Source organism: Primulina eburnea, chromosome 1 (assembly GCF_022965805.1).
Source record: "Primulina eburnea isolate SZY01 chromosome 1, ASM2296580v1, whole genome shotgun sequence".
Taxonomy (NCBI): domain Eukaryota; kingdom Viridiplantae; phylum Streptophyta; class Magnoliopsida; order Lamiales; family Gesneriaceae; genus Primulina; species Primulina eburnea.
This window is the reverse complement of record NC_133101.1, coordinates 59597088-59669176: the sequence shown is the minus strand read 5'-3', so window position 1 is coordinate 59669176 and position 72089 is coordinate 59597088. Positions and strand designations below refer to the sequence as shown.

Sequence of the window (72089 nt, the reverse complement as noted above, 5' to 3'; positions counted from 1 at the left end):
ATTTAACACACAAATATAACTTTAATAAATTAACACCAGATGTAAATTATGCACAAGTACGAATACTTGTGCGATGCCTCATGGCAAAAAATTCACTAGAAAAATTATGTAAATCGTTTACACCAAAACAATACTAGTGAGAAAACAAAACCAAATTCCTTGACACTCCAAGGATTAAAAATGCATCAAAATAAACCACATAAAAACTAGATGCATAAAATAAAAACGTATTGCTTAAAACAAACACAACCACTCTTCGTCCAACACTCTGCGTCAGTGTTGTCTCCGAGTGTTGGCAACACCAATCGGCAACACGGAAAATCTGTGAATCAATCACTCAAACACTTCACACGAAAATCTCCAATACTGAACTTGTGTGTTCAGAAAATGCTCCAGCAGCTTTCTGCGTTGCAAAGTGATCAATCGATCACACGAAAACTTCTCATCAAAAATAGGCTCGGCTTTCGTATATTCTTCTATGTAAGAACTCCTCTGCCGACCTTCCCGAAGACTCCCAAAAACTCCAGCAGCTTCTCTTCACAACAAAGTGATCCACAATCACACAAAACTTCGGCACCTACACAATAAAGTGACAACCCGATCACATAAAAATGTAGAGCAAATATATGTTGGACTTTTGTAATTTCTTCTATGTGAAAAGCTTCCTAGTCCAACTCTCTCCTCTCCAAAAACCCTACTGTACGGCTGCAAGGGTATCCATATTTATATCAATAGTTTGACCTAAAATTTATTCCATAAAAGTGTCCTACAAAATATGGAAACTAGATTTTCATTAGATAAAAAACACTTTCAAATAAAGATAAAATATCTTGGAGATACAAATCATATTAAAAACAAATACTATAATATCTATAGATAAATAAAGCAAGATCTCATAGTCTACAAATAAGTAAACCAAGATATTATCATTTAAATTAAATCAAGCAAGATTTAATAATCTAGAAAGGCAAAATCATAAATTGATAATATCAATTTAGCAAAATAATAAAGGAATAAAATTTTCCTTTCAATCTCCCCCTTTTTGCCTTTCTGGACAAAACATCCAAAAATGATAATCTTGGTTAGCATCGCAGTCAGTTAAGCTCCCCCTGCATTGGAGTGTGTCTCCCCCTGAGTTAAAGCTCATCTCCCCCTGAATTAAATATGTTAGAGCACTGGTGTTGTTGACAGTGTTGTCAACACCATCATTAGAACACCTGAAAACATAAGAAGACATGCGAATGAGAAATTCATTAATCACGCACAGCAACCCAAAGAGTCTTAACAACTCGAGATGCTTCAGCACCATCCATTGAACCATGTCATTTTTGTTCTCCTTCTCCCCCTTTTTGGCCATAATGTAAGCCAACTTCCAAAAGTGCTCTCTACTCAGCCACTGGTATTTCTTAGTAAGCAATAGGTTCTTTGGGCTTTTGAATCTACTGTAGATCAAAGTCAATTTGGACCGTAGCAAACACTCCACGATCTATCATTATCAAAAGAGTCAGTGTTGTCAGCGGTGTTGACAACATCGGACTCAACATCAGCAGTATTTTCAGCAACCTGTAAAATGTGAGAGAAAATTATAAAGATATATTAGGAGTTATGCACAAAGAAATCACGATAGTAGGAAAGATGTGAGAGCAAGTGAAAATAAGCAAGAGTAATTATCATGGATTCAATGGTAACAAAACACATATACGCTTGCTCCAACGAAAAAAATCAGATTGATTCACTCCTTCAGTTCTGAACAATCCACACCGTAAATGTGATATTTTCAAAATTTACCAAAAAAAAACTTATTATGGTTTAATCCCAAAATCAAATAGTAAAATTGATTCAAACTCGTGTTACGACATTTTCAAAAGAAAATCCAGTGAAACCCACGTCGATTATAACTCACTGACACAAGTATACACATAAATTCAAAATCAAGGTAATCAAGGTTTTTATCAACTGTCATAGGTCAACACTGATATGTCACTGCACACGATGAATTCACGAAACAAAAATCAATATGCATGTCCTAAATATGCCTCCAATATGATGAATTATCAAAATGTCAGGCAGTGTATAAACTGTGCTGTGTCAGAACTTGGTGTTGGCAACACCTCCTGGCAACACCACTGAGTTTTATTCAAACTTCCATAAAATTTTATTTTGATTCAGAAATGGTAGCTCCCACACTAGAAGAACGGTCTTCAATGGACTCCCCTAGGTAGCTTTTTCCATTACTATTTTTACTTAGAAGTGGTAGCTCCCACACTAGAAGAACGGTCTTCAATGGACTCCTCTAGGTAGCTTTTTCCATTTTCTTCTAATTTTTTTTTTTATTTACCTCTTTTCTGTTTTTCTCCTTTTGCTCACATTTTCCAAGTCATCTTTCACTTTAGACAAGATCACGATTTTCATGATTGTCCTCAACTACTCAATGCCTTGGATTTGAGCAAAATCTATTTCTCAACATACGATTGGAAGTATGAACACTCAGGGGTACCTTTCAGAAATTTGCCTCCACTGTTCAGTCATTGCACAAATAAATAGGATGATTATGAATATGCAGTATGCCTAATATCCTAGTAATGGTCATGCAAAAACGAATGTTGTCTCTGGTGTTGGCAACACCACTGACAACACTGAACAAATGTTTTTAAAAGTACACACATGCTGAGAGATTTCCGAAGATTGGAGAATTTCTCAAAATCCAAAGGTTTCGTGAATATATCAGCCAGTTGATTCTCAGTCCTAACAAATTTCAGTCGAATTATGCCTTTTTTCAACCAAATCTCGAATAAAGTGACGTCTTATGTCTATGTGTTTTGTTCGAGAGTGTTGAACAAGATTCTTAGAAATGTCTATAACACTTGAGTTGTCACAATATACCATCATGCAATTGCTTAACTTGCAATCCAAGAAAGAAAGTTAGTTTTCCTACCATGCTCATTTCGAATTGTGATGACATGCAATCCACAGATTTATTCACAAGCATTTGAGATGAAGCACTGAAAATAATATCATCTACATACACTTGATAGATCAAAATATCAGATTTCAGTTTTTGAATGAAAAGGATTTTATCAACCTCACCTCGTTTGAAGCCCAAGTTTATCAGATTTTCGGCTAACCTACCGTACCATACCCGTGGAGCCCATGCAGATTAAACCAATCATTTTGCGATAGTCCACCTTTTCTTTGTTTCTTGTTTGCACACCATCATGTAATTCACCAATGATTTGTGATGATGGATGATTTTTCTGAATCTTGCTGGGAATTTCTTTTTCACAATTGATCACCACATCATCATTATCATTGTAATCATTATCCACAGTTTCTGTTTGGTTCAGAGGCGGTGTTGTGCTTGGTGTTGCCTCACTGGTCTCAACACCGGACTCAACACTGTTTTTGGTCAGTGCCTCACTTATATCCAGCCATTCTTCTACATCAGCCTCCGGTGTTTTAACTGTTAGATCTGCAAGATCATCAAACACAACGTTAATTGATTCCATTGTAGTCCTAGTTCTCAGATTAAATACACGATAAGCACGGCCATTAGTAGAGTATCCAAGAAAGAGACATTTAACACTTTTTGAATCAAATTTAGCTAGATGATCTCTATCATTCAACACATGACCTACACATCCAAAAATATGAAAATATTTAAGGTTTGGTTTTCTTCCCATTATAATCTCATATGAGGTCATTGTAGAACCACTCCTTAAATAAACACGGTTGGAAATGTGACATGCCGTATTTAAAGCTTCGGCCCAAAAACATTTTGACACATTCTTAGAACTAAGCATGACCCGAGCCATTTCTAGGAGGGTTCGATTTTTCCTTTCAGCTATGCCGAATTTTTGAGGGGTCTTCGGAGATGAATAATCATGAGTGATACCTTTCTTATGGCACAAAGAAATAAAATGAGAATTTTCAAACTCCTCACCATGATCGGTTCTTATTTTAACCACCCTCATATCAAACAGATTTGTTATCCTAGCATGCAACTTCTTAAAAGCATCAAATATATCAGATTTTTCTCTAAGAAACCTTACCCAAGTAAAATGCGAAAAATCGTCAACACAAAGAAACAAATATTTCTTACCACCCAAGCTCTCAACATCCATTGGACCCAGTATATCCATATGCAAAAGTTCAAAGCACTGTGTTGTCCCAAAGTGTTGCAACACCGGGTGCGCAACACGGGTTTGTTTACTTTTCTGGCATGGACCACAGACATACACAACACCTAAATTTAAATTGGGCATACCTCTCACAGCATCAAACTTACGCAGATTCTTCAAGGTATTGATACTCACGTGTCCCAGTTTTTGATGCCATATGTCTAAATCACTCACCTTGGCACTTCGGCAACCATCGCCTTCTCCCAATTGATAACAATTGTCAGCTGAACGAGTACCTGACATTACACAAACATTGGCATCATTAAAAACTTCACAATTATTTTTATTGAACTTAACATGTAAATCATCGTCACAAAGTTGACTTATGCTTATTAAGTTTGAGTTAAGTCCTTCAACATGTAGAACATTATGAAGTTCAGGGAGCCCATCAACATTCAGGGTTCCTTTGCCTACAATTCTTCCTCTGGAACCACCACCATAGGTTACACACCCACTTTTTACTTCAACATAATCCGTGAGGCGTTCTTTAGATCCTGTCATGTGGTGTGAACACCCACTGTCAAAGTACCATGCACCTGCAATGTTAGTTTTTAAAGAAGTATAAATGATATTGCATCGAATAACAGTTTTAGGTACCCAAACTTTTCTTGTGGAAGATTTCTTGACTGCGGTGTTGCGCCTGGTGTTGGACAACACTGTGGGCAACACCCGATTTGATTTCCAATTTAGGTAGTCGTCTCTTAGTTTGTAGCAGAAAGGTCTGATATGCCCAGGCTTATAACAGTAGTGGCAGATAAAATGTCGTTTTCTTTGCTTTGGTTTGGAAGTTGACACTTGCTTCTTGGTTTGTGGCATCTTCACTGGCGGGTCAACTTTCAAATGAGAAGAGGAAGCTCTGTTTTGTTTCAACATTTGTTCCAAGGCTTGCTTTGAGATTGACAGAGTGTTCATGGGAGGTTTCACTGTTAAGAGGACAGAGCAATCTTCGCTTGCCTTTACAAACATGGTTGATTTTGATTTAGAATTAGAAGTTTCACCATGTTCATATGTGCTTTCAACATATCCAAGACCAGTTCTGCCATCCTTTCCCATTGTTAGCATTGAGTCAAGTTTTGACGAACTTGAGTTGAATTTTCCAATAGTCTTTGAGACCTTCTCAAGCTCATCCTTGACTTTGCACAATTCAAGATCTTTCTTGCTAAGCACAACTTCAAGTCGAGACACAGATTCTTTCAGATCAGCATTATCCTTAGAGAGGATTGAATTTATTTTATTTCTTTTGATCCAATCTTCGTATAGCTCCTCATACATAGCCTGCACACATTCAAATGTGAGTTCATCAGAATCATTATCCTGGATTTCATGATTACCTGAGTCATTGTGAGATTTAGCATTGAGACACAAGGATTTTAAAGTGGTGTTGCGGCCCGGTGTTGCAACACCAGAGGCAACACCGTGCGGGTTGACTTGCAGCCAACATTTTTCCTTCAAAACAGCAGTGTTTGTAGAAAATATGTCCATCGGGATTCTGTTAAATTTCCTGAAAAAAACAACAATAAACCAGAATCAATCACTTAGTGTATCAAGCGTTGGCTCTGATACCACTTGTAAGGAATTGTTGTTGTGCAGGAAATAAATATAAAAACATTATTATAATGTGTGTATCAGAAGTTAGTGTTGTGTCCAGTGTTGTCAACACTGTACGCAACACGGCAGCGGAAGTTAAGTATTTAACACACAAATATAACTTTAATAAATTAACACCAGATGTAAATTATGCACAAGTACGAATACTTGTGCGATGCCTCATGGCAAAAAATTCACTAGAAAAATTATGTAAATCGTTTACACCAAAACAATACTAGTGAGAAAACAAAACCAAATTCCTTGACACTCCAAGGATTAAAAATGCATCAAAATAAACCACATAAAAACTAGATGCATAAAATAAAAACGTATTGCTTAAAACAAACACAACCACTCTTCGTCCAACACTCTGCGTCAGTGTTGTCTCCGAGTGTTGGCAACACCAATCGGCAACACGGAAAATCTGTGAATCAATCACTCAAACACTTCACACGAAAATCTCCAATACTGAACTTGTGTGTTCAGAAAATGCTCCAGCAGCTTTCTGCGTTGCAAAGTGATCAATCGATCACACGAAAACTTCTCATCAAAAATAGGCTCGGCTTTCGTATATTCTTCTATGTAAGAACTCCTCTGCCGACCTTCCCGAAGACTCCCAAAAACTCCAGCAGCTTCTCTTCACAACAAAGTGATCCACAATCACACAAAACTTCGGCACCTACACAATAAAGTGACAACCCGATCACATAAAAATGTAGAGCAAATATATGTTGGACTTTTGTAATTTCTTCTATGTGAAAAGCTTCCTAGTCCAACTCTCTCCTCTCCAAAAACCCCACTGTACGGCTGCAAGGGTATCCATATTTATATCAATAGTTTGACCTAAAATTTATTCCATAAAAGTGTCCTACAAAATATGGAAACTAGATTTTCATTAGATAAAAAACACTTTCAAATAAAGATAAAATATCTTGGAGATACAAATCATATTAAAAACAAATACTATAATATCTATAGATAAATAAAGCAAGATCTCATAGTCTACAAATAAGTAAACCAAGATATTATCATTTAAATTAAATCAAGCAAGATTTAATAATCTAGAAAGGCAAAATCATAAATTGATAATATCAATTTAGCAAAATAATAAAAGAATAAAATATTCCTTTCAAAGCTGAACCTGGAAAAGATGGCTTTAGAGATAGAATAAGAGGCGCTACGTTTTCAATAGTTTCTGGTAACATCAAATAGGTACCTTCAAATTATTTGATGATATGAAATCTATCTTTGCAGTTTATAAGTTCTCCGACGAAAATGAAGCTTGTGACCATGAATGAATAGAATGGTGGCGTGGGACATGTTTTACCTGTTCCCTCACTTCATCTGATATATTGAGTTCTTCAAAAGAAATGCAAGAGCTGCCACTTTTTGAAATGTACTCATCATCTGCTCTCTCTCCAAGAACTACAAGTAGAGAAGAATCTTTCTGATTTCTGTTATTCATTATAACCAAAAAAACACAATAGAGATTGCGTGTGTTCTCGACAACACCCTAAACTCAGAAAGTGCTGTAACGATTAATTATAGGAAATGTAATCTATAATGCACAACCTTACGGGAGCATTGATTTTAGACCGGACCAATGAGTTGTATAAAGAACACAGTCATGTCTATTATATAAAAATTTCTTACGGGATGAGGCAGGTCAAATATACATATCTTGAAAAGTAATAATTTCCCCCTTACTTTTTCTTGGTTGTGTTTGGCAGGCCGTATGATGGATGGGCTTTCAATTGCCAGCCCAGTTGTAATGGGCTAAATGTTAGGCAACATATTCTAAATTGGATACTTGAATGAGAGGCATTTATTTCTTCACGTGTTTTGATTTTCCAATCTTACGACCGGATAGAAGGATTTGGTGTCAAGAAAATTGTATTGAAAACTAAATTTGAAATGTCCTCTTATCTTCTGTTTATTTAAAATTCATCACAATGATCATTACATCAAATGTAGTGAATTTCAAATTCACCCAACATAAAATTAAGACAAAAACTTGTGTGAGACGGCCTCACGGGTCGTATTTTGTGAGACAGATATCTTATTTGGGTCATCCATGAAAAAATATTACTTTTTATGCTAAGAATATTACTTTTTATTGTGAATATTGGTGGGTTAACTCGTCTTACAGATAAATATTCGTGAGACCGTCTCACAAGATACCTACTCTAAAGTTAATTCCAACAATCAAATAAATTGATTTTAAGTCTCTCAATCTAATCACGTATTTAAAACGTAATAGAAAAATAAGCGCAAAAATGCACTTCCATCTTAAAGAAAGAAAGAAAAATCAGATCTATAAGTTATATATATGTATGTATATAAAGTGATGTTATTTGCGTTCTACTTTTATTGTATATACTCCATTTACGAATAAATTATATATATCAAGTGAAATGTGAATAACATAAATTTGGTGTAAATAGCATTACCCCAATTCTATATGCACGATTAAGCTATTTTGATATTAAGCTATTAATTATGTAATTTCATATAATTTGATATAAAAATATGTTGTTTTGAGATCTTCTGTTATTTAATATGAAACATTATTTATAAATAAATACTTTTAAAACATAAATATGTTATGTTAATATCATAAAATATTATTAATGTGTAATGTTATACACAACACATATTATATAAAAGCAGTATTTGAAAATAGTTTGTGCAAAGGCCGAAGTTGTCAACGCTAGCTAAGTTGGACCCTTGATCACCCTACCCACTCATGAAAATTCTGGCCACCATTAAAATTGTGTAATTTATTAGAGATTTCGACCAATCCTCCAAATCAAATTTTGAATTCGATAGTGACATTTTTGTTTATTGATCAAAGAATTTTGGCAACCTTCGTGTAATCTTAGTTTCCGTCAAATAAAATGTTCTTGAATTTTTTGGACGATGAAAATCGTAAACTGTTCAAAATTTAATAAATTATACTTCTCACGAAGAAGACTGTGTATTTTTTAGAAATATAATAGGAGTTTTTCTCAAACATAAATTGATATGTGAGATGAATGACGATCTCACAGTAGTTTTTGTGATATAATAATTATAATAATAAAACATATTAAAAAAGATGTAAGAAACACTTCCAAAGAAAGAAGTTGGCAAATTCAATATTACAAAGTTTAGCAAAGGTTGAAAAAATTATGCGCCACTTTACTCAAAAGCGCTTCTAAAGATTTAAAAAAAACGACAAATTTCTTTGATTTGATGTGAAAAAGATGAAATCGCTCCTTTTTATGGTTCTTTTTTCTTTGGTGGGATCCTATTAAATTATATGGTTTCATATACAAATGTCGAGTTGAAATGAGTAACTGTAGAGCCTCTAGAAAATTTCAAGAGGGATACGAGGGAAAATTTCAAGACTTTATTTTTTTGTTTTTGTGATTTTTTTTTTAAATGAAGACTATTTTGTTTTTATGTTTGAAAGATAAAAATTAATTTATGTCTTCCTTCAGTTTTTTTTTTAAAAAAATTCCTTCTATTTCCATAATTTTCTACAATTTCATTTTCATAAAAATAAATATATCAGTATGTAATATTATAATCCAAAATGTTAAGTTTTTAAAAATTATGTCAACATGTAACATGACTTTGTGATTTGAGAATTTACAACCACTGTCATTTAATACATACGTCGATATAAGATTTATCTCAAATTCGAGATCTGTATCATTCCTTCATAAAATGTAAAAAAATATAATAATAATAATAATAATAATAATAATAATAATAATAAAAATAAAGATCACACCTAAAGTTTTCAAATCATATATCACGTCTTCACTGGTAAAACACATATTAAAGAAATGGGGTATGATTAAAGAATTCATGAAATTGCCTCCCTCTGATTACCTTTTTACTTGGAACATTTATTACAGCACAATATAGGTTGTATGCTAACTAAACTGGCACAATAATTAGTAAGACTTGCGAAATACAGAGCCGCATGATTCAACGATAAATTGATAATCATACAACAATCTAAACATCACGATTCGATCGTTGTTTTGGAACAAAAATTGTTACTTACCTTAGAACCGAACGCTCGTCGCTTTACCAAAAGTTATATTAGTAGTAATGGTGCAACTCAAATCTTTTAAACCGCACAGCAAGTCAAAAATCATGGTTCGATCGCTCTGCCAAGTAAGGATAATTATTGCACCCAAAAATCTCCCTCCCAATAATTGCACTCCTGGCAATCAATGTGAATCGAACACATGACATTGTTCTGATATCAATTATAAGACTAAGCGCTTGCTACTTTACCAAAAGTTATAGCTAGTAGTAATGGTACAACTCAAATCTTTTAAACCGCACAGCAGCTCAAACAACATGGTTCGACCGCTCTACTAAACAAGGACAATTATTGCACCCAACACTTACCAACAATATTTACTCCAAATTAAAGATGATTTCTCCCAACACATGGCATATATCCACACAATCATTTATGAAAAAATGTTTACTGCATCTATATACATTTAAAAAAAATGATATTTATACAAAAATAATAAATATAAAACCAAAATTGAAACATTATATTTAAAGGGACTGGGTAATGATAAAACCCGTGTTTCTTGAAACTTAACTTAAAATATCTTTCCAGTTTTACAGAATTTATAAAATGTTTTAGTTTGTCATAAATTCTTACATCTTAGTTTGAAATTAAACTCCTAAAAAATTTGAATAAACAAATTATTAAATCGACAAAAGCCTAGTGTAGAAGTAAACTAAACGAGGGGAAGAAAAAAAATAAGAAGAGAAATGGATTTGGAAATATTAATTTAGTGTGTTATATTGAATACTGTGATTATTTCGAATATTATATTTTTTATCAACAAAAAAATATAACTACATATTTTATATTAAACAAAATTATTTTGATTCTCAGCTGTAAACAATAAAACATATATGTTGATTGATTAACTGATAAATGTGATATAGGTGATTAATTTATTTTAAAAATAATTAATAATTCATAATACGTAAATAAACTAATTATTTTAAATGATCAAGTTGTCTTTACTAAATAATAATATTATATAGTATTATGTAGTTGAATGATATTATATGATAATAATATTAAATAATATTATTCAATGAATAATAAATAAATATTAAAAAAACATTTAGTTTTGTTATTATTATTTACATTAAGTAAATATTAATAATATTAATTGTTTTAATAATAAAATTCAATAAATCAAATTTAGTTCAACAAATCAACGAATAATAATAAATATTATGAATAAAAATAATATCGTTACTTTTTAAGATTCTCTCGTATAAAATAAATAATAAAATTAACGGACAATATTATTATCTGTCAGTGTTAAACATTCTTATAAAAAACATTATAAAACAAAATTATTTCAATTATAATAAAAAATTAATACATGACAAATCACGCTAACAAAAAATAATATCAACTCAGCGTCGGACGGAGAAGCATTAAAACGGAAAAAAAAAGCCACGGAAAAATCGAAGCGAGTAAAAAAAATGTTGCGCAAATGAATGAGTAATGCTGCATTCGAATTTCACTCGGTGCAATTTATAAGAACAAGGAATCCATGACAATCTACCACAGATTCAACTGTCAGGGATTCTGATTCCGAGACTTTTGTTTATTTTTTTTTAAAAAAATTGAATCCAAAATTTTGAATCATGGATTGCAATACTTTTATAACTTTTTTAAATTTGTAATATTTTAATACATACTTTTTAAAATTATATATATATATATATATATATATATATATATATATATATATATATTTTAAAAAGCCAATAAACTAGTTACGTTAAGTCATAATAGGCAAAAATTGGTGTGAGACGATTCCACAGGTCGTATTTTGTTAGATATTATCTCTTAGTTGGGTCATCCATAAAAAAATATTACTTTTTATCCTAAAAGTATTACTTTTTATTGTGATTATCAGCAAGATTGACCCGTATCAAAGATAAAGATTCGTGGGACCGTCTCACAAGAGACTTACTCGTTATAATATTATTATTTTTTTCTTTGATATTTTTGAGAATAAAAAAATCTTGTAATATCAAACACACTAATATTTTTAAGTTATCTAAAATAATTTCATCTAAATATTTCAATATTTTATTTTTAAAATAAGACATTACAATTTATAAACTCTTTAAAATTAGGGATGTCAATGGGTCCGGATTTTACCCAGATCCGCAATGGACCCGCGTGTATGGGGTGGGTTTGGGTATACTAAATGGGTCATGGGGTGAGTCTCGGGTCCAATTTTTCAGACCCATCCGGATATGGAGCGGGTCATGGGTCCTATAATACCCACCCCATATATATGTGGATATAAATATTCTAGGGTTTTAGTTTTATTAATTTTCATTTTTTAGTAGCTCATCTCAACCATAACGATCTTAGTTATTCCTATGTCAACCGTTGCATTTGAATCTGCTTTTAGCAATAATGGAAGAATAGTTGGCCCTCATCTTAGTAGATTAAATATTGTCTACTCGTTGATTTTATATTGATTTGTTTAAATTATGTTATGATTTATTTTTGGGGATGTCAAGATTTTTTTGGAGAGCTATTAACTCTTTTTTTTTTATGTAATTCTTTATGTCGTGAAAATACTTTGTTTGTTATTATTAAATGTGGTCTAAGACATGAATTAATTTTCTACAATGTTGTATTTAGAGGCTTGTCTGTTTCATAATTCAGTCATGTGAGAAGAAAGATTAATTTTTTATTTTAAAAAAATTCGGGTCTCACGGGTCTCACGGGTCTACCCGACCCCATTTCGTATTCGATGTGGGATGGGTCCGAAGAATATTTAACCCGGGTGGGGCGGATAATGGGTCAAAGTTTTTTTTATGGGGAGGGTCTTGGGTTTAGCCAAACCCACCTCATACCCGCCCCATTGACATCTCTATTTAAAATCTTAAGATATAAGATCTAAACAAGATGTAAATTTTATATGCTGGCCAAACATCATATTAATATGTTCTTAGATATATTACGCATTATTTTAAATTCTAAAATTAGTTGCACCTTAATATTTTGGTCAAGCTCTAGGTTGGATGTTAAAATTTAGATATTATTATAATGTGCAGACACGAATTTTAATATATAAAATTTTATGTTTTTAAAAAAAGCAAAAACGTGTGTGAGACGGTCTCACGGGTCGTATTTGTGAGACGGATCTCTTATTTGGGTCACCCATGAAAAAGTATTATTTTTTATGTTAAGAGTACTACTTTTTATTGTGAATATGGGTAGGGTTGACCCGTCTCACGGATTATGACCCGTGAGATGGTCTCACATGAGACTCACTTCTTTAAAAAGATTTGATTATTTTTATTTTTGAAAAACCACTTGCTCGACCGGTGATTCACTCCATTAATCCCAACTCTACACAGAAGGAAGATCACAGAAAATATTGGTTTCAAATTTATTCTTATCCTCTATACTCAATTAGTGGAAAGCCACACGAACATTGATAATCTCTGTAATTTCATAAACACAACAGAATCGAATCGAATTAAATTCTAAATAAGAATAATCTAAATCATTTAATTTTCATTTGACAAGGGATATGTACCGGAGACAAGTTTTCATTCATTCTTCAAGATTTTGGATAGGAAATCATTGCAACTGAAGTACCTGTGACTCTTGAATTCCATGAATCTTTAATAGCAAAATCTTGAACAGAGCCACCATTATTTAGTCTCAATTTTCCCGGATTCCTCCATTAACAACCTCTTCATGAACTTATCCTCGGCATCTTTCAAGAACTTGAACTTTGGAGGAGGAGAAGACCTCAATCTGTTTATTTCTGCTTCTGTTAAGGATTCAAAAAGAGGATTGAACCCGAGGTTACTGTAAGAATCCAAGGATTTTAGATTCTTAACAGTTGGTGAAGATAAAGGGGTGAGAAAAGGGGTGCCATCTATGAAAACAAGGTCACTCAAACTCCTTGTTCTCGACCCTTTTCTGCTACTCTTTTCACCTTTCGATTTCCCATCTTCTGACTCCAAATCCTCCTTATTTTCCTCCTTAATTGTGAAGAGAAATCTTGGAGGGCCACAGAGATTGTGCATCCTCATTAACTCGGTCGCCTCACCTTCTTCACCATAGTTTTTCAAGCCCAAATCTTTATCTGAACCCAATTCCAAATCTTGCTCTCGTTCTTGTTGGTTTCTCACTGAATTTGTTAGTTCTAGACTGCTGTTACTGCTGTTAAATGAATTGGGCCTCTTCCAGCAGAAGATAAATGAAAAATCCTCGATTTCTCTGATGCTGTTAGTGGCCACTCTCTTCTTCCAGCACAGTAAATAGTAGAGCTCTGCCACCAGTCCAACGAATACTAAACCAAACACAAAACTCAAACCAATGCCTAAAACACTAAAAGACCCCATCTTTACAAAAACCCAGTTCTATAAATGTCTCATTTGCTCATATTTTTTGCACAAATTTGAAATAAAACCCAGAAGTTCAAACCCCGAGTAGGTTTTCCTTCAAGATATCTGCTTCTGAAATCAATAAATACACCACCAGTGGTGATACTCTTTACAAGAACAAAAAAAGAAAAGAAAAGAAAAGGGGCAGCCACTTTTCTTGAAATCTTATGATCGTTCACAGTTTGGGTTCAAAAGCAAAGACCTAACCACACCCTTTCACTCGCCTGAATGCAAGTACGATTCCATAATGTAAAGCATACTTTAGAGAACTTTACAAAAGGTACAAAATTAAATATTGCCTCAGATACACGCCATAGCCTGTGAGATTCTACGTGTGGAGGAAATAAAATCTTACCTTTTTCAGTATTCTAGTCCATATATATATATAATAAACTCGCAGTACCCTAAAAGCAAGAAGAAATATCTGATGCAAATATTCGTTTGGAAAACAGGAAAGGGATTTTTTCCAAAAAAAAAAAAGGAAAAACAAAGAGGAGATGGTGACGTGTATGTGTGAGGAATGGTTGGAGTGGTCACATCGTCACTGGATATTTCACATGGGCTTGCTCTTGGCTCAATCGTGAATTAATCTATGGAAACAAGCATTCCAAACTATTCTTTAATTTTCTATTTCTATAAATAAATAAATATTAATGAAATATTATTCCAATCGATTGTCTCTTTCGTACACTCAATCATCTTGCATTAGGCATACCCATTTTTTTACATCTTTATTTAACATTTTATTAATCGCAATTTCGAATTATAAGTTTACACAATTTATCCACAAATTTTAAAAATTAACTTAATTATTAAAGTATTTCGGATTGTTTGGACAAGTACTTGTAATACTTTTTTTTATAAATTTTATATAAAATAATTTAAAAGTTGTTATAAAAACAAATTTGTGATTGAACAATTATTTTATTATTATTTTTAAAACAGTTTAAAGTAAAATGTTTTCCTGTCGATTATTATTCCATCCAAATAGGTCGTAAATCTTGACAAAAATTTGTGTAATACGATCTCACGAATCGTATTTTGTGAGATAAATATCTTATTTGGATCATTCATGAAAAAATATTATTTTTTACGTTAAAAATATTATTTTTTATATAAGATTAACTAATCTTACACGTAAAGATTTATGAGATACACTCGTCCTGGACCAACTCCTCAGTCTTTTTGTCACCATATCTCCACCTCGATTAAAAAGTCAAACAAAAGCATCGTACGACAACTGTAAAAGGCTGTTTTCTGAAAGATGAAGGCAAATTTATGCATTATATATAATTTTAAAATGGCAAGCTAATTTTAGTCATTCTCAGGGTTTTAGAATGTCCTTGAGTATTTATTATCCACGCAAATGTCACTTCAAAAAAGCGTTAAATGATTCACATCATAATTTGTGACAAGCAACATTTTAGCAAGTTTTGAGTTTCATTTCTCCGACCTAACCGACACTGTAACTTGCTAAAATTTTCAAGAAACAAAGACACTTGAGATTTCAAATCAAACAGCTAGAAAAACATTAATTTTGAAAACAATTGAGTGAAGAAACAAAGATTCCGGAACCAAGTGTACAAGTTTTCTAATGTTATAGGTGAAATTTATTAAGAGACTTGAGAAAAGCAGCGGGTGTCTAACCACACCCACCCCCCAACCTTTGATCTTAAGAAACAGCTAGGGATCGAACCGAACACTTTCCAAGAACTTGAATATAGGAGCCGTTACCTTCTGAATATGCAGGCAGAGAAACATCACGAAGGTAAATGAGAAGAAGGTTCAAATGATGACATATGGACCAAATCTGTGGCAAAATCATCGACCACCATCCAGGGACATAAGAAATGCAGAACTGATGGTGATCTAAGCGAGTTAAGAGGTTTACTGCATCGAGTCAATCTTATTTAAAGGCAAAATTACCATGGTTTCAATTCTCACAAGATTCAATTTAGCTGTTAAAAATGAAGCCAACTCTTTGGGGGAAAACAAATACGAGAGAGAGAAGAAAAAAGGGTTGGTCTTACTCTCGAGTCTTAACTTAGCCAGCTTTGAAAATCTATCTCAGACAAGTACTGAAAGTAACTCGAAGATATTGAATAAGCAGTGCAGGGGGGAAAACAACTCCGGCAACAGTTCATTCTGCTATTGATTTAAAAGCTTGGGTACTTTGATTTATACTGATGGGTTATGAACGACCAGTTCAAGGCAAATATAGACAACCTAACAGAGAACGGTCTTTGTGAGATGAAAACTATAACTTAATCTAATGACCGGTTTTAAAATGGCCATAGTATGCAATTGCAATTTTTAACAAAAATACAAGTTCACCGCTACAAAAATTTACTTCTTAAATGTCACACAGCACGCTTCTGCTTTGATCTTTTACTTTTCTTAGGACCGGAAAAAGTAGGAACTTGTTTGCTCGTGGTAGATGCATATGCCTCTTCAAGAACTTCCTTATCCTATCAACCAATTTGCCGTCAGATATCATGCCAATAAATTTGTCTACTAATTTTCGTATTATTTAGAAGAAATTAAGAACGCTCTTTTTGCGTGAAACAGTGAGGTAAACTTCACCTTTTGTTCAGCATCACTATCTAAGTCATATTCAGCCTCAGGGTCAATTGTATCTGAAGTCAGAGCATTATCTGCAGGCAGTGCGCTGATCTTTTTCTTCTTCTCTTCGTCTTTCAACTGTTTGAATCTGTTTCAGAAATAATTTTAGTCAGTGATAGCACCCAGAAAAAGCAAAAATAACAAAAGACTTTGCACGTTGAATCAACCTTTCACCAGCCTGTTCTGACTGAGAAACTGATCGTTTTGCACGTCCAGCGCTAATTATCCCACCAGCATTCTCGTCTACAAGAGGCTTTGCACCTCCCATTTTGCGCAACCATACTTGCTGTGCAGTGCTGAGCACGTTGTTTGTGAACCTAAAAACAAGGGTAATGGATTCTAATGAATACCAGCATATGCCAATTTTCTAAATGAAGATGGTCGTGCAAACACCAGTTAAGACATGTATATGTACTTATTTGGTGCATAAGTTCTGACCAGAAGCTCGAATTTGTTTTTTTCTCATGCAACATGAAGGTTCTTGGTTAGAAAGGAACAAAACCCAATAAATCCAGGTTTTAGCTTGATTATTTCAAAGATGTGGATTCTCGTGTTCATTTCTCAAAGCAATACACTGTAAGATCTTATCAAACAAAATTTGGATCACCCAACAAAAGAGTGAAAATAAGTGCTCGTCAATGATACTTCACTTTAGTGGATCAAATAATTAAAAGAACCAATTGTTCGAGCTCAAGAGTAATAAAGTTAAGAGTATTACAAATTCTTTACTCTCAATCTTTATGCAGTAATTAATTTTCTAACCAAACAACTGTGCATATTAACAACAGAAACCCATTTAAAAATTAATGACAAATCTAGAGTTCATAGATCATAGCATCAATATTAGGCACATCAAATTCGCTAACACTCGAATACAATCACGATAGGCAAAAATTTTAAGGAAACAGCAGCACAGAAATACAGAATTACATTACCAGTATATTGATAACCCAGATGGCACAGACAACGAAAAGTAGCCAATCATAAGTGGGAGAAACTTTAATACAAGTAGCGAGTTCTTCTGAGATGGATCATCTGTCTACCAAATTAGAATTAAGCTATAAGGGAAACATGACATAATAAAACATTGCAAAAAAGTGAGAGATAAAAAAGTAGAACTTACTTGGGGAGGCTTCATTATTTCCATTGAGACATACTGTGATACAACGAGAAGAACAGGTAAAACAAGATATGCAGCAGTGTCATACCAACCAAGGGGTGGGTGTCCGTCCTGAAAGAAAATGTGAGATGACATTTTATTACATGACAAGAATAAACTAGGGGAATAATTGAATAAATCATTCCAGGTAAAAAGAAGTAAACGTGATAAAAGCCGGGAGAAAGATTCGGCGAGAGACAAATTACTGATCAAAGAATCCAGAAAGCCCTAAGTTAGCTGATGGAAATGGAGATAATTCATTTTCCATTACCACAAAAGGCAGTAGCCAGGAAATTCCTGATCCACTTTGCCGAGCAGCAATTGTTGTTGGGCCTCCCAAAGAAGGAATCCAAAAAAATCCTTCAGTCAGCAGTCCCTATATAAGATTTCAAAACCAAAATGTTGTCATAATAAAATTATGAACAACCAGGAAACTGTTGGTATACAAATAGACTCGACTATCTTGTCACATACCTCATTTGCCACATTTGAAAGAGCTTGATATAAGCCTATCCAGACTGGAATAGTAGCCAAAGTTGGGAAACATCCTGTTATTCAATCTAAGAGTTTAAGAAATTACAAGTTGCATTCATTGCTTTGGGTCTTTCTACAATGAAATACGTGAATATACTACAGGAAAGAGAGAGTTTTTCGGATCAAAGTCCTTAGTTTGGGAGAAATACAGCATATGTTGTCGGCCAAATGCTAATACATAAATGTTTCTAAGTTCTTATGTTTATCCTGTCGCTTGTTGATGCCGATTTCTTATGACGGCTAGCCTGATGTCATGCTGGTTGTCTATTCGTTTATGCAGGCTTCTCATGCTCAAAAAAGGTATAAATATTGAAATTACCGGCTTGGAAATTATTCTGAAATGCTCTAGCTCAAAATATGACGATGGTCGTATCATCGATTTCGCAGCCCCAAAATTCATCCTCTAGTGATAATGTATGGAGAAATGATTAGTTAATATGCAAGCTACATTCTTGAGGTTGAAATTTGAACATGCCAGTGATCATGCCATCATTTGCCATCTCTTTTGTTATAAAATTCTAAATCACCGCAAAACATGAACTTTATTTCTTATGAAGTACACAGTTGCCCTTTCTTCTTCTTTTTTCTTTCCCAGTGTTGAGTGATTAAAGAAAGAAAGTAGGCAGTGCAGTGGACTGGCTCACGTGGGAAAGAAGCAGAAGGTAACAGCACACTATACAGCTAACCGAAGTCAAGGAAAAGCAAATTGACAGTCTAAACAGTACCTGCCAGAGGATTGACTCCTGCCTGTTTGTATAAACGGGAGGTTTCAAGCTGAATTCTTTCCTGTAAGAGTAGCGTATAGAATAAAGTCCCACAGACAAGGTAATAGCAAAATTATATAGAGACAAAAAAAATTGGCTCAGTACACTGTGCCTCAGATGCAAACAAATGAATTAAAAGCAAGATCAATTGCAATCCCTGTAAGATCTAACCAATCGTCTCAATTCAACCCATAAAGATCATGAAAATTTTCTCTCATCATTGGAGAGAGAATAAACATCATGTACCAGTAGTATATTACATACTTAATCAGTTCTACCAGCCTCTCTGCTCGAAAGTGGCCAAAGTTGTCTTTTTTATATGAATAATTTTTAACTAACCAAATTTAATGCAACCTCGAAGAAACATAACACTATTTGATACTGTTGATGCTCAACTTTTATAGAAAGAAAAAAAAATCATTAATAACATTTCTCATCCTCGAGGTTGATTATCATCCATTCAAAGTTTATATGGAAGGAGAGTTTATAAGATCGATAATCTCTGGGTTAACACTTAGAGTATGTGCTTAATATTTATCTGACAAGACATGATAAGCAGCTAATGGAGCAATTGCACATTGTAAAGGTTCGAACCGATTCCTATCGATCGTTCTCCCCTTCGTAATTCATTGTTGTTGATAAATAAAGATTGGTTGCCCTCCTGTGGACGTAGACGAATTCCGTCGAAATACAGAGCTTGTTCGCTCAAGAAGAAGAGAAAAATGAACCCAGAAGTTTTGGACGACTACTGCGCTTCTCCTTGAGCTTCCTCTATTTTGTGTATCTCACTTTTCGGTGTAAGTCTTCTGTAAAGTTTTTTCTGTTATTCTCTCTTTAAGTATTCCACCCTTTTCCCCAAATTAACCGCAACTACTTCCACTGATTAATGCCAAGTCGTTTTCCCTTGACAGTTGGGTCCCAAGTCATTCATGACATGGTAGGTATGGTAGATCACTTAATCAATCGATAGTTGTATTAGGTCCCTTATGTTGGTGCCAATTTGAGAGACACACCTTCACAAATCTCCACCTAGTCTTCAAGATTGGCTACTCTCCATTTTCCACCATTTTCTATTCCTGAGGTACCACATCGATCAAGTTCAAGCAATATCTGAACTTGACCATAGGCAGTGGTTTTGTTAGCATGTCTGCGGGGTTGTCATCCGTTGCTATCTTTTCAAGTTTTATCTCTCCTTTAGAGATAATATCCCTTACATAATGCAGCTTGACATCAATATGTTTTGAACGCTCATGGAATACTTGGTGCTTTGACAAGTGTATAGCACTTTGGTTATCACAGTTCACTACAATCTGTTCTTGTTGAACTCCCAACTCTGCTATCAGTCCTTTCAACCAGATGGCCTCCTTAACAGCCTCCGTGACAGCTATGAACTCTGCCTCAGTTGTTGATAGGGCTACCACAGATTGTAGTGAAGCTTTCCAGCTGATGGCAGTGCCATAAAGTGTGAAAACGTATCCTGTTATGGATTTTCTTGTATCTAAGTTTCCGGCAAAGTCTGAGTCAACATATCCTTCCAGCGGTTGTGTTGAGTTTTCATGCTGATTTTTAAACATCAGTCCCATATTCAATGTTCCTCTCAAGTACCTCAATGTCCATTTTAATGCTTCCCAATGATTTTCCCCTGGATCAGCCATAAATCTGGAAATCAAGCTTATTGCATGTGCTAAGTCGGGTCGAGTGCATACCATACCGTACATGATGCTTCCTACTCCATTTGCATATGTAATATTCATCATTTTCATCCTTTCTTCTGCACTTGTTGGTGACTGTACCACAGAGAGTTTAAAGTGTTGTCCGAGAGGTGTAATTGCTGCCTTAGCCTCATGCATATTGAACCGTTTTAGCACTTTCTTTATGTATGATTCTTGGCATAAAAACAGGCTTTTGCATTCCCTTTTCCTAGTATTTTCCATTCCTAGAATTCTCTTGGCATTCCCCAAGTCCTTCATTTCGAATTCTGAGCCAAGCTGTTGTTTTAGTGTTTGTATTTCCGATTTGCTCACACTTGCTATGAGCATATCGTCAACATATAACAGGAGGTAAGTCATCACACCATTTTCTTCTCTTTTGAAATAAACACAGCTGTCATAGCGGCTTCTTTTAAAGCTTATTCTTGACATGAATTCATCGAATCGCTTATACCATTGCCTTGGGCTTTGTTTCAGCCCATAAAGTGATTTTTTCAGAAGGCAAACCTTCTGTTCAGACCCTTTTATTTGTAGTCCCTTTGGTTTGTCCATATATATGATCTCTTCAAGCTCTCCATGAAGGAAGGCTGTTTTTACATCGAGTTGTTCAAGTTCCATATCCAAGTGAGCTACCAAGGCAAGTATTATTCTTATGGAACAGTGCTTGACCACCGGGGAAAAGATCTCATTGAAGTCTAATCCTTCCTTTTGGGAGTATCCTTTTGCAACTAACCTTGCCTTGTACTTAACATTTTCTGTCCCTGGCAAGCCTTCTTTTAGTTTGTATATCCATTTACACCCAAGTACTCTTTGTCCCTTTGGTCTATCCACTAGCTGCCATGTGTTGTTTTTCATGAGAGAATTTATTTCTTCATCCATGGCAGCTTGCCAATTTTCTTTGTCTTTGCATGTGACAGCTTCTTCATAGTTTGATGGCTCAATAAATTCCACCTTTTCAGCTACAGTGAGAGCATACCATGTCAGGTCCGCATGAGCATATCTTTGTGGGGGTCTTACCTCTCTTCTTGTTCTGTCTTTGGCTAAGGTATAAGTTTGAAGTTCATGGTTTGGTGGATCATTTTCTGCTGTCTGTATCTGAGTTTCAATGAGACCATCAGCTTCCTTTTGAGGAAAGTTATTGTTGGTCTCCACCTCAATTTGTGTTTGATGTTGGCCTTTATCCATGGCAGTATACTCATTTTTCAGTTTATATCCCATCTTGCCTTCATCAAAAATGATATCCCTGGTATTGAAGCATCTCGGTCCAGTGGCTTCTAAATTTCATACCTTATATCCTTTGACTCCATCTGGATAACCTATACAGATACATCTCAAGGCCCTTGCATCAAGTTTGTCTTGCTTTACATGAGCATATCCTAGACAGCCAAATACTCGAAGATGTGAGTATTCTGATGGGGTTCATGTCCAAAGTTCCATTGGTGTTTTAAAATTGATTGCACTTGAGGGACATCGATTGATCAGATAACAAGCTGTATGAATAGCTTCTCCCCAAAATGATTTTGGAAGTCCTGCACTTATAATCATGCATCTGACACGTTCTAGCAAAGTGCGATTCATTCTTTCTGCTACCCTGTTTTGTTGTGGATTACCAGCAACTGTTCTGTGTCTAGTAATCCCCTTCAATCTACATATCTCCTTAAATGTTTCTGAGAAAAACTCCAGCCCATTATCTGTTCGAAGATGTTTAAGCTTTAGGTCCATTTTGTTTTCTGTAGCTTGTAACCATTCTTTAAATTTCATGGCAGCTTCATCCTTTGTCTTTAATACGTACACCCAAAGTCTCCTTGTATAATCATCTACTATGGACATGAAGTACATTCCTCCCCCATGCGTTGCTGTTTTTGATGGCCCCCAAAGGTCCGAATGAACATGTTCTAAGGGCCTGGATGTCGTGTGTTTCCCTTGGCCAAACTGAACTTTCTTAGCTTTTCCTAGTACGCAATTCTCAAAGAATTCCAAGCCTTGAATTTCATCTCCGCGCAATAGATTTTCCTTGGACAATTGCATCAGTCCCTTTTCACCCACATGGCCTAGCCTTAGGTGCCAAAGGCTAGCTTTGTTTGCTGTCTGCTGTGCCATAGCAGCTCCTCCAACAACCGTGTTTCCTTGTAATACATACAGGGAGGTTGTCTTGATAACTTTCATGACAGCTAGAGATCCCTTCATTACTTTCATAGTTCCATTCTCAGATTTGAACGTGAGACCATCACTGTCAAGTGTTCCGAGAGATATTAGATTTCTTTTCAATTCGGGAACATACCTTACATGAGTTAGAAGCCTATCTTGTCCATCGTACATCCTTAATTTGATGGAACCTGAGCCTTTTATTCTACATGGTTTGTTGTTTCCCAGTAGCACAAGCCCTTCATCTGCCTCAATCAAGTTTTCGAACCATGATTTTGTAGGACACATATGGAAAGTACATCCCGAATCAAGAATCCAGTCAGTGTTGGGATCTTGATTCGAGATCATGAGGGCTTCCACTGATTCATTGCCATATGATGCTATGGCAGCCTCACCATTTGTGTGAGATCTTTCTTGTGGCTTCCTATTTTTGTCAGGGCAATTCCTCTTAAAGTGTCCTTCTCGATGGCAATTGAAGCACTTGAGTCTAGGCTGGCTCTTTGATCGGGGTTTGTTTCTTGGCCCCTTTTGTATTCTTTTCTCTGTCCTACCTCGAACATGGAGCATTTCTCCCTGAGATTCTGTTGAGTTCTGGTGCCTCTTCTGAAGTTCTTTTGCTTGGATTGCTGATAGAACTTCTTCCAGCGAGATTGATCTTTCCCTTCCATACAACATTGCCTCTTTGAAATTTTCATACGGATGTGGAAGGGAATTCAACAGAAACAGAGCTTTATCTTCTTCCTCAAGTTTAATTTCAATGTTGTCCAATTCGTCCAGGATTTTGTTGAACTCGTCAATTTGATCCAAGATGCTTTTATCCTCTTTGATCTTGAACGAGTACAGCCGTTGTTTCATATATAAACGATTGGCCAGGGATTTTGTCATGTACAGCTTCTCCAACTTGTTCCATATTGCTTCTGCCGTCTTCTCCTTCGAGACTTCTCGAAGAACTTTATCCCCAAGACTAAGGATTATTGCACTGTGAGCCTTTTCCAAGATTGATGCCTTTTCTGTATCCTTCAGTGTTGTTGCCATGTTCGCTTCACCGGTCAACGCTTCGATCAGTCCTTGTTGTACCAAGATCGCACGCATCTTGATCCTCCACAAGCCGAAGTCGTTTTTCCAAGAGAATTTCTCGATGTCGAATTTCAACGAACCCATTCTTCCCAACGTGTTCCCACAGACGGCGCGCCACTTGTTAGGACCAATGGAATCCGGATATATCCACACTGGTATGATATTGTCCACTTTGGGTTTTAGCCCTCATGGTTTTGCTTTTGGAACCACCCAAAAGGCCTCATACCAATGGAGATATCATTCCATCTTATAAACCCATGATCCCCAACGTGTTCCCACAGACGGCGCCACTTGTTAGGACCAATGGAATCCGAATATCTACACACTGGTATGATATTGTCCACTTTGGGTTTTAACCCTCATGGTTTTGCTTTTGGAACCACCCAAAATGCCTCATACCAATGGAGATATCATTCCATCTTATAAACCCATGATCTTTCTCTAGATCTTTCAATGTGGGACTTTGGTTGCATCCCAACAATCCTCCCCTCAAACGAAGTTCCACTATTATTCTCATAGTCCGAGCCTCCCCTCAAGCCTTATTCGCCCTCCAATCGAGGTTACTCCACTTCACTGCGTTGTAGCGCACGCCTTACATGAATACCGGGAGCATCAACCACCTCGAGAGTTTAATCAAGGATTTTTACCGGGAGCTCTCACCTCCTTCGTTTAGGTATCAAGGATTCCACCCACATGGCTCGATCTAGACCATGGCTTTGATACCACTTGTTAGGACCAATGGAATCCGGATATCTCCACACTAGTATGATATTGTCTACTTTGGGTTTTCACCCTCATGGTTTTGCTTTTGGAACCACCCAAAAGGCCTCATACCAATGGAGATATCATTCCATCTTATAAACCCATGATCTTTCTCTAGATCTTCCAATGTGGGACTTTGGTTGCATCCCCACACACATTGTACAGCAGTTTGAGTTTTAGAAAAAAAAAAACAGAAATCACACTGAATGTTGGATTTTTTAGTGTTTTACATTATGAAGGGCACTTGACTTAATTCAACAATGACAGCGCATCTTGCAACGAGCGAGTATCGGATGGAAACAATTGCTTTTAATATATAAACCTGATACATAGACTTCTGAAAGATTCCATGAACATGCTTCATCCACAACCGAAGGATCACCATAGTTTCAAGACAAATACACTGCTAATTTGTCTTTCTATTCTTCCTCTCGCTCAGTTACTACCAAAAATCTTAAATGCATCACTCATCTTTAATTACGTTGTTTCAGTTTCAAGATAGTCATGAATCATTATTCTAGCATTAAAAGAAAAATTAAACTATGTCAGAACACCAGGGAAGATGCTTACTTGATTTCCTGCATATCTTTGTTGGATCGCTTTAATCTTTGGCTGAAGATTCTGCATTGCCAGTGTCGATTCAACCTTGTAGAGAAAAAAATATCATTGTTATACAGAAAATTTCCAGATTGCAATTAACATACATCACAAGAAAACCTTCTGACTGAAAGTTGCCAAATTGCAGTTGATACATCAAAGCCGGAACTAACAGATCGCTACAAATGTTAATGATAACAGAAGCAAAAGTTCACCTGTTTCTTGGTCAAAGGCAATGTGGCGACTTTAACAATTATTGTCAGCAGTATTATGGCAAATCCATAAGAATATGGCACATGAACAGCTGTAAGCCCATCCTTAAGCACCTGATAAAAATAAAGCGGGTTTTCAAATTTACTAATGCTATAAATTCATTTACATAAAAATATAAATGCTGCAATAAGCGAAACAAACTTGCTCAATGTTCTTATAATTTCGACAGAAAATTTTATTTGACAAGAATGGAACCTCCACATACCATTTAATCTTCTTAAAAAACGATCGCCAATTGAAATTTATTATGGGGAACGACAAAACCGGTCTCTGATCACCCATTCAATACAAAGAAAAAGTAAGAACAATGAGCAAGCAATTATCCCCATTTATAATAAAAATAAAAATCTTCTCACTTATTAACTGGTTTTATTGATTCAATTCGTCGGGACGAACGCATTGTTTTAAATCAATGAATTTGAGATTCAGACACAACCCATTAATTCATTGATATAAAAATAAGTATAGATGAAAGTAAGTTCCATATACAACAATCTTCTGCCATACGCAACAGACTTAGCAAATAACCCATACAAAACTTAACAGAAAAAGAACACACGTAAACCTTCTCAACCAAGTTCGAAATCAATACAGAGAAAGAAATAGTTTCAAGATCAATAATACCTTCAAGACAGCTTCCATGGCCTCTGAGATAAACCCAAACCAGCCACCGTTTTTCTGAGCAGCAGCAGAATCCGACGCTGTACTCCCATCTGCTGCAACTACCGCAGCATCGGCAATAGTGTACAGAAAACTCTCAGCTCGAGCAGCAATCGCGCCGAAATCAATGGAATTATCCAAGGAATGAATCGGCGGGTACTGATGGAGACTGAATCTCACCCTGGTAGTGATGCGTGTGGTGTGCGGATGGCGCGTGAGGGGTAGTAAAGTAGTCCCCAAGAAGGAAGGAGAGGAAATCAGTGTCCTCGCCATGGGAATTTGGGGATGGAGGAGCTGAGTTCAGTTGGCAGATGCTGCGTTCATGGAGTGGATAAAACTCTCTCGCAAAAAACGGGAGGGTCTCATTATAGATTATGGAATCTCTTTAGGAGGGCCTTCTGGTCTTTTTCCTACCTTTTTTTTTTATTCATTTATTCGCTTACAATAATATTAATGTTTATTTAATTCAGTCGTTGAGATGAATTTTAATCCATGCAAATTATCAAATGTATTCTTAAAATCATTTATCGAATCAAATCCTTTCATTTAATTTCATAGTAGATTTTTTGTGAGACGGTCTCACGAATCTTTATCTGTGAGACATGTCAATTCTATCGATATTTACCGATATTCACAATAAAAAGTAATTGATAGATTTATTTTGTTTATTTTTTTGATATTTTACACTCTTAATTTGTGATGTCAATTTATATAATATATTATAATAAAGAAGTGATTTTAGATAGTAATAAAACTTTAAATTTAGATAAATAATATTGGAAAAGGATTTCAAGAATGATTTTTTCTTTTCCTTAAAAAAAAAAAAAAAACATGAAACAACATCCCAATTTGGCAAGGCCAAGTGGCCAACAATACATGGGCCAATGACGGAAAAAAAGCCCAAACAAATGTGATCAAACATTATAAAGCTTCCATGATAATCTAGATTCCTTTTGGAACCCTACCGTTATTCTCTCTGAAATCTCTCTGCATCAAGTGAATCTGAGAAGATGTCGAGTGGTGCCCTGGACATGACCCTTGACGATCTGATCAAGACTAACAAAAAATCTTCCGGCCGGGGCAGAGGCCGCGCCGCTGGTCCTGGACCCGCCCGTCGCTTACCCAATCGCTCCGCGAATCGTGCTGCTCCATACGCTACTCCGAAGGTCAGATCCGTGCTTGATTTTGACTTATTCGTGTTTTTATTTGGTCTTTGATTGGTTACTTATGTTGTGTATAGGCACCAGAATCAGAGTGGGGTCATGACATGTTCGCCGGCGGCGGCGTTGGTGGTCGATCGACTAGTATTGAGACAGGAACCAAGTTATACGTATCCAATCTTGATTATGGCGTGTCTAATGAGGATGTTAAGGTAAATCCCCCTCGCTCAATTTCATCGTTTAGCCATGAATCTAAAATTTGTTTAAATATTGGCTCAAATGAAGTTTACCTTTTTATGCACATTTATGTCGTTGAAGCTAGTAATTTCTATGTATATCTCAACAACTTGTATAAACGCATGATGTGCTAGTGTATTGTATGCACACACTCTGTGAAGATTATGTAAAGTGAGATTAAGTAATATGTCCAACTAATTTTTTCCATCGTCCTGTTTCTTTCTCAAATAAATTATCATGACAATTTGTTTGTTAGATTATTTTTCACTTACTCCGGTGCTGTTTTCTGAAATTTGATGGTAAGTTGCGGTTACAACCTCTTGCTTACTACTGATGCCTTCACTTGTTCACATATCCTGACCTGTTAGATATCTTGGGCTGACTGCAGGAACTCTTTGCTGAAGTTGGCGACCTGAAACGTTATAATATACACTATGATAGGAGTGGGCGATCAAAGGTATTATCCATTTTATGCCCAGTCATTATTTTTGGTAAAATTTATGCCTTAGTCTGATTTAGGAAAATGTTTTTTCCCTAGGGTACTGCTGAATTAGTCTTCTCACGACGTCAAGATGCATTGGCTGCCATCAAGAAATATAATAATGTTCAGCTGGATGGGAAACCAATGAAAATAGAACTCGTTGGTACAAACATCTCTACTCCTGCTGCTAGTATTCCCACTGCCGGTGGTTTTGGTGATTCAAATGTCGCTTCTAGAAGGTGCTCATCTGTCTCATTTAACTTTTAGTCTGTATAATTGCTCATGAATTATAAAATGTTTTAAGGGTATGATGTCTTTATTAAGATCTAAATACTTTAGACATTGCTGCCTTTTCAATTACCACAAAAAGCGGCACTTAGAATTTATGAAATTTACCAGCACTTCGCTAGCCCTTGTAGCATGCTGAAACCTGATGGCATGAAGTTGGAGAAATCAAGGATAAGTTGGTGAACAACTGACCCTTTCTACCATACTGTCAAAAACGGGAGAGCCACTCACCAGAAACATATCATTGATCCTCTCTTGGAACTTCATCGTTTTTTTTTCGATGACATTGAAAATGCGCTAATAGAAACGTTCATACGGGGTAGTATTAACATTTTGCAAACCATTGGGAAGACCATTGTGATTGTGTTTTCAGAAAGGGGATTTCATGAGTTGAGACAACTCTCTGCAGTTGGATCAAAATGGCCCTTTTTCTTGAACTCTGTTTTTTTTTATTATGGTAAAATATCCACTATTTTAAGTATTTTACTGTGAATACAAGTTATTTCTGTATTTTGATATTGATAGTGTATGCGTGTTCAAGTTTTGCGACCCTTAATCATGGTTTATGCAAATGGTGCGCTTTTATCTAATGTTTTTTGAATTTATGCCATTGAACAGTGGACAAATGAGGGGTGGTTTTGGAAGGTCAGGTGGTGGTAGACGAGGTCGTGGATTTGGAAGGGGCCGTGGACATGGAAGGGGGGGACGTGGTGAGAAGGTATCCTCTGACGATCTAGATGCTGATTTGGAGAAGTATCATGCAGATGCAATGCAGACAAATTGAGTCAAGCATAGCTAATGGATTACCTTGTGCGCATTAGACGAAGAAAAAGGTTCCACAAAGCTTTTGGTTTGATAATTCAGCTTGTTCGAAGAAGACAAAAATTATAGTGTACTTTAATCCAGGGGATATGAATTATTTTATTGACTGTATGTTTGCATTTGGATTCAAGGCATGGTTTGATTTGACCGGTGTGTAATCTAGTTTCGACAACTTTTTTTTAAAAAAATTGTTGGGAGTGGAGACTCGGCATCCTTTGCGTGCCCCTACGAAAGTTATCACAGTATTCCGCTAAATCAGGTGGTGCAGTGGATGTGAATCAACTTGAAGCCATTTAAATGCATTCAAGTCCACTGGGAATCGTTGTCAGATGAAATTACAGGGGATCTTTGAGGTAGTCTTCCATTGTTCTTTCCTCACCTCTTATTTTAAAGTCTGTCCTGTTTCACTTTGGTCTTTTTTGTGCTTTATTTATGGTGTAGATGGTTACCTATAAGTTTATGAGAGCTTGATAGGTGTGAAATGCAAGCCAGTGATAGAATTGAAAATTCCCTCCCTGTTATATTTCAATGGACATGGTTTTTAAAGGATCCCCCAATCACATACTTATCTGGACTTTCCACAATTTTTATGTCTTGTTGGTTTCAAGTGCCATTTTCCGGATTAGAGTTCATCTCGGTTTCAAGATATGCTATTTGCTGGTCCTGCTTCAATGCTGGTTGGATGAGCTTTTGTACTTTATACAACTGCGACCACTTTAAGTTTGCAATCAGTCCATATGGAAGATATCAGCTCATGCTTCATGCATTATTTTGAGTGGAAAGTTAGACAAAGAGGCAGAAAAGAGGTCTTCCATTGTTTCCTACCTGATCTCATTGATTGGTGTGACCTGTATCAGACGAGTCTTAATGTTTGCTAGCTAAGTAGTTTACTTCACGTCTTGAAATGTTTGGAAAATGTGGTAGCTATCTCGAAATTTTTGAAATGGTATTGTTTTTCATGTGGTGCTGTGAAATTGGAAACACGCTATTGAAACAAAATGAGATGCGTATCGATATTTTAATCTAATGCCGCATTCGGCATTTGGGACATCGTTTAATTTGTAGATTTTTTACTATGGCGTTTAATTTGCGTCATTCTGAAGTTGATAGCAATAAACAGTTATCAATTGACTATTTTTTTGTTTTGTTTTGTTTTTTTTTAATATGTAAAAGACTATTTTCCAATTTTAGTAGACGGTCGGGTATAGTCCGATACGCTTACAATTTTGCGTATTTCATAAGTGTATATAAGTGAGAAGTTGGCTGGTGAAAACAGAAGAAAATTTGGAATATCAATATACTAGTTTCTTTTCTTAAGAAAAAGTCCATCCGATTTATCCCTCGTATGTTTAAATGATAAAGACTCGTAGCATTTAGTGTTTTATATATAAGAAAAGAAACTAAAATGTTGATGTTCCAAATTTACTTCTGCTTTCACCAGCCAACTTCTCTTATAAGAATGAGAATCATCGTGAGAGGCAGGAATCATCTTCTTTTGGAACTGAATCCTAAATAACTTCGGAGATTGAATACCAAGTTATTGTAACAAGTTCCCCCTTCAATTTACCCAAGTCATAGCAAGTTCTCCTTTTAATTCACCTTGCCTCTTCTATCCCCCACCATCTGAGAGAAAAAGACAAACTTTGAGGTGCACAGGTAATAATTTTTTTTAAAATAAGAATGTTATAAAATCATGTTTTTGAAAGTAACATAGATGATTTATCTTGCCTCTTCTCGCCCAACATCTGAGGGATAATGACACGATGTTAATTTGCGAAAATAAGGAGAAATTTAAGGATTTTTGTGTTCATAAAAATTGCTACCAGTTTACTGTTGAAATTAACCATCGCTGTGCGAGCCGACTAAATGTTTGCTTACGAACTCTGCAAACTAGTGCAAATCCAGACAACCACTAGCTTCGCCATTTCTCTACGTTAAAAGTGACGATAATAGTGTGTACAACAAACTGGTTGATTTCAAACCACACAGGGAGATCATACAAAGAGCGAATACCTCCCTCGTCATCTCCAATCGAAATCGACAATAAATGTACTCATCTAAGCCTATGATTGTTTTGGTCTCAATTTTTCCCAACTAGAAAATAGCAATCTCAACAGAGGGTACATCACAGCTTGTATGCAAGAAAGTACAAAGTTCCAACAGGATGAGGGCCAGTACCACGGATATAGTAGTCGGAAGAAGAGACTTATGAGATGACGAGGATATCTACCAACCTGTAACATAACACTCGTTAGTTCAAAAGTGCATAAAAAGATGTATTATGCCCCAGAGGTTTAGGGGGTAATCTCCAAACATGAATAAAATCTTCGCAAGAATATGCAATCATGGAATTTGTGATGCTGTAGAATTAATTAAATTGCTCGAGAAACATTTACAAGTCCAGAACTAAAACCAATTCATTTAGGGGGTTCAAGGTTAAGCTCAACTAATGATATAAGTTACCGGAGGCCATGGCTTTGAGTTATTTCCTACAACAAATTTTATTCCGAATTTTTGTCCGCACCGAGGATGATTTATTTCACTCAGACCCAAATGTAACAATTTAGAAAAAACTAAGGAAAATTAGAAATTTCCAGTGTCAAGACTTAATTATGAAATAAATACTGTAGGAGAATTGCTACAAATGTCTCCGTCTTGCAAAAAGTCCAATTACTCACAGGAAAAAGAAAATCTAATGCATCCCAAGCAGCATGACGTACAGCTCTTGTTGGGTACATGGGACCACCTGGAGATGTGAAGCTATACAAACATGTTTTCAGTCTTGTACTCGTAGACAGTCTTAGTTCTAATCCTGTACAAAGAATAAAAATAAGATTGATAAAACTCACTTATGCCGGGTATCAACAATTACAGATGAGTACCTTGGAGAACTTTTATCCGAGAAAGGTAATGCAGAAGTACAGGCTCCACCTTCAGCTTTTGAAGCTAAAAAGTAGTAAATTTTAAGAGAACAAAATATAGGAAAAAACAAAGCCTCCAACAAAATATCGCCGTGATATACATGAAACAACAAATCTTCAACAAAAATCTCGTGTTACCTGATCAGCTAGTTCAATGACAAATATGTCTGCTGCACTGCCGACCAAGAAAGCATTAGGAAAATCAGGACATTGCTTGAAAAAGCTTTCAAGTTTGTCATCTGTGAAGAATGCAATCACTGCTTGTTAAAATATTTATGCTAATACAACAAGCAAATCTGAACATCAAGCCAAAACATAGATTAATGTGTGAATAGAACCTGAATTATAGAAAAACATGACCCTTGAAAGGAGAAGAAATAGATCTCGCTGAGCCTGACAAACAATCAGAATACTTATATCCTAAATGCAATTTCATAAAGGATAACTAGTTTATAATTCAAGAAAATAATACTTTGGTGATCATAGAAGAAATTAATATTATACCTGGGGCGGGATCTTCTCTAACCTCTCAGAATCCAGGGCAACTTCCTCTACAAGATACTACAATAAGGAACAAATGGTAAACGGCCAGAAGCTTGTTCCAGCATAAAGCTGAAGGTGCAATAAAGTAAACAAAATAAATTATCTTGAAAATAAACCTGAAAGAAACTCTGAAACCTCCTCACATTTGTTTGGATGTCAATCCTTTCAACACACAGAAATGACACGATCATTCCAGTTAGAATTCTTAGGGGCACAAAGAGAAAAGAGTGTTCAAGAAATAACATGCTTATCAAGATAATAAATAAAATGTATTCATAAGAAACACACATTCTTCCACCATATTAGCCCTGTAAATATGGTTTCGATCCATTCTCTGCTTTTCACTTCTTCTAGACTGGGAGTGAGGCGATTTATTTGGTTGTTTGATGATTGTTCTGCTAAAATTTAAGATTGAATTTCGGTCTCTTAAGCAAAATTCATAAGTTGCTAAACTTTGGGATGTTGATACTTCTCATGCAAAACATTAAAGACAAAAATCACATTTCATAAGATATACATAATGTTTCACCTTCAAATTTATTAATTGAGAATATAGGAGCAACAAACAAGAGAGTTTTCATCCATCTCACCAAAACCACCACCTACTCTCGTGCTTGCTGGAGTTCATGAATGTGTTTATGTCTTAAATATATACTTTTCTTGAAAAGGCAGAAAAAATCAATTATAAACAGCATGAATCGGCTATGCGAGATAATAATTAATTCCCAGAAAATCCAGAAATCGACATTTCACATCAATAAGCAAGGTGATTCTGGGACCAAATGGATAGGAATTAGATCCATAAACTTTATGCCAGCGCGATTGCTCCTGGTGACATGCAAGCACCGACGCATGTTCATTAAATAGTTGGGACTTAGAAGGCATCAAATGAAACAGACGTAACATTAAATTTTCCCGTAAACTGGAAAAACAAATAGAAAAATTTAATCAGGCTAGGATGTAGGCAACCAAAACGGCACATTGCTTGATATCATTTACAAGGAGGACGACATTTCAATTGTTCAGTATCTTCGGTTTCAATGACAAATGTATGGAGTGGAAAAGGCTTTTAAAATTTTCATGAAAAAACCTGGCATTTGATATTAAGTGACATAAATCGCAAAAAGGTTGTAAGTTTGAGAATGCTATTGTCCTATGATTTAAGTTAAAAAGAAAGTAACAGGTACGACATAAATGGCTTCATAGATGGTTTAATTCACTTAATATAAACCATTCCAATTTCTAGTTCAAGCACTTATAGGCTATAGCTGATGTTTTCCAGCTCTGAAACTTTTAATCAGTCAGTTACTTCAAATACTAGTAACTAATAGCTAAGATTCATACCAGAAGACATTTGTGGCACCTTGGACAAGTGCAGATGAGTAGCGGAGTAGGACTACAGGATTATCAAGCTGAAACTCAAAGAGCTGCAAGATAGACATAATTCAAAATCCTTGAGTTGCGAAATGCTCAATTGAGCAAGACTACAAAGTATAAATTTAGGGCCAGGCCATGCCTAAGTGTTTTTTGAAGCAGGAAGAAGTGTAATAGGTTTTAACTGCTATCATTGAATTTAAAGCGTCCGCACAAATATCCTATGTGATGATAAACACCTACCCACTTGTGGAACAAGAGAGAAAAGATATTGGATGCAAATGACTGGCTCCATAGTGGAACAATAAGCTCAAGGATTGATTTTCCATTCTCCGGCATGCGAGCAAAATGATCAGCAAGCACACTGTAGAAGCATAATGGACTGCCATATGATCCATCTGACACAGTGATTGCATCTTCCTCGCCCAAAATAATCTCTGTATCAATTAAAAGCATGATATCATAGCGAACAATTGATAAATAACCCAACAATGAATATTTAACTAAACTCAATTGTTTTCCTTCCAAAGATGCAGCATGCAACAGTAAGAAAGTAAACACATCCAAAACTATATAAAAATAACGGCGAAATCACCTTTCGCACGATCATCCACTTCCAAAGCTACATCAGCAAACAACTCCTGCAACAAGTTGCGTCTCTGCGATGCCGAAGCTAACGCCTTGAAAATTAACAATCAAACGCCATTAATACTTTAAAAAAAACCCCAAAAAAATAAAGAATTAAAGAAAAAACAAAAAAAATAAATCACAGACAGAGGTCACGAATCATAAAGCATTTACAACAACGTAAAAATGATAAATAAACAGAGTATAAAGATACACATTACCCGTTGAAGCTTCTTCTCAATCTCAAGTGTGAGAGCCCTGAGATAAGCCGTGCCGCGAGCAGTTGACGCCGGTGGCATTCTGATCTCCAATTACACCAATACATATATCGATAACTTAAATGAAAACAACCGCCTTTCCACTACTGTGTTGTAACCAAATTTGGCCGAGAGAGGATGTCAAAATCTAGGGATTTCTTCCGAGCTCTGACCGACAGATGAATCATGGGGAAGATATAGATGAGTCAGCGGAAGTTTATTAACTTTAAAATTGGGGAAGCAATTATTGATGCTTGGCGTACGGGCAATGGCGCTGTAAACGTGGCACTCTCTACCTTTACCCTTTTTTTTCTTTGAATCGAAACTTTAAATAAATAAAGCATATTGTTTTAAAAACGTAATTTCTTTATGGCAAAAACTTGTGTGAGACAGTCTCACGGGTCATATTTGTGAGACGGATCTCTTATTTGGGTCATCCATAAAAAAGTATTACTTTTTATGCTAAGAGTATTACTTTTTATTGTGAATATGGATAGGGTTGACCCATCTCACGAATTAAGATCCGTGAGACGGTCTCACATGAGACCTACTCTTTCCTTATTAACATTGAACAAAGGTTATTAATTTTTTTAACATGAGAAACCACATCGGTTTCAGCGAAAATTTTTATGTACTTGAAACAGATCGATCAAGTTCGTATTTAAAATAAAAAAACTAATATTTTAGAAATTAAAAATTATATTTTTTTGGTAAATCGGAAATGCGATTTGTTTCAAATTGAACTATGACATTCACTTGTACACGTAGAATTGTGATTTAAGAAACTAAAAAGACAAAAGAACTTGAAGTCTCTTTGAAATATCTTAAAGTCAAGCCATGTCACTTAGTCAAATCTACCAATTGTGTAATGCACTAGAATACAGAGATTGATAACTAAATTACAGGAAATCTTTTATCATATGAATTAAATAATGAGTAAAAATTTATGTGAGACGATTTCACCAGTCGTATTTTATGAGACATATCTCTTATTTGGGTCATGCATGAACAAATATTATTTTTTATGCCAATAATATTACTTTTTATTGTGAATATCGGAAGTATTTACCTGTCTCACAGATAAAAATTCACGATGTTAGGTAAGCTGTCCTAATCAAATTAATATATTGCATGTGTTGTCGACATGCTTTGTTAAAGAAATGGAATTTGACAAGGAACCGTGCATCATTTGTTGACGAATGAAATGAATTGTTTAACGCGTTGGAAACGCGTTTTTGCACCTATAAATAGAGTTCTTTCGTTTCAGTTTATTGCATCCCATTCAGAAGCTTTAAAGCTTTAGAAAACAAAGAGTTGTGAGTATCTCTTGTGTGAGTTAGAGAAAATATTTTTTCTCGGTTATACTCGGGTTTGGGAGTGTGAGATATTTAGTGTATTGTTGTATACACTTGTTGTAATATTTCTCCTGTTATAAAAGATCTGCAGTAGCTCCGTGGACGTAGCCTATTTTTGGGTGAACCACGTAAATCTTGTGTTCTTGTTGATTATTTTATTCCGCAATTTGTCGGCAATATTATCATCGTGATCGGCATCGCTTCGGGGTAATTTCCCAACAACTGGTATCAGAGCTTTGTTGTGTAAATTCTTCAGAATTCTGAGTATGCTCTGTGGTTGCAGCTTTGTCTGATCTTCCACATTAGAAAAGATTTTTTAGATTTTTTGCTAAGATTAGAGTAGCGATGGCCGGAGATGATGGATCGGGACCGGGAATCAACAAGTTCGACGGAACAGATTTTTCGTTCTGGCGGTTACAGATAAGCGATTATCTGTACAGTAAAAAGCTGCATCAACCTCTATCAGGAAAGAATCCGGAAAAGATGGAGGATGATGATTGGGAGCTCCTTGACCGACAGGTTTTAGGTGTCATACGATTGACCCTATCAAAGAACGTGGCGCATAACATGGCGGAGGCCAAAACCACGGAGGAGATGATGTCCATTTTGTCAGACATGTACGAAAAGCCATCGGCAAATAATAAAGTACATCTCATGAAAAAGTTATTCAACTTGAAGATGGGAGAAGGTGCTTCGGTGGCAAAACACATAAAAGAATTCAACACGATTGTCTCCCGGCTGACATCAGTGGACATCAAATTTGATGATGAGATTCGGACACTTATTTTTCTGGCGTCTTTACCAGACAATTGGGAACCGATGCGGGCAGCGGTTAACAACTCTGTTGGAAAAGGGAAACTACAACTCAATGATGTTAGAGATCAAATCCTTGCTGAAGAAGTTCGCAGGAAAGACTCGGGTGAAGCAACATCATCGAGATCTGCTCTAAATCTTGATAACAGAGGAATAGGCATGAGTGGTGAAAGGAGTTCCAACCGATGGCGCGGTAGATCCAAATCAAGAAATGAAAAAGACAAAAACATCTTTGAAAATAATATGAAGTGCTGGAGCTGTGGTGAGACTGGTCACCTGAAAAAGAACTGCAGATCAACGAAGAATAATGCAAATGCTGTCATGGAGGAAGTACATGATGCTCTGCTATTATCCATGGAAAGCCCTGTTGATTCTTGGGTTATGGATTCGGGAGCTTGGTTTCATACCACTGGTGATCGCGATGTATTTGATAATTACATCGGTGGCGATTACAGAAAAGTTTTCCTGGCTGATGGAAAACCCTTGGAAATTGTTGGTATGGGTGATGTACGAATGAAGATGTCAAATGGATCTGTCTGGAAAATCAACAAAGTCAGACATGTACCAAAATCGACACGCAATCTGATCTCGGTGGGACAGCTCGATGATGAAGGCCACAATGTGACCTTCGGTGATGGTTCCTGGAAAGTGAACAAAGGAGCCATGATCGTTGCTCGAGGAAAGAAAACTGGAACACCGTATATGACTTCCAGTTGCAGAGACACACTAGCAGCTGTGGATGCTGGAGCCAATTCAAGTTTATGTCATTATAGACTTGGACATATGAGTAAGAAGGGAATGAAGATTTTGGTGTCAAAAGGAAAGCTACCAGAATTAAAGACCGTTGAACACCAACTATGTGAAAGCTGTATCTTTGGAAAGAAGAAGAAGGTGAGCTTTTCAAAAAGTGGTAGAGAACCGAAAGCAGCAAAGTTGGAGCTGGTTCATAGTGATATATGGGGACCATCTCCTGTGACATCCCTTGGAGGCTCGAGATACTATGTCACATTCATTGACGATTCGAGTAGAAAAGTTTGGGTTTATTTTCTGAAAAATAAATCTGATGTTTACGAGACCTTTAAAAGGTGGAAAGCCATGGTGAAAAATGAGACCAACTTGAAGGTGAAGTGCTTACGGTCTGATAGTGGTGGAGAATATGAAGATTATGAGTTCAAGAAATATTGTGCACAGAACGGGATCAAGATGGAGAAAACCATTCCTAGTACACCTCAACAGAATGGTGTAGCTAAAAGGATGAACGGACCTTGAATGAACGTGCAAGGAGCATGAGATTGTATTCTGGATTGCCAAAATCATTCTGGGCTGATGCTGTTAACACTGCAGCATATCTGATCAACAGAGGACCTTCGATACCGCTTGACTGCAGAATACCCGAAGAGGTATAGAGCGGCAAAGAAATAAACCTTTCTTTCTTGAAAGTGTTTGGATGTCTATCCTATGTTCATATTGATTCAGCAAGCAGAACAAAACTTGATCCGAAATCAAAGAAGTGCTTCTTTATTGGTTATGGAGATAATGAGTTTGGTTATCGTTTCTGGGATGACCAAAATCGTAAGATCATTCGGAGCAGGGATGTAATCTTTAATGAGTAACTTTTGTACAAGGACAAGTCAGACATTGGAGCTGGAGATGAATGTCCTGAAGTCAAGAAGATTGATGAAGTGCCATTGACACACATTCCTGTGAATGAATCGAAAACCCGTGACCAGGAAGATGAAGAAGAAACTGCACAAGATGATGACCCACAAACTCCGGTGATTGAACTCAGGAGATCTTTGAGAACCATTAGACCACCTGAGAGATACTTCCCTGCACTTCACTATATTTTGCTGACAGACAAAGGTGAACCGGAGACCTATGAAGAGACAATGAAAAATGATAATTCAGTCAAGTGGGAGTTGGCCATGGAAGATGAGATGGATTCACTGTCATCCAATCAGACGTGGGAGTTGACAGAACTTCCACAAGGCAAAAAAGGCGTTACATAACAAGTGGGTGTACCGGTTAAAAAAAGAGCATGATGGTAGCAAGCGGTACAAGGCAAGACTTGTTGTAAAAGGCTTCCAACAACGGGAAGGAATTGATTACAACGAAATTTTCTCTCCGGTGGTTAAATTAACCACTATCAGGACAGTACTTGGACTAGTGGCGAAGGAAGACTTACATTTGGAGCAGTTGGATGTAAAGAATGCATTTCTTCACGGTAACCTAGATGAAGAAATTTATATGAAGCAGCCACAGGGCTTTGAAGTACGGGGAAAAGAGAGAATGGTGTGCAAACTTCAGAAGAGCTTGTACGGTCTTAAACAAGCTCCAAGACAGTGGTATAAGAAGTTTGATGGATTCATGAGTAAAAATGGTTTCCTAAGGTGTCAAGCTGATCACTGCTGTTATGTAAAAAAGTTTGACGGTTCTTATATCATACTACTGCTATATGTAGATGATATGCTGATAGCTGGAGCTTGTCTGGAAGAAATTGATAAACTCAAGAAAGATTTATCAAAGGAATTTGCCATGAAGGATTTGGGTGCTGCAAAGCAAATCCTTGGAATGAGGATCTTTAGAGACCAGGTGAATGGATTCTTGAAGTTATCTCAAGAAGAGTACGTGAAAAAGGTGGTTAGCAGATTTAATATGGATGAAGCTAAATCTGTGAGTACTCCTTTGGCAAGCCATTTCAAACTAACCAAAGCACAATCACCATCGACGGAGCAGGAGAAGGCTTATATGAATAAGGTTCCTTATGCTTCTGCTGTCAGAAGCCTCATGTATACAATGGTGTGTACAAGATCAGACATAGCACATGCAGTGGGAGTTGTGAGCAGGTTTATGAGTAATCCAGGAAAGCAACACTGGGAAGCAGTTAAGTGGATTCTCAGGTATTTGAAAGGTACTGCTAGTTTATCTCCGTGCTTCAGAAGGTCAAATTTGGGCTTACAAGGTTTTGTCGATGCCGACATGGGTGGTGACCTGGATGGCAGGAAAAGTACTACTGGGTATGTGTTCACATTAGGTGGTACGACAGTAAGCTGGGTATTTAAGTTGCAAAAGATAGTTGCACTTTCTACTACTGAAGCTGAGTACGTAGCAGTTACAGAAGCTAGCAAGGAGATGATATGGTTGAGATCCTTTCTGGAAGAATTGGGTCAGAAGCTTGAAGATAGCACATTACACTGTGACAGTCAGAGTGCTATTCATTTAGCAAAAAATCCTGTTTATCATGCTAGGACAAAGCATATACAGGTTAGGTACCATTTCATCAGATCAGTGCTGGAAGATGGAGTCTTGATGCTGGAGAAGATTCCTGGAAGTAAAAATCCAGCCGATATGCTTACGAAGACGGTAACCATTGACAAACTGAAGTTGTGTTCAACTTTAGTTGGACTGCAAGAATAAATGAGGACATATGAGCTGCTGCATTAATGGTGTGAAGTCATGATTGAAATCAAGTCTTAAAGTGGGAGAAATGTTAGGTAAGCTGTCCTAATCAAATTAATATATTGCATGTGTTGTCGACATGCTTTGTTAAAGAAATGGAATTTGACAAGGAACCGTGCAACATTTGTTGACGAAGGAAATGAATTGTTTAACGCGTTGGAAACGCGTTTTTGCACCTATAAATAGAGTTCTTTCGTTTCAGTTTATTGCATCCCATTCAGAAGCTTTTAAGCTTTAGAAAACAAAGAGTTGTGAGTATCTCTTGTGTGAGTTAGAGAAAATATTTTTTCTCGGTTATACTCGGGTTTGGGAGTGTGAGATATTTAGTGTATTGTTGTATACACTTGTTGTAATATTTCTCCTGTTATAAAAGATCTGCAGTAGCTCCGTGGACGTAGCCTATTTTTGGGTGAACCACGCAAATCTTGTGTTCTTGTTGATTATTTTATTCCGCAATTTGTCGGCAATATTATCATCGTGATCGGCATCGCTTCGGGGTAATTTCCCAACACACGAAACCGTCTCACAAAAAATCTACTCTAAATAATGTTGTTCATTCACAAAAAAACTACAATTATTATCCCAACAAAGTTACAAAAGGATGAAATCCTAGCTAGGGAAGTTAGCTTGGAAGTAACCACACTAAATAATATAAGCAGTAAAACAAAACTATGCTTCATCCAATCTAACTACAAATCAACAACATACACTTACAAGGCACCTTCGGGCGAATCCCTCTTCATATCTTTTATCACAGCAACACAGAAACTTAACATCGACCTACCTATGTTTTTTCTTTTGGATAAAGGGTACGCCACGAAACATGAGACAAACTAAGAGAGATACATGAAGCTTTACCAACCCATCAGCGATCTTCTAATCTTGTCCGGACGGCCTTACTAGATAATTGACGGTTTTCGGTTGAAGAGCTGTTCAGCAAAACAGATTATTTTTGAAGAGTGAAAGCTACATTACGTGATGTTTACTACCACTTACCGAGAATACGCAGATGCCAAGACTCTTGATCAGGGCATAAGTAACATCATAGAAAACTCGTGGTCTTCCTCTTCCAGATAGCTCCACTATATTGGAGATCAAAAGTTCGGTGTCTGGGCCACGATCAACGATAAGAACACGTAGTGGGTGAAGCAATTCCAACTTCAAACGGAAGCAGATCGAGTGCATCTTGCTTTTCAGGATTCACTATCTTTTTCCCATCTTTATACCAGATAAATAGGTCTAATCCTCGGATCCCCTTGTTAACAGGGGAAAAGCGACCACATGCTATCTAGATGTAAAAAAAGAGCAAAGCATTTCATCAAAGTAAAGAGTAAGAGGAAAACAAAATATTCACAAGGAATAGAAATTTATACCTGGATATTGCAGTCTTCCAATGTTGGCATGATGTCATAAGAGGAAACCCTCGTGATCTACAGAATTGATCCGAAGTAACGTATGAGCTGGGTTCAAGGTATTGTCAGTTTTTACACTAGCCCTTTTCAACTCCTTGAAAAGGGGTTTTGGCATGATTTCACGAAGCAATGAGCTGGGTTCAAGGTATTGGCATGATTTCACGAAGCAATGAGCGACACCAGAAAATTGCAGACGGTAAAAGAGGTTTCATACTATAATTGATTAATTTCACTACCTTGCCAACTGAGAAAGGCCTTTTGATTTATCTGGGAGCCAGTCATTGTCTCAACTGCATTAAATAACATGCGCCTGCCTGAGGTGCTCTTTAGCTATCTGATAGACGGTCTTCTCATTTTCGAAATATATGTGGTTGTTTTTGGTGGTTTGTCTTACCACCAGCATGACGCTCAAATTCATATTATGCATTTAGCGCCTCCATAAAAACCAAAATTTCAACATGTACGATAACGAAGTAAGAGATTACCATCATATTTTCCAAAAGATATTAACCCTTTTATGATGCCACGAAGCTCCTTGCGCATTCAAGAATACATCAGGTAAGTCCATAAAAGAAAACCAAAAACTATGAACAAAAACATAGATTTAGAATTTAAAATTACCTCCCGTGAGGTAGAAAAATATTTCACGGGCACCCGGCCATCAAGGATCCTGATTGCTAACGAACTCCTGACATAGGATGGGAACCTCGGATAAGATAAATTTAAACATATTTCACTTTTAAAGCAGATAAATTTAATAAGATAAATAAAATAAAATTGGTTTTTAGTATAATATGTAATATTGTATTATTTTAATTTAAAATTCAAATAAGACATCGTCACAAGAGACAAAAATTATACATTGGATGTTTTTGGCAGAATTATATCATACATTAATTCTTTGAAATTATGGAAATCTCGAACTGCATGCATTGGGTGTCAACATTTCTGATTATTATTGAGGGTAATATATATGTTTATTGAGGGTAATTTAATGTACATTTGAAACTTTTTTGAATCTATCTCTTTTAATTTTCTCTGGCTCTCTTATTTGAATTTTTAAGAAGACAATTCAAGATATACAATATACATATGGTTTTGGAAGAAAACCACAATACATTAATTCCTTCAAATTAAGGAAATCTCAAAATAATATGCATTTGTGATAAAAAAAAAAATTATGATTATTAAATGGAAATTTAATTTCCATTGAAAAACCTTGTTTTAGCGATAACCGGAAGCCCATGTCAAAACCCAATAAATTTTTGGACCAAACGGAGAAAGCCCTTCTTAGTTGAATACTGCACGAGTTATTCAACTAACTCATATGGCTACAGAGACCCATTCTGTTGAGGTTAATATAATAAAATACGCTTCTTAAACATTCACACGTTTTCAAATTTATATTTTTATTTTCAAAAAAAAAAAATAAATTATGCCACATTTAAAATATAAGTAATTTTGATTATCTTCAATAATATTATTAAAGGAAAACATTTATATTTTACAATAATAACGTAAAAAATAAAATTATAGTTACTTGTGAGACGAACACTTCGGACCTAGTTTGGGATATAGGTCAAGTCAAATCGAGTCAATTTGAGCTAAAGTTCATTACAATCAAAGGCTCGTAAGTTATAAATCGGTTCGAAAGCATAAATTATACACAAATCTCATGTAATATGTAAGAATTTTGAGTTCATGCATTAAACTCAAAATTCGAGGTTTCAAACATTTTTAATTACAAATCAGAACTGAGATCACAAGTCGACCTCCATCCTATGAATATAATAGTTGAGTATAATTTGGTTAATGAGATGAGATGATAATATATATAATTTATATGAATAATAAGAATTATTACTACTAACCGTAGGATAGATTGTCGCCATTGTTAATACTTACATCTATATCTATACTATATTATTAAGTTTGAGTGATGTCATGATCTGTTTTAATAAATAAATATATATATATATATATATATATATATATATATATATATATATATATATTAATAAAATGCTAAAATTTTAAAGCAAGTCACTGTATACATGTATCTATACTATATTATTAAGTTCGAGACCCTAAGCATCAATTCGCAGGTTCAATTATTACTTGAGTTTTTTTGTTTCTTTTTTTATTCCTATAGGTTTTTAGAATTCATATATAAAAATGGCAATGTAGTCCGTATTATTTTTTATAATTATATTTTGATCTCTATTTAAATATAAATAAAATGAATTATAAAAAATATTGTACAAGCACCCAATATGTGTGTCAGTGCACTAGTACATAGATTTTCCTAATTGAGACAAAAAGACCATTTTTTCCTTCCAAAATTGTCCTTATATGTTGTACACATTGCAATTTTGTTTTTTCTTTTACTTTTATTTCAACATTTTAAATTGCACTTTAGTCCATCGATAAATTTTAAAACTCATGATATAACATTCGTATTAATATAATCAATTCAAATGACAAAACAGTCCTTTACTAATTTTTAGAACTATGATATTACCTTTAATTAAATATAAATAAAATTCATTTAAAAAATATTGTACATGCACGTGTGTATCTGTGCACTAATATATTTTAACTAGTTCTAGAAGATAGAATTTTAGTATCTCGCTTAAAAAAAATATTAGCAAATTTGGATAACAAAGAATCTAGTAGATAAATGGATACCTTTGCCAACTGGCCACCATGAATTATATGACTTGTCATGCTTCATACCTATCTTGATCGCATCACCCACTCACTTGCATTTTACTATACCCAAATCATATAATTTTTTAGACTTTATTTTCACGATGATAAAAATTTGTGTTAGATGGTTTAACGGATCGTATTTTGTGATACGAATATCTTATTTGGGTCATCTATAAAAAATATTACATTTTATTGTGAATATCAGTAGGATTGACCTGTCTCACAAAAAGATTCGTAAAACCGTCTCACAAAAGACCTACTCAATTTTCATCCGTATAATGTGTTTGTAACCTTTTAAAAAAGTGATATTTACAATTATTTTTTTTTGTAAATTTGTGATCAAGCATCTAAGAATCGCTCTTTTTATATAAGTTACAAACACTCCCTAAAACGTATGAAAAGCTTCATGTCAAGTTAATTAACAAACTAAAAGTCACAACTGCTAGAAAATTAGCTAGAGAATTTTTGAACATCCATTGATTCTGAGTTGAACACTGTTCCTTGACAATAGATGTCCACCTGCAGCTGCGTACAAGAACGTGCGCTGACTAAGGCATTTTTGTTTTGAGTAGTTCTTTTGTGAGACGTTCTCACGAATCTTTATCTGTCAGACGGTTCAACCCTACCGATATTCATAATAAAAAATAATATTCTTAGCATAAAAAAAATATTTTTCATAGATGATCCAAATAAGACTTTTGTGACCCGTGAGACCGTCTAACACAAGTTTTTGCCTTTTCTTTTTTAATCTCTGAATTCCATGAGGCGGATTATTTATGTCTATATTTGTAATAAAAATAATATTTTTTTCATGAATGATCAAAATAAGAAATTTATCTTACAAAATTGACTCGTGAGACCAACTCACACAAGTGTTTTCTAACTAGTCAATCAATATTTGTTACTTTCATAATTTTAGTCCTTACTTTCGCCGCATGTCGGCAACATCACAAAAACCAAACTGGATCGAACAAGTAAAAGTATTTTCGATGCCCAAAATCATCAATAACCCTACTGCCATAACATAACACACATATTGGTTAATACGAAAACATGTTACAATACCACATGCCTCCAAATGGAGATTATTTGATATACAACCAAATCGTAAAATATCTAGACTTCACCTCTAAGTAGGAAGTAAAGAACCTACGTACACAATACAGTATCTAAAAGGAACCAACTGCAGGGAGCCCTAAAAATGTACAGAAGTTAGAACTCACCCCAAATCTTCAGCTACACTTGAACTTGTACGCTTCGCCATGTCTCCCACGAACACTTATCAACGCTTAACAATATATACTTAGAAAAACCAGAAGATTTGAAATGGTTAAATAAATGATTTTGCTGCTTGCATGTAGCTAGCCAGTTGAGTGATAATTATTGTTATAACAAGGAAAATAATTGAGAAGATCATGGCCACCCATTGGCTGCATCAGCATCTTGGTTTCTTCTTCAATATCAATGGACCACAAGGAGTCAATTGGGTAATAATCAAATGTGGAAGAAGCCATTTCCTGAGCTGTGAGGTTGCAATTCTCCTCAGCAAACTCAAGGCTTCTCAATATATCATCCATGGAATAAACTTTGCTGCTTTCCCCTCTCTCCCCTTCAGTACTTTTCTTTTCTCCAGGCACCTGATCAACCAACTCCAACCCTCCGGTGTCGAAGAAGCTACGTTCATTCGTCTCAATGACAGGAGGATACTCCAGGATCGGGCTATTCGATGATGACGATGAAGAATTTGAGGATGATGGTGATGATGGAGACCTGACTGATTTCTTCTTCTTCTGCTGCTGAGCTTCTTTCCTCATGTATGTCCTCCAGTAGTTCTTGATTTCGTTATCGGTGCGACCAGGTAATTTCTGAGCAATTCTTGACCATCTGCAAGTTAACTAATTTTATAAATACTATCCTACAATAAATATGACACACTAGTTCGAAGATAATAATTATTTCAAATTTGAAAATCACAATCAACCAGATACACACACACCTGTTAACGAAAGCTGAAAAATATACTTAAGAAAAGTGAAAGTAACCTGTTTCCCCATTTGGAGTGAAGTTCAAGAACAAGGCGCTCTTCATGAGGGGACATCTTTTCCCTTTTGAGGCCAGGGTGCAAGTAATTAACCCAACGCAACCGGCAACTTTTCCCACTTCTTTTCAAACCTAAGACAACAAAATCAATTTTCAAAGTGAATCTTTTTGGGCTCTCCAAAAATTACCGATTCATGCCCAAAACAAGCCTACCGGAACATCGGATCGCCCGCCACCTTCAAACCTGAAACATTTGCGATGAAATCCCATCGCCGATCACCGAACAAGTTCACGTACAATACAAGCTGGACATCTTCTTCTTCTGTCCACGGCCCTTTCCTCGTTTCATCTTTCTCCATTTTTCCTTGTTCTTTTTGACTGTACCTACTGTCTCTTCTCATGCTCTTCTGAGTAACCAGAAGTTTGTGATGTTAATGGAGGAGTGGTGGTGAATATTTATATATGCTCGGGATTTCTTGTGGAGGGTATTGTCTTGTCAATATTTTTCTTGATATTTCTTCCTTGCAATGAATGGAAGAGCCTTGTTTTTATGTTGGTGGACAAATGTTTTAGTGGCGTTCCTTTTCTCAATATATTCTTTACATTGTTTTTGACTCCTACATGTTTTTGTTTGTTTTTGACTTTTCAAGAAATGGTTCACATATCCTGGTGAAAAAGTGCGTATAATTCGGAACATAATTTACTTTTTATAAAATAGAATATTGTTTTTTTATTACGGAAGATTTCGTTTTAAAAGTGTGTATAATGCAAACTAATACAATGAATTTTCAAAAGAGTAGGTTTCTTGTGAAACAGTCTCACGAATCTTTATATGTGAGACGGGTCAACCCTACCAATATTCACAATAAAAAAATAATACTCTTGGCATAAAAAGTAGTACTTTTTTATGAATGACCCAAATAAGAGATACGTCTTACAAAATACGACACGTGAGACCATCTCACAAGATTTTTTATCTTTTCAAAATATTAAATATTTGTCCCCATATTCTCTTGATATATAGCTGATACGAGGGATTTGCTCCATCATCTTGGATTTGATGGATTCTAATTTAGTATCAACCTCCTTATAAGTTATCTGTATGATTGAGAGAATCCCACATATTTTCCGCATTTAGCAAATGTAGGAGCAAAACTTTAATACATTTTTTTTTATGGCAGCAAAACTTTAATACTTGAGAAACCCAATACATTTCAAATTTCAAAACTTTGATGTTTTCTTATTTATTGAAGGCAAAAATAAATAAAATATCATTTTTTCCTTTTTAAGAATTTTATACAAGGTCGGAAAATTGCAAGTTTAATCTTATAATTTGATTTTTTTAGATTTATTCTTATAACTTATCAACGTTCGACATTCATCAAGCAACTTGAATTTTTATTTATTTTTTGTCAGAAACCACTAAATCTACTGAATATGACTTATTTGATATATATATTCTTCTACGTGGCTCATGCGACAGGAACAAAATACATTTTTACACGTTAAAAACTACCTAAAACAATAAAAGGAAAATATTTTTTTCTCCTCATTTCGAAGTATTGTGGTCGTTTTACTTTATTTTCACCAATCTTTTTGCTGATATGAATTTTAACGTGTACAATATAAGTTTTATTCTAGTAACATGTGATACGTAAAAGAACATCAATACCAAATAAATCATATTCAATATATTTAGTGCTTTCGAGAAAAAAAAAAAAAAAAACAAAAATCCACGCGTGCCATTTGTACAAGTAATTGGCCATATGATGCAAGCCCATTCATAAAGTGGCTTTATTCAGCAGCTTTGGATAAGTGGTTGATATGTTGTTCCAACTTTCATAACTGACCGTTCCTTTTACAATTTTATTACCATTTTTATTTTCATCTGATCGTCGTGGGGGAAACACACTTCTTCCACTCCAAAAGTATACTAAACAACATTTAGTGCTATATGTGTTATTCTCCAAAATATTAAGAAAACGTCGAAAATCTGACGAATCACCAGTATTCTAATTGAGGATGCGACTGTTGAAATTAGATAAATATTACCGTTTCTTGCTTTCATGCGTGTTGGGCACAAGGTTTTGCTTTCTTTATATATAATATCACATATAATATATGTGCAAATACCTATATATATATATATATTAAAGCAATGTGTAAAGATAGTGCCTTTAATTTCGTTGTATTTCAAAAATATATACATCAAAAAATTTAAAATTATGAGGACAAATGTCACATTTTAAAGATGCATCACAAATGGGCTGAGCCATTACATTTGGTATCAGAGCCAGTGTATGTATACGTCGGTCGAATGTTATGACGCGTTTTAAAGTCGTGAGGCCTTAAGCCAAAACAGTCAATATCACAAGTAGATCATTAGTTACTTATATTTATCTAAAAGTAAAATTATTTGTTATTTTTTTTGAGGAACCTTGTTTTTAGTCATGGTCAGTTGTATATTGCTGTATCCAAAGTTACGGATCCTAAGGATCTAAAAATTTTGATATCTGATAGTGATAGCAACCCGAAAAATTCAACGACAAATATTGTATTTAAGGAAATATTTCAAAATTTGTAATTTGTTTTTGTTTTCTAATTATATGATCTATAATCCATTTAGTTTATTTGTATTTTAATTTAAATTATTTATTGAAATTAAAATCACATTAAACGTTTGTATAATGTTTATCATTTTATTTTGTTACAGTTATTGTTTTCTACATAATACATAAATTTATATGTGAGTACTATATTATTGATAAATACATTATGTCATTCATTGTCTAATACAAGCGTGATATCAATTTTCAATAGAAATATAAAAAAGACTAGCTCTTTAATTCAGTGTTTCATTGTTAAGATCTATATTATGAAAGTCATGTTATAGAGAAAGGAATAAATTATCATACATACTAATTTTAATAAATAATTAAATAAAATAATTGTCCGTACATCGCACGGGTGAAAAACTAATTTGAAAGTAAAACCTGAGAGCTGGATGCTAATTAATTTGATCTTCAAATCAAATAGTGACCCTTCACACCAGCAATGGCCATCTATATTAATGCATGAGAAATTGGGAAAAAAAAAGACGCTTCAAACGCAAAAGGGCCAATATCAATGACCATTGCCGACGTCAAACAAATTTAATTACATGATTAAAACTATACACAAAAAATAATTTAAAGTGTCTTAAATTGCAATATTTTCTTAGAAGAATTTTTTTTACAAATCATCTTAAATTTTACGTAATCCAACATTATGCAATTAAAATAGCCCATTTATATACCAACTACGTATTGAGGTACGTAGTTGAAGATTAATTTTTTTTAGCAATTGTAACACTTTGCTACAATGGTATCATACAAATGGGCATATATATAAAATAAATTTTGGGGTGAGTGAAATCGAGAGGGTTAGGGATATTCTTTTGTTGAGGAAAAAAATTCTAGATAAATTTTGATTAATTTTTTAGTTAAAGAAGATCCTTGATTCTACCACCGTCAGTATCCGGATCCACCCCTCTACTTGGAATCGAAAATATGTTTGCATAAGTGAGTAAAGGGAATACGAAATGATGATACCCTTGTAAGAGCCCGGGTCATGGATGACCCGGAATATCAAATGGATTCCCAAATCCGAGTAAGTCTGCAGGTGGATTCTTCTGGAGCCGGGCAGGTGCAAGCCCATGCTCGACTCTCCGGGCAGTCATAGGCCCGGGCTCTTGTATAAATCTCCAGGGAGGCATTCTACCCGGCCACTTCGATATGAGCACCGCACTCGAGTATACTAGCAGAATAGGATGTGGGCGACTGTCCCATCTCTGACACCGTGCCGATGAGTTGACATGTCAGAATATAGGGTGTGCTCAGCCGTCCTACTATAATTAGTAGCTAGGTAGCACGGAGAACGAGGTCATCATTACTCCTCATATTATAAATACCAGGTTTTCTCTTTACATTTGAAGGGGATTCATTCATTCATTCACACCAATCACACAGCCATCACTTGGCTACATTGGTTTTATTGCTTGAGTACCCTGCTGACTTAAGCATCGGAGTGGTCACGCCGGACACCCCTCCGGCGCCCATTCACGAGTTCCTTTCATTGTGTGCAGGTTACAGCTGAAGCCATATTACGGAGATATATCTCATTGCTCTTATTCCCATCATTATATTGATAGCAGATCCGGTGGAGCTCCCGACCCGGCTCACCCATTTCACCAGGATCGCATCATTGGCGCCGTCTGTGGGAAACTTGAGCTCAAGACGTAGATATGGTTTCCATTCGAAGCAAGTCCGACCTTGCTCGGCACCACAGTAAGCCCAACTCTCCTTGGCAAACATAGAAGTCCGACCAGCTCGGCATTCAGATCTTATATGTGGATTTTATATGAGCTCGAAGCTCAGCAGCTATTCCGGATTGACGTGGAAGAGTATTTGCTATGTACTCAGTAGCATACAGCTGTAGTCTAGCTCAACTAGAGAATTTCACTCTACCGAAAATGAATTCGGATTCAGTATTTCCAGGTTAGTGATTTGGTTTTTAATAAAACTAATATAGCAGGAGAAACAAAATCTTTTAAGTCCGGGAGATACTAGGCCCCGGCACTCATATTCAGAGCCCGGGAGGTATGAGGCCCCGGCATCCGGCACTCATATTCAAAGTCCGGGAGATACTAGGCCCCGGCACTCATATTCAGAGCCCGGGAGGTATGAGGCCCCGGCATTCGGCACATTATATTAAGTCCAGGGATCCGTACTCTGGCTCGGGGCTCCGTACCTCGACCATTTATGAAGGCCAGGGCTCCGCACCCTGGTTATCTATTAAGTCCAGGGATCCGTACCCTGGCTCGGGGCTCCGCACCTCGACCATTCATGAAGCTAAGGCTCCGCGCCTTGGTTATTTATAAGCCCAGGGTTCTCAAACCTGGCTCGGGGCTCCGCACCTCGACCATTCCAAGTCCCGGGACCTGCTCCCCGGCCCAAGGCTCCGCACCTTGGTTATTGATAAGCCCAGGGCACTACACCCTGGCTCGGGGCTCCGTACCTCGACCATTCATGAAGGCCCAGGCTCCGCGCCTTGGTTATTTATAAGCCCAGGGTTCTCAAACCTGGCTCGGGGCTCCGTACCTCGACCATTCATGAAGGCCCAGGCTCCGCGCCTTGGTTATTTATAAGCCCAGGGTTCTCAAACCTGGCTCGGGGCTCCGTACCTCGACCATTTATGAAGGCCAGGGCTCCGCACCCTGGTTATCTATTAAGTCCAGGGATCCGTACCCTGGCTCGGGGCTCCGCACCTCGACCATTCCAAGTCCCGGGACCTGCTCCCCGGCCCAAGGCTCCGCACCTTGGTTATTGATAAGCCCAGGGCACTACACCCTGGCTCGGGGCTCCGTACCTCGACCATTCATGAAGGCCCAGGCTCCGCGCCTTGGTTATTTATAAGCCCAGGGTTCTCAAACCTGGCTCGGGGCTCCGTACCTCGACCATTCATGAAGGCCCAGGCTCCGCGCCTTGGTTATTTATAAGCCCAGGGTTCTCAAACCTGGCTCGGGGCTCCGTACCTCGACCATTTATGAAGGCCAGGGCTCCGCACCCTGGTTATCTATTAAGTCCAGGGATCCGTACCCTGGCTCGGGGCTCCGCACCTCGACCATTCCAAGTCCCGGGACCTGCTCCCCGGCCCAAGGCTCCGCACCTTGGTTATTCAGTAAGTCCGAGAGACAAAAGGCCTTGGCATCTTATCTCAAGTCCATGAGGCACGATACTCCGGCATTTCTTCTCATTTCTAGGAGACATGAAGCCCCCGATGCTTTTATAGAACAAGATTGATTATCTCTTTGGGAATCCAAGCATGACTGATCGGGACAGCGAGTATGACTCTAGCCCGACTATTTAAGGGATGTGTGATGATACCCTTGTAAGAGCCCGGGTCATGGATGACCCGGAATATCAAATGGATTCCCAAATCCGAGTAAGTCTGCAGGTGGATTCTTCTGGAGCCGGGCAGGTGCAAGCCCATGCTCGACTCTCCGGGCAGTCATAGGCCCGGGCTCTTGTATAAATCTCCAGGGAGGCATTCTACCCGGCCACTTCGATATGAGCACCGCACTCGAGTATACTAGCAGAATAGGATGTGGGCGACTGTCCCATCTCTGACACCGTGCCGATGAGTTGACATGTCAGAATATAGGGTGTGCTCAGCCGTCCTACTATAATTAGTAGCTAGGTAGCACGGAGAACGAGGTCATCATTACTCCTCATATTATAAATACCAGGTTTTCTCTTTACATTTGAAGGGGATTCATTCATTCATTCACACCAATCACACAGCCATCACTTGGCTACATTGGTTTTATTGCTTGAGTACCCTGCTGACTTAAGCATCGGAGTGGTCACGCCGGACACCCCTCCGGCGCCCATTCACGAGTTCCTTTCATTGTGTGCAGGTTACAGCTGAAGCCATATTACGGAGATATATCTCATTGCTCTTATTCCCATCATTATATTGATAGCAGATCCGGTGGAGCTCCCGACCCGGCTCACCCATTTCACCAGGATCGCATCACGAAACATCGTGTGCCCAATATATACTTCACTAGCTTTATTGAAGAGAATTTCTGGGTTTTTTGCTTGGCAAAAACTTGTGTGAGACGGTCTCACGGGTCGTATTTGTGAGACAGATGTCTTATTTGGGTCATCCATGAAAAAGTATTACTTTTAATGCTAAGAGTATTACTTTTTATTATGAATATCGGTAGGGCTGACCCATCTCACAAATTAAGATCCGTGAGACGGTCTCACATGACACCCACTCTTCTTGCTTAGGCTATTTTTTGTTGAAAATGTTCCCAATTAAAAAGAGAAGACATGAATCTAATGTTGTTGTGTTTCAAAGAATGGAAAAGTGTTTGATAAGATAAGCATGATTTAGTATATTTACATATTTAAAGAGTAGTTATAAAATATTTTAAGATTTTTTTTAAAGGTGGCAACTTAATTAATAGTTTTATGATATTTAATATCATATCTTAAAAAAATATGATTTGTTCATCGTTGAGACAGCCCAACTTAAGTTACTGTTTAATATTTTTTGTTATGTTGTGTTTAGAAATATTAGCAACCATTATTTTGATGATAAAAAAACTCTTTATTTTTTTAATATATTTAATTAAGTGTGAATAACTCAATATGGAAGATGAAACTCGAATTTAGTTAAATTGAAAATGGAGAGCTGAAGTATTTCAATGATATCTCACAGATCGATGTTTCAAATGATTGGCCATAAAAACGAAAGACAAAAAATTCAATTGGAGACGTCATATTTCTCGTCCTTTGCGAAAATTAGAATGTTATCTGAGAAAATTGTTGGCGGTAAAGATCATCAGTTTGCCTGATCAGTAAGGATCCGTTGTACATGAGTAGTTGAGGTATTTTGGTCAGCCTGATCAACTGGTTTATCTTAATGGAACGATTCAGTATGATCTACAAATCATCTTCATAAGTTAAAGTCTGAATCGAAATCTAAGCCACTGGTCTTGCACATGATGAAATGAGCAAGACTCATCCCAACTGAAATAAGCCTAGCCAATTGATCAACCTAACTGACTAGCCTAGTCGATTGATCAACCTAGCTGACGATCCTAACTGAGAGCAAAGCTCAAAATCAGTAGAGATCGGGAAAAGTGTCCAACTAGGCGGATTTGACCATTTTAGTGTCATAAACTATCCAAAACCTTCCCAAATTGTCATGTTATTGTATCTAGCATACATATTATTATTGGAGTCTATAAATACAACATCATGAAAATCAAATACAAGTTTTTTGTTGGAGATTCAAAGCATGAGAAAACTGCATGAAGAAATTAGCAAGAATTAGAGAAAGCCTAAGTATGATGATACATATGAGAGATATATACACTATAAATTATTAAATCTTCAAAACACAAATCACTCACACACAAAAGGTTGAGTTTCAACTGATAGTTGAGTGACAATCTTTTTACACACAGACATAAAAGATTGTGTTTATAGTCTTGAAATAAGAGACTTTAAATATTATGCGGATTGTGAGGTCAGAGTCTACAATCAAGTGTGTGTTAGGAGTTTCAATTAGAAAATAGATAAGTCCTAAGTTAAAATGAATTTGTACAAGGTGCTGTATAAATCAAAGTTTTCTAATGGATCTTTCCTAAGTTAAAAAAAAGGTGACATATGATTTGTTAATCTCTGAACATCTATAAACAAATTTGTGTCTATTTATTTACTATTGATATTGTTTTTAGATACATTTGTGAAACATTTTATGTGTATCAAATATCAAAATATTGCATATCAAATGTTTAATAAAATGTTTCAACTAAAAATGTTTTTACTCATTCAACTTCCGTATATTTCCAATAATTTACTAAATGTTTAATCGGTTTTTACGAGAGATTATTTTAATTGTCTTCTAATTTAGTTCGTAAACCAAACTTTTTTTGGTGTTTAATATTTAAAGAAATAGATATTGTAGCTTAACGATTATCCTTCAATCGATCTTAACATGTTCTTTTCCTATTTCTTAAAATATAGAATTCTATTTATCTGTTATGTTTCACAAGTTACAATTCACAATCAATAGTATTGGTTCTATAATTTTTTTTTTGGTGATGATAGAATCCCGTAGCCACTGTCCATCAGTGCAAACTAGGTAAACTCTTGAACTTACGTAATATCCTGCAAACTATGTTAGTCAATTAAACCACGCTTGGTAAATCATGTACGTCATACTCGTCCAAGAAAATTTCGGTAGAGATAATCAAACTCCTTACCATTGATTAAACACTTTCCTACTCCACCAACTCGAGCATTCCCTAACAAGCGTATGAGCTATGTAAATTAATATTTTTTTGAGCATGAAATAAAATAATATTATTAATACTACATCTATTGATAAAAGACGCATTAATCAATTAATTAGTCATTGCTTTGTAAATTGAATTTTAAGGTTCAATGAATGTACATTTAATCAATAAAATTTACCCACTATTGATGAATTCAAAACTTAATTAAAATAAGTTCACATCACCTAGCTTTTATTCCAGCGATGGAGGCGGCAGCAGATGTGAACAAATTAATCGCCAGCATCATCTAAAAAAATGGTAGAATATATTATTACGATTTGAATATGATAGCACCATCCAACAATATCATTAGAAAACATTTAGAAGTGGGATATTGCATCATGGGATTAGTTTCTGTAAGACTTGTTGTAGCCATTAGGTTTGTGTTAAGTGCATATTTTTGTCGTAGTGTAACTTATAAAAATATCTTATAATTTGAAATTGTTTAATGTGTGATTAATAATAGGAGAGCGATATTTACACTCCAAAAAGTATAAATCACGTTCCTATTTACTCTCATATTTTGACAAAAATTATACCTGATATAAACTAACTTCCATATATGATATATAAACTTTTATACTATAATCCGTTTTCAAATATCACCATATTTCTTAACATAGATAATTTTTTAATTTTTATGAAATTCCAAAAAAAATCAAAGTTTAAACGAATTTTATTAATATTGACATAGTAAAAAATTAAAATAGAAGAACTAATTTTTTATTTAATTTTTTAACTAAATATTTTATGAATTTGTAAAATTAGCTTAAGTATACATTAAATAATGTGTATAATGTTGTGTAATCACTTGATTTTATTACCAATTAAATAATTTATTTCTAAGCAAGAAAATTAAGTAAATATTTTCAAAAATTAGAGACAAATAAATATAATTTTTCCCAAAAAATCTAATCAAAATATGAATAAAAATATTTCTCCCATGAATTTTGTATTATCTCTTGTTCAATTTTTCAAAATATTAATGAACTGAAATAAGATAATTTATATCATCATAACACATTCCAGCTAATTGCGTTGTCGGTTACATGGATATTAGTTTTCCAAACTAAACGATTTTTTCCGCATGTCATATCTTAAACCAATATCTAATATATCATTCGATCTTAACAACATTTATTCAAATTTTCATCTCTATAAGAAACACCTAAATAATTCATAATAATTTTATTCCTAATTATATACTTACACGTTTTGCCACACATCCATCTCATATATTTGGAATTAATAATCGATACAACGAGAGAAACAAATCATATTGTACATGTAAATTTTAGTTAGGAGTTGACATTTAATTTGATGTAACCAAAATTTAATTTAATTTTTTTTTTGTAAAATCCGAGATAAAATATATTAAAATTTTTGCACTTGAAGTGCAAATTTTATATTTTTTAATCAATTACATATTGTAAAAATTAATTATGATTTCAACATAATAAGTTTAATTTTTAAAGCAAAATATAAATTTGGAATGCCAATCAAGCTTTTATATAATAAATATAATCATAGATAAGGACAATTTTGTCAAGTAGTAGAATAAAGAACTAGTCTCATATGAGACCGTCTCACGGATCATAATCTGTGAGACGAGTCAACCCTACCATATTCACAATAAAAAGTAATAATTTTTAATGGGTGACCCAAATAAGAGATCCATCTCATAAATACGACCCGTGAGACCGTCTCACACAAATTTTTGTCTAGATATAGAATAAAAAGTGGAGTGTTATCAATATTTTTTGGATTGTAAATAAATAAGGAATGAGTCTTATGTGAGACCGTCTCACGGATACTAATCTGTGAGACGGGTCAACCCTATCCATATTCACAATAAAAAGTAATACTCTTAGCATAAAAAATTATACTTTTTCATGGATGATCCAAATAAGAGATCCGTCTCACAAATTCGACCTGTGAGATCGTCCCACACAAGTTTTTGTCATAAATAAAACTCTCCTTAATAATATTAACAATAATATTTATCTAACAAATAAATAAATCAAAACCGTATTTTTCTTAGAAATTTTGTTAATACTATGTGATTTTTCATGCGTACGTGTGATGAAATTCAGTAGCAGTTACAATATATAGTTCAATAGAAGAATAAATGAAATTATTAATTATTCATTTTATTAATTTTTTAATTATTAAATATTAAATTTAAAATTCACTTAAATATGCCAAAAATAGTTTTATCTGATACCACACTGAATTTTATAATGTATAAATATATAAAGGCAAAAACTTGTGTGAGACGGTCTCACGGGTCTTATTTGTGAGACGGATCTCTTATTTGGGTCATCCATGAAAAAGTATCACTTTTTATGCTAAGAGTATTACTTTTTATTGTGAATATGGGTAGGGTTGACCCGTCTCACAGATTATGATCCGTGAGACGGTCTCACGTGAGACTCACTCAAATATAAATATGTTAAGGATACGTGGTAAGGAGAGTAAATATGTATGTATAAAAAAGATGCAAGAATATCGACTTTGTTATGGTCATATTTATCTCTTACCTCAAATGTAATTAAATAAGTCAAAATTTTTTATTATTTTGAATAAAAATAAATCAAGAAAATTTTTGGTATATTTAAGTGAATAAAATAAAGAATAAGGTGCGTGTACATTTAGATAGTGTTGTATTTTCGGTTTTTATAAATTAAATTATTATCGAAAAATCCCTCTATTAATTTTACTCCATTTCTTGTAATATTTCCTCGTTTAATATAAGAGGAAATTGCTCCTAAATCCCTAAACTCAAACTTAACTTGTTCCTAACTCCTTAGCCATCAAAAACTCTCTTTTAACTCCCTAAACCTATAGAATTGACAAAACTACCCTTATTCTCTATTTTCTTTAATTGATCCTCCGCGCTTCACAAAATGGTATCAGAGCATGGTTAATTTATTTCAAACACGAAAATTTTATTATTACTAGTAATTAAATGTATGAGAAGGAGAATTTCGAAAAAATTATGAATCCGAACTTTAGTTCGAGGAGAATAATTTACAAGAACTATTCCAATATTTTGGAATATACACAAGTTTATCTAACTATTGTTAGATATCAGAAACAGGAGAACAAAGGAAATTTATCTCCTGATGAAAGACAGCAGTGTTTGCAAAACCTTGCATACACAAAAGGTAAACTCTTACAGGCCGAAAAGACCAGATCTTCAATGATCTGTTAAATATGCAAGGGACTACCATCCAGCTCGAAATTGAACTTATTTCCCTAGAAATAATTCAATTAGAACAAGAATTACAGCGAAGTACATGCTTCACTGAACTCAGAACGAAAGGTATGCGTTTACAAGGTTTAAAGAACCGTAAAAACATACTTCAAAATCTACTCAGAAGAAATTCTTCAGAGAACAATAGATCTGTATAAACAGAAGATCTACGAAGGGAAGCAACAGCACCCTCAGGTAAAAATTTATGATTCAGAATAATAAATTTCTGGAGATAGTACCAGACTCCTCTAAGCTCTCTCTGGATCTTAGAGAAATACAGAAAACGGTACAAAATTATGGCAATATGCTATATTATGTACCTCAAAGGATTGAAAAGGTCCTAGAGAAACAAGAAGAAATTCTTGAGATCTTAAAGGATATTCAAACAAGAATACAGAAACTAGAACAACAACCAAGTTCTAGTAGAAGAACTTCAGGAGGCTGGTTACCACCATCCTTTGGTACCGAACCTTTGTTACATCAACAAGGGAAGGCCAGAGTGGTGTCAAAACCTTTAACTGAAGAAGAAAAGATGATCAATCTAATCAAATCTGTCTCAGAAAAGAAATTGATCTGATGACAACTTTAGAAAGGATTGGTTTGGAGGATCTACAAGAGCTTGCGGAATCTTTCGCAAATCTCAAAGTAGTAGATCTAAAGAAGAATACAGCAGTAGGTGAAACACCACCTGCAATAACCTGGTCATCTTCCTAGGAACCACCAAGGGAAAGTATGGGATCTCATAATATAAATATGAGAGAATCTCAGACTGATTTCCATACTGGTGGAGGATCACACCCAGCGGGAACAAGGGCAAGGAGAACTCAAATCCCTTTGCACCAAACACCCTATGGGAAAACTGTTTTAGATCCTATACATCCTTACGGGGTTATGCTTAACCTTGATGTATTGGACTTCAAAAACAGAGAAGATCTCATAGACGATTGGACATCTGCTATGAGAATTGCAGCAGGAACACTTGATCTCAACAAAGAAGGATTTATTAAACTTTTGGAAATGAGTCTTATGGGATCAGTAAAAATTGCTTGGGACATGACTTCAACAGACATGAAAGAGTCAGTCCTAGTTGGAGAATCTCTTAGTGAGATCGCTGGAAAGATGGCTACCCTATTCAAAGCACACTTCATAGGGGTAGACTATTTCAACAGTCAAAATACAGAGAAGAAGAAAAAATATACTCAAGCTCTGCATAGTCTTGAATTACATGATATATGTTTGGTAGATGAATACATTATGTTATTCACCAAATATAGATGGAATTCAGGAGTCGAAGAAGATATAGCTATGCAGCTTTTCTTCGCAAAAATGCCAAGCCCGTGGAGAGAAATGCTCATAGGGGAATACGTACCTGGTAATCCAGATACATTGGCAAGAAGAGCCTCTTTCCTTAAAGGGAAATTAGCAGAATGGTGTCACATGGCAGCATTACAAAAGAATTACAAACGACTAAGGAGTATCAACAAAAGAACTCCTTTGTGTTGTAAGGAAAATGATCTTCCAACAATTATTGGAAGTAAACCACAGAAACATAAAAGGAAAAGTTTTAGGACTCATCCTTATGCACGAAGTGGAAGAAGTTCTTGGAAACCAAGAACCGTATGGTCTAGACAGAAAGCCAGATCTTATAAATCTGGACAAAGAAGCGGACCATCGAGAAGTAGGATATCATCCCAGGCATCAAGTTCATCTCGAAGCACAGGAAGAACACCTACAAAGAAAACTTTCAGAAGAGCTCATACTAGAGCCAATGAAAGTTTCAAGGATTGTAATTGCTGGACATGTGGAGCAAGAGGTCATATCTCGACCAATTGTCCAGAAAATGAGAAAAGAGGTATTAAACGTTTTGATCCTACTCCGGATATTGAAGAAGCAGTTTATTACCAAGATCTCATTCAAGTATACCAATTTGAGGACATTGCCTCAGATGAGAGTATATATGAAGAAGAGGAAGTCTTAAGTCAGGAAGAATCTGATGGAACAGAATCGGAATCTGACTGAAGACGAGGTGTTTCGACACGAAACACATGAAGATTTGTCTGGGTTTTTTAGCCAGACAACAATATCTCATAACATGGTTCAAAGAATCATGAGAGAAAATCCGAGTCTACAGAGATATCAAGGTTTCTCTGCAGGACAGGTAGAAAAGTTCTTAGGAAGTCTTGGCCTAAGAAACAGAAAGCATCATCTAATCTATAAAGTTTCTAGAAGGGAAATGGCAATCCCAATGGAACTTACAGGAAATAGAATAGAGATGCAGTTAATTCCTTCCGAAGAAATAAAGGAGGAATTACAAAAACTCAAAATAGAAGTAGCAAGGACTATGTCCTGGATTCATATAGGAGCAATCCAGATTATGATAAAGGCTACTTTCAAAGAAGGGATAGATTCACCAATTGATATCGCCATATGCGATAAAAGAATGGGGAATCTACAAGATTCAGTACTGGGAACAATCTCAGGAAACCTCTGTGCAGGAAAAATTGTAGGAGTAATCTATCCAAGGATAGCCTACAACCTGGCAGATCGAGATTTCAGCCGAGCCTTGACATTACATCAGAACTTCAAGGAAAAAAGGTTGATGAAGGAAGGCAATAGACCATATTCTATTACCTATCAGATTTCATATGCTCTATCTAATACACATCATTCTGAATTGTTTATTAGAAACGAGTTTATTGAAATACCTGAGATATTTGGAAAAGTTGCGCAGGCAATTTATCCAGAAAGAATTGAGTTTCTTTTAATACAGGAAACAGATATCCAGATCCAAGACAAACCGATTCTACAGAGAAATCAAAGTCTTAGACTGGAACCAAGAAGACTATCTTTTCAAGGAGATAGAATTACAAGTTACAGATGGGATAAAAAGCCTGTCATAGAAACCCAACAGGAGTTGAAAAGTTTTTCTACAATAGGAAAGCTCAGATGCCCAGAAGGTTGGAAGGAAGTAGAAATAGTATTTGATATTACAAAACAAAGGAATCAATTTCCTTGTAATTCAATATACTATTTGGAACAACCGATGATAGGAACTTACCAAGGACTGATTAATATCGGAGAATTGGAGGTTCATATTCAAGGAATTCCAGGAAAAGAATCAGAACGATTGATTATTGGGCTAGAGTTTCTCGAGGAACATGAACCTTGGAAACGTCTAGAGTATGGAATGGAGTTTATGGCAGAAGATAAAATGTGGAAAATCCAATGACCACAAGTCCATTCTCCATATACATTCCCGTAGGAATGTTGTATGAACAATATAAGGCAGAATACTTTGCTGCATATATTGATTCAGGTGCTGGAATATGTACAGCAAAACGAGGAGTTTTTCCAAATAATTTGGAAGAAGAGTTACCCAAGATTGCTGGAAGAGATTTTTCCAGAAGAATCTTAATCTTATGTAAAGGGATTAAGATGACTGAAATCATGATTGGCGGTGCTGGACAAACACCTTGGTACAAGGTAAAGACAACACCAATTTATTTTCATGATACAGGAGCTGACATATTGTTAGGAAATAATTTCCTACAAATGTTCAAGTCCTATACACAAGAAAATGAGACTAGAAGATTAGTGTTCACAACACCATGTGCCCACAAAATCATAGTCCAGAGACTTAGGGAGGCATTTTACAGAAAATTGCCAATCCAGTTTCGCAGCAAGCGTGGTGATTCAGGAAAACTTCTGAACCCAAAAATGAAGGATTCAAGACGATTTGGAGAAACAATGCTCCAGTTAAGAGCAGATAAGGAACTCCAACCAGAAGATATAGAATGCCTTAAGATAACTCTACACACAAATGAAGTAGAGTTTGAATCTAAGGTATCACTGGAAGATGTCAAGAAGAGGATCAAAGAAAATTATAACGAAGATCCCTTGGCATGGTGGGACAGAAATCAACTCAGGGCTTGCCTTAAGATCAAGGAAGGCAAAGAGTATGAATTTGTCCGTTGTAAACCCATCCCAATGAACATCATTGATCAGAGGGATATGCAGATTATAATCAAGGAACATTTGGACCTTGGATTAATCAAAGCAGGTATGTCACCATATAGCAGTCCAGGTTTTCTGGTAAGAAACCATGGTGAAATTAAACGAGGAAAACCCAGATTGGTTATTAATTATCAAGAAATTAATAAGATTCTGGAGTTTGATGGGTATTTTATACCTAGTAGAGAACACTTGATTAGTTGCATTCGCAATGCCAAGATATTCTCTAAATTTGATTGCAAGTCTGGATTCTATCAGATTCGGATGCAGGAAGAAAGCAAGAAATTCACAGCTTTCTCCACACCTCAAGGACATTATATTTGGGAAGTATTACCAATGGGATTGGCTAACTCACCCCAAATATTTCAAAGAAAGATGGATAATATTTTCAAAGATTATTTCAAGTTTATGTTTGTTTACATCGACGATGTTTTAATAGCATCCAAAGATATGAATGAACATGTTAAACATTTGGAGATTTTCTCTAATGTTTGCAAGAAAGAAGGACTGGTTTTATCTGAAAAGAAAGCAGTCATTGCTACAAGAAAGATTGAATTCCTCGGAATTGAAATCGATGAATCAGGAATAATTCTGCAAGAACACATAGTAGAAAAGGTGCAGAATTTTCCAGAGAATCTCAAAGACAAGAAACAACTTCAAAGTTTTTTAGGGGTTGTTAATTTTGCTGGGATGTTTATTAAAAACCTAGCAAAACACAGGAAGGTGTTCAGTCCATTATTGAAAAAGGATGCTAGATTTATATGGACAGACGAACACACAAAGGGACTTATCCATTTAAAGAAGGTTTGCAAAAATCTTCCAAAGATGGCTATTCCTCAAGACGAGGATGATCTGGTATTATATACCGATGCCAGTGATCATTGGTGGGCTGCAGTATTAACAAAGCTCACACCAGATGGAGAACAACCATGCAGATATTGTAGTGGGTTATTCTCAGACGCAGAAGCCATAAGATGGCATATCAACGAAAAGGAATTTTATGCAGTAAAAAGGGCTTTTGAAAAATGGCCGTTATTTTTACTTGCAAAGAAATTCACTTTGAAAGTTGATAACACTCAAGTTAAAGCCTTTTTGAGGAATAGAATTGAGTCTAAACCGGAGAAGGCTAGATTATTACGATGGCAAGCTTTATGTCAAAATTATATTTTTGATATTATGATAATAAAATCTCATGAAAATATTCTTGCAGATTTTTTAACAAGAGATGGACAGCATTGACATTGATGCTATTATCAAGATGCAGAGGCATTTGAGGGAACACCTTGAAATGCTTCAAACCGAGTTCAACAAGTTAGCTGTTAACGCAGAAGTTGCGGGAAGGCTACAACAAGCTGATAAGAGAATTGTCTCTGATCGAATTACAGGATGTTTACAGGCATATACTCAGTTATGGTCTGTAACGCAAAGGCCTATCCTCCAGGGCATTGAGAGACCACTGGTTTCTCAAATGGAGAGTTTTCGAGTACAGGACTCTATACCTGTAGCGGGGGATTCAAATACCCCTTGCACAAGTGTTAAGTCGGGATCATCACGAGATGAGTCGGCTGAAACAAAAATTGAGACTCCTGATCCTTATCTTGAGTCCTCAAGTCAACCCTTCACCTCGGGGATTGAAGAGGGAGAGATCAACCTTAGGCCTCGTATTGACAAAGGCAAAGCTAAGGTTGGTACTAATGAAGGTGTAATTTCTCCATTCCAGGTTTATCAGCAGAATTGGGAGAAATTAAAAACACGTATTGGCATTAACCCAGCTACAAATAGGGTTGATGTTTCAGGAAAATATCCAAGGGTATGGATGAAACCTAATTCATATCCCAAGGAGGTTAAAGCTTGGTATGAATTTGGGGCTCTTGCCTCAGTTTATACTACATCACCCAGCTTTCCGGAAATCTCAGGTTTACCAAAGTGGATCCAGGAAGCTGTTCACGAGACTTGGGCAAACAATGATTATTTGTCCAGAGGAGATGTTTTGGAGCTATACTTCTTTAGTGCAGCACCAGAACCAGCAGGGAAAGGTTCTCACGAAGCCTTTCATTTCATCAAGCTAAGGAGGCCAGATTCAAATATCCAGAAATTTATCAAGGACCCTCCGACAGAAGAAACACCCCTAGTGTCTTCAATGACTGAAGATGACATTTCTACCAGAAGAGCTTGGGGTATTTGGGTCTGTCTCACTGAGATGGACAAAGTCAAGTTTCCGTTCAAATTCTACAATCATTCAGGGAACGGATCATTCCTGTTAAATACCATGACAGGAAAAACAACAAGTTTTGCAGAAGATCTATTTGAAAAGAAAAGAAATCTTTTGTGGAATAGCAAGCTGCCGGCAAGTAAAGAAACTCGTCGGAAATTCTGTAATATGGCACATGTAGGAAGATGGTCTGAAAACATCTGTCCAGAATGCCAAAACCAGAAGGAACCGGAATTTGGTAAAGGATTCAAGCCGAGATCTGATCGGAAACACTTTACCGATACCAGTACAAGTGGGGATGGACCACATTCACGATTTCCTCGAGGAAGCCGAAAGCCAAAGATTCCTCGACAAAATTAAAAGGGACATGTGACCCTCCACTACAAAAGCAGGACCACTACCATGTGAGTGGAAGAAACAAGACAACCACTAATTAGTGGTAAAGGACAAATAGACCATTAATAACAAATGGTGGATGACTCAGCAAGCATTGGAAACCAATCTAAAAGGAATCCAATGAATAAAAGTAAATTAACTGGTCCCGAAAATTCATCCATAAATAAGGACAGAAAGGAAACCAGTTAACACACCAGAACCAAAACTTAAAATGTATCGTGTATATTTGAAAGTTTTGAAAAGAAGAATAACATACAAGAGGAAAGAGGCAGAAGCTCTTAAATGGTTAGTAAATCATTTCAAAGAGTATAAAAAAGATGAAATTACTGTCGATATCCTGGAAACTCATCGTCAATGGTATCTAAAAGAGATAAAGGAGGATGAGAAGTTGATGTCAAGATTAATAATCTAGACAGGGACCCCTCAACCACCAAATGGTCCCCAATGCAAGCTGTAAAGGCTTATGAAGATTTGAAATCCGAAGTTCAAATCCGAAGGAGCCTTCTATAAATAAGGCAGAAAGAAGGAAGTGAAGATCATCAAATATTTTCTCCATTTCTTTCATACAAGGTTGTAATATTTTCTTTCAAGTTTTATGTGTGTTAAGAGTTCAGCTACGATAAGTAGCTAAAACAAGTTTCTCCTCCTCTACAGGAGGTTACTATGTAATAAATAAATGTTTGTGTTTGAATAAAAGAGATCTTTGCTCTTAGCCCCTATCATGTATTATTTTCAAAAATTGATCTTTTGCTGTACGCTCTAAGGTAGGAAACGAATTAGAGCTGTGCTAAGTATTGCTGAAGGAATCTGCTTAGTAACCATCGGTTGCGATCGTGTGGTTGGACTGTGAGGAGCAGTTCGTAAAAAACGGTGGATATAACCCGGTGGTACTCTAGTCAAAAAGGTAAAAGATTCAATTTATTTTACGGAAGCATGATGGGCCTTTTACTACAAAAAAGAAATCAATTATTTAAAATAAATATATAAGGGCAAACTTGGAAATTTGAGGGATATGGGGAGTTGAAACAAAGTTTTAATGGGGTAGGGAGTAAAGAGGAGGTTGAGAATGGAAATAGGGAGTTTTTGACAATTTCCCCTTAATATAAATCATTTTATTTTTTAAGAAAAATGCGTATCTGTTACTTAGAATGTATGATATCATGATTTTTTTTCAATTTTTCGTTTAAGTTAACTGAAATTATATATTAGTACAGAACGTGTTATTTTGTGTTTATTAATTCCGTCGCTGAAATTATTAGGTTTTGTGTGAATTGAGTTGGAGACGTACGTACTCCAAAGCACTATTTCTCGTGAAAGATCATTAATATACCATATATTTCAAACATTATAAATGGTAGAGATCGAGAAATAGCTTGGGAACTAAGGAACTCGGAGTCGATAGTTAAAAGTTGAAGATTGACTTAGGGCATGAAAATTGATTTAGCGAAATTCTTTGTTTTAGCGAACATCTCATCCATTGTTTTTTAGGAACAATTTGTATTTTTGTTTAATCGATTCAAATTGTGACCCCGATCGTTGGCCTCTATTGTACAACCAGTAGGGGGCATATAGTAACTTGTCTTGGTCGTTCACTCGATAGGCACAAGATGTCACATAGACGCAAGTTAATACAACATTGAAATAAAAACTAAATTTGAATCAAATAAACATCTGAATTAATAAAATATATATTTTTGTATGAAAACCACCAATGGCCATTTTACAATTTTTTTTTTTTACGTTTATTTGGGTGTGTTTAAAATTAGGACTAATAAAATATAAGAGATTGAATAGACCGGTGAGTAGATGTGTAATATAAAATGCGAAAGGGCATCGGATGGTACCTCCTTACTTTAGGGGATCTTTGTGGCGAAGGTGGGGTTTGAAAGAGCCCCCAAAAATAGATTAAGCAAAACGACGTGGAATGCACCATTTTACTATTTTTCTTGATGACTTAAACTTTATAAGGGATCGAGTTTGAGATATGATTTTATGTGAGATATGATTTTATGTCAAGTTTTGAATTTGAGGTTAATCGACATCAACATTGTTTACAATCACACATTTGAAAACAACAAGTCTTATAATACAATATAAATCAAAATAATTTATTACTCACAATTAATCATTAAATTATCTTTACAACGCAAAAAAAAATTACGCTGAAGCATTTACAACAAAAACTCAAATAAAATGAACATGAACTCAAATAACTCTAATTTCGTCCATCACCAGCCCGAAACGTCTAGTCTCGTTCCTCTTCCTCTAACTTATCTTCTGATTTATCTGGGGAACGATGATCGTCACTCAATAAATGAGACCGTTCTAGCATATGCATAATAAATACACATGATTTCCGAAAAAACATATCGCACATAACATAATTCGTATAATATATATCATGATCATAAACATAAGTATAACTTGGCCTAGGCACTGAGATTTGATCTACTTTATATAGTTTACTGATATCATTCCCTAATTTTTACTACTCTAAATCGGCGATATCATATAGCGGTTACAATCACACCGTGTATAGGCCATAAACTTATCGTATATATGATTTCCATCCATATCCAATTGAATCATCGTAGTGCCAAAACGTATGACATCGTATCACAAGAAGAGGAAAAAGAAGAATAATGATATATCAAAACTTTAAAAAACGAACTAAAAAAAATCATATACAAATTATTTTAAAACATAAACCAATTTATCTCAAGTTTTTGCTAGAAGAAAACATGAGAGATGGTTGGTTCTTGGCTAGGAATCTCGAATTCCTCCTTGAATTACGACCACAACAGAGCTTTGATCATGGCACAACTTTGGCTTGAATTTTGCCAGCACTTTGGAGAGCGAATTCTCGAAAATATGAAGAGTACTTTCTGGAAAATTTGGGTATAATACCAGGTGTAAATTTTAAATGGTGTCTTCTCCTATTTATAAGGTGTGATCGCTATTCGATTTTTGTATTACCTTCTCACTTAAACTTTGAATTCAAGTTTAAATTCACGTTATCTATTATTATCTTATCCATCTAAGTCACGCCCCGAGCTCGGGCCGCATCTGCGTGACTGCACAATGGGCCCCTATAGCAACTACTTCGTATCCGTCATCGCTTTACGAAAATGATTAACCCAAGTTGATATAGAAGTCCATTGTAAGCCATTATAAACTCATTTTAAATCTTTGATTTTTTCAATGTGGATAAGGGTATCATAATCACCCATCCTTTAGAACGGGACGTCCTCGTCGCGGCCTGACCCCTCGATCCACCAGCACCGAGAATCTAGAGGTGGCTCCTACATGTTCAAGAGGTGGCTCCCTTCATGTAGCACTTTGCCCCGCAGGTTCAAGAGGTGGCTCCCATGCATGTAGCACTTTGCCCCGCATAGCACTTATTTCTCGGTGTTTCATGCCGGTGACCGGCTCTGATACCATTCTGTCACGCCCCGAGCCCGGGCCGCATCTGCGTGACTGCACAATGGACCCCTATAGCAACTACTTCGTATCCGTCATCGCTTTACGAAAATGATTAACCCAAGTTGATATAGAAGTTCATTGTAAGCCATTATAAACTCATTTTAAATCTTTGATTTTTTCAATGTGGACAAGGGTATCACAATCTAATTTTCGAAAATCTCCTCTTGCTAGACATGTAAATTAGAATTTCATGTCTAATTCCCAATGCCCAGCCGGTAGATCTTTTATTTTATGGTACACAATTTATGTCTTTAAAATTTTCGAACTCTTCCTATGGATTTTTCTCATTTCTCTTGAATTATTGCACTCTAGATTTGCTAATTGATTTTATTGAATATCGATCTTCTTGAAATCTTGGTCTTCTTGAAAAGCTAAATCTTGATCTTTGCTAGGCAAGCTTTCGAATTTTCCATGTATGCATTTCCTTATCGTGTAGGTTTTTATTTATATACTAGATATATCTATACTTTGGAAAATCTTAATTTTGAAAATAAGATTACATCATCTAATCATTTCATCTTACTTCACAAAACTTTCATGAGAAATTCTCATGAGTTAATTTTGTGAGACAAATCTTTTATATGTGTCACCCATGAAAAAATATTAATTTTTATACAAAATTATTATTATTTTTATTGTAATATGGGCAGAGTTAACACATTTTACGAATAAAAATATGTGAGATCGTCTCACAAGAGATCTACTTATCTTTCTTTTTTTATCCTAAGAGCATCTCTAACCTCTACGCTCACACCATTTTTGACGCAGGGGTCTTCTCCAACGGGAGCTGTGAATATGTGTGCTAGAAATTTAATTATAAAATTAGTTGGGGATGGAAAATCAATTAAGATCTTTAAAGATCAGTGGATCCCTACCATGCAATCTAAGATGGGTGAGCCGATGGGGGCCTGGGATCAAGAGGCTTCTGTTAACGAATTAATTATCCAAGGAGGGTGGGATGTTGATTTAATCTCTTCCAGATTCAACCCATATGTAGTGGGCGAAATCCTTAATATCCCAATTCAGCCGTCAGGTGAGGGTGATACGCTTTTTTGGAGATTCGATGACAAAGGCAAATATACGGTACGGGATGGGTGTCGTCTTCAACGTGGATTGTTCTCTCCACCGGAGCACCAATCGGAGTATCATCTCGAATCTTGGTGGACGTTTATATGGAGTCTTTCTATACCACCTAAGGTGCGGCTGTTCTGGTGGAGTATTTCTCATGACTGTATCCCTGCTAATCAAAATCTATTTCGTCACCATGTCCCGGTTAGTGAATCTTGCTGCCTTTGTAATTATCCTTTGGATTCGACTGGTCACGCTCTTTTCTTCTGCGCTGCAATAAAACACCTGTGGAAAAGTTCCCCTTTCTACTGTATTATCAAGGGAGCATTGCAAACCAGTACGCTCGAGATATGCATGTGGTTGAGAAAACAATTGTCAAAGGAGGAGTTTGAAAATCTTGCAGTACACACATGGGGAGTCTGGAAAGAAAAGCAAAATTTCATCCATGGATCTAGGAGCAACCCGATGGCTGCCAATGTTCAATGGTGTTCTGCCATGATTTGTGATTTTAGAAGAGCTCGTATGAAGGAAAAAATCCCCATTCAGTCTGTGGTGGGTACATCGGAAAGGAAGTGGAAGCCCCCAAGGACATACAATCTCAAGATGAATGTGGATGCAGCAGTGAATAAAGAAAAGAATCAGTACAGTGTAGGAGGTGTGGTTCGTGATTCACAGGGGCGTTTGTTGCTTGCTTTTGGTAAACAAATCAATCAACCATTATCAGTGGTGCATGGGGAGCTGTTAGCAATCAGGGAAGGAATAAAGCTTTTGTATGACAATGATCTTCGAGATGTTCAAGTGGCCTCAGATTCCTTGTTGGCAGTGCAAGCAGTCACCACCAACCAGGAGAATCTTAGCTACATTGGTTCTTGTGTAGCAGAAATCAAAGATCAAACTCAGGCACCTATTATTTCAGAATTCATTCATGTGCGACGGAATGCTAATAGTGTTGCCCATTATTTGGCTCGCTTTGTTTTTTCTTCTCCCTCATCCTTTGTTTGGATGAATGGAGACTTTCCTGCTTGGTTGGTTCAACTTGTAATTGACGATTCTTTATAATAAAATTGCAAGTCTTACCGTCAAAAAAAATAATATTTAAGCATTCAACATACAATTAAAATAAAAATACGAATTCGAATTCAGATAATAATGCAAATATAATAAAAGATAAATATTTCAATAATATTATCGCAATTATTAATATACATAATATTAACTATATCAAATATAAAATATAATTATAATTATATCACTAAATTTTAAAAATACACATTTAATAATTAATAACGAAAAAATTAAATAAATCAAATAAAAAAATATATTCTTTTTTAGAGTAAGATTTGAAATAGATGAGTTGAAGATGAATATTGTATTTAGTACCGAAACTACATTATTTTAAAATATAATTGCTGTAAAATAAAGTTTTGGGTCAGATACGAGATATTACCTATATAAATTCATAACATGTGCAATCATCATCCATCCAAACTGTAAATTCGTCAAAAGGCTTCAACAACTGATACCATATCCTCTCTTTTTTTTTAATTATACATTTATAATCAATATTATAATATTCCTTATTCAGAATCCCAATTATCGTTGGGGATTAAAGTAGACTGGGCTCAAATAATTTAGGGGATATATACCGTTTTCATTGGTGGGCAAAAATGCCGTCTATTTCGTCCAAAAGATTAACGTACGTGCATTACGCATGATTTACGAAAACCAAA

The 72089-nt window shown here is 35.7% G+C and overlaps 5 protein-coding genes and 1 pseudogene across 9 annotated transcripts; 1 reads left to right on the top strand and 5 right to left on the bottom strand.

Annotated features, from left to right (window-relative positions):
* Positions 1–13214: 13214 nt before the first annotated feature.
* Positions 13215–14766, bottom strand: LOC140835333 (uncharacterized). The gene has a single exon (XM_073200826.1). It carries the CDS (start codon positions 14193–14195, stop codon positions 13497–13499), a length of 699 nt encoding a protein of 232 aa, XP_073056927.1. The 5' UTR covers positions 14196–14766; the 3' UTR covers positions 13215–13496.
* A 1599-nt stretch (positions 14767–16365) lies between these two features.
* On the bottom strand, positions 16366–26915 carry LOC140835328 (inner membrane protein ALBINO3, chloroplastic-like). Of its 2 annotated transcripts, XM_073200819.1 has the most exons (11): positions 26504–26914; positions 25822–25932; positions 25580–25654; positions 19278–19338; positions 18493–18566; positions 18290–18394; positions 17983–18090; positions 17795–17898; positions 17027–17176; positions 16821–16947; positions 16366–16705 (listed from the first exon to the last, which is right to left on the bottom strand). In XM_073200819.1, the coding sequence occupies exons 1-11, from the start codon at positions 26810–26812 to the stop codon at positions 16598–16600; spliced, it is 1332 nt and encodes a 443-aa protein (XP_073056920.1). In that variant the 5' UTR covers positions 26813–26914; the 3' UTR covers positions 16366–16597. The 2 variants fall into 2 exon arrangements, with proteins under 2 accessions (XP_073056920.1, XP_073056923.1); XM_073200822.1 differs by lacking the exon at positions 25822–25932 and having other exon boundaries at positions 26504–26915.
* Positions 26916–27476: 561 nt separating this feature from the next.
* On the top strand, positions 27477–29704 carry LOC140835318 (THO complex subunit 4A-like). Of its 2 annotated transcripts, none has more exons than XM_073200810.1 (5): positions 27477–27705; positions 27780–27911; positions 28325–28393; positions 28475–28656; positions 29324–29704. In XM_073200810.1, the coding sequence occupies exons 1-5, from the start codon at positions 27550–27552 to the stop codon at positions 29487–29489; spliced, it is 705 nt and encodes a 234-aa protein (XP_073056911.1). In that variant the 5' UTR covers positions 27477–27549; the 3' UTR covers positions 29490–29704. The 2 variants fall into 2 exon arrangements, with proteins under 2 accessions (XP_073056911.1, XP_073056916.1); XM_073200815.1 differs by lacking the exon at positions 29324–29704 and adding an exon at positions 28817–29296.
* Positions 29705–31427: 1723 nt separating this feature from the next.
* On the bottom strand, positions 31428–35541 carry LOC140835308 (uncharacterized). Of its 3 annotated transcripts, none has more exons than XM_073200806.1 (11): positions 35214–35541; positions 34961–35045; positions 34609–34802; positions 34336–34418; positions 33108–33153; positions 32953–33009; positions 32787–32841; positions 32587–32687; positions 32410–32473; positions 32248–32339; positions 31428–31761 (listed from the first exon to the last, which is right to left on the bottom strand). In XM_073200806.1, exons 1-11 carry the CDS (start codon positions 35289–35291, stop codon positions 31591–31593), a joined length of 1026 nt encoding a protein of 341 aa, XP_073056907.1. In that variant the 5' UTR covers positions 35292–35541; the 3' UTR covers positions 31428–31590. The 3 variants fall into 3 exon arrangements, with proteins under 3 accessions (XP_073056907.1, XP_073056903.1, XP_073056900.1); XM_073200802.1 differs by having other exon boundaries at positions 32206–32339; positions 32410–32464; positions 35214–35539; XM_073200799.1 differs by having other exon boundaries at positions 32206–32339; positions 35214–35534.
* A 6002-nt stretch (positions 35542–41543) lies between these two features.
* Positions 41544–42480, bottom strand: LOC140813346 (ACT domain-containing protein ACR9-like; annotated as a pseudogene).
* Positions 42481–46025: 3545 nt separating this feature from the next.
* LOC140835303 (transcription factor MYB59-like) lies at positions 46026–47613 on the bottom strand. Its single transcript, XM_073200795.1, has 3 exons — positions 47285–47613; positions 47043–47172; positions 46026–46884 (listed from the first exon to the last, which is right to left on the bottom strand). Exons 1-3 carry the CDS (start codon positions 47439–47441, stop codon positions 46362–46364), a joined length of 810 nt encoding a protein of 269 aa, XP_073056896.1. The 5' UTR covers positions 47442–47613; the 3' UTR covers positions 46026–46361.
* Between the last annotated feature and the right edge of the window lie 24476 nt (positions 47614–72089).

What these genes read in the sequence shown, in the direction of transcription:
- LOC140835318 (XM_073200810.1), top strand. Translation starts at nt 27,550, where the DNA reads ATGTCGAGTGGTGCCCTGGACATGACCCTTGACGATCTGATCAAGACT. An exon ending in ATAGGAGTGGGCGATCAAAG is followed by an intron (nt 28,394 to 28,474) that starts GTATTATCCATT and finishes TTTTTTCCCTAG; the next exon opens with GGTACTGCTGAATTAGTCTT. An exon ending in TCAAATGTCGCTTCTAGAAG is followed by an intron (nt 28,657 to 29,323) that starts GTGCTCATCTGT and finishes GCCATTGAACAG; the next exon opens with TGGACAAATGAGGGGTGGTT.
- LOC140835308 (XM_073200799.1), bottom strand. Translation starts at nt 35,291, where the DNA reads ATGCCACCGGCGTCAACTGCTCGCGGCACGGCTTATCTCAGGGCTCTC. An exon ending in CTCTCTTGTTCCACAAGTGG is followed by an intron (nt 34,419 to 34,608) that starts GTAGGTGTTTAT and finishes TCTATCTTGCAG; the next exon opens with CTCTTTGAGTTTCAGCTTGA. An exon ending in CATTAGATTTTCTTTTTCCT is followed by an intron (nt 31,762 to 32,205) that starts GTGAGTAATTGG and finishes GTTATGTTACAG; the next exon opens with GTTGGTAGATATCCTCGTCA.
- LOC140835333 (XM_073200826.1), bottom strand. Translation starts at nt 14,195, where the DNA reads ATGGGGTCTTTTAGTGTTTTAGGCATTGGTTTGAGTTTTGTGTTTGGT.
- LOC140835303 (XM_073200795.1), bottom strand. Translation starts at nt 47,441, where the DNA reads ATGAGAAGAGACAGTAGGTACAGTCAAAAAGAACAAGGAAAAATGGAG. An exon ending in TTTCATCGCAAATGTTTCAG is followed by an intron (nt 47,173 to 47,284) that starts GTTTGAAGGTGG and finishes TTGTTGTCTTAG; the next exon opens with GTTTGAAAAGAAGTGGGAAA. An exon ending in CACTCCAAATGGGGAAACAG is followed by an intron (nt 46,885 to 47,042) that starts GTTACTTTCACT and finishes GTTAACTTGCAG; the next exon opens with ATGGTCAAGAATTGCTCAGA.
- LOC140835328 (XM_073200819.1), bottom strand. Translation starts at nt 26,812, where the DNA reads ATGGCGAGGACACTGATTTCCTCTCCTTCCTTCTTGGGGACTACTTTA. An exon ending in TGCCTTTGACCAAGAAACAG is followed by an intron (nt 25,655 to 25,821) that starts GTGAACTTTTGC and finishes TTTCTCTACAAG; the next exon opens with GTTGAATCGACACTGGCAAT. An exon ending in AGGAGTCAATCCTCTGGCAG is followed by an intron (nt 18,567 to 19,277) that starts GTACTGTTTAGA and finishes ATTGAATAACAG; the next exon opens with GATGTTTCCCAACTTTGGCT.